This window comes from Mercenaria mercenaria, chromosome 4, assembly GCF_021730395.1.
Source record: "Mercenaria mercenaria strain notata chromosome 4, MADL_Memer_1, whole genome shotgun sequence".
In the NCBI taxonomy this organism is placed as follows: domain Eukaryota; kingdom Metazoa; phylum Mollusca; class Bivalvia; order Venerida; family Veneridae; genus Mercenaria; species Mercenaria mercenaria.
In genome coordinates, this window is record NC_069364.1 from 3,485,609 (window position 1) to 3,546,556 (window position 60,948).

Consider the following 60,948-nt stretch of genomic DNA (forward strand, 5'->3'; position numbering starts at 1 on the left):
TGTTATTAGTCTATTCTGCATGCTTCCGCAACCAGCTTCAACTTTGACAATGTCAAAATTTTCCACCTTTCTTTTCCAAGCAACTTGTTCTTCCTTTCGAAAACCTTGAGGACATTTATCAACTATCACAGATGGCCACAATATACCAGACATACTGGTTTTGCTAGTACTCGGTACTTTATCACCCAGGATCCAATTTAGGTTAGTGTGTGTACTTTGGGATTGCTCTGATTTTATCACAGTGTTATTGTTATATTTATCTCCGCCATCTTTATTTATTTCACGCCCTTTGACAACTGGTCGTCTATTGTTGCCTGGCAAAATATTTTTCCTTGTTAACAGATTAGCTGATAGGTTTGCAAGTTTCTGTTGAATTTGTTCTAACTTGCCGGCTCGTAAATCCTCTGGAAGACGATTTATTACAGATTTCGCAGATTTAATGCGATCTGTACTTAAATCCCGTTCTAATCCGTTTAATTTTATACCTTCATTGAAATCGTGTAGGTCTACCAGACTTGCTTGATTAGTGTTTTTATTCAACTGATCCAGCTGAATAGCTTCTGAGCCGATTGCACCGGCTGCTTTTACATGTTCTCGGCTCCGTGAATGAAATTGAACGTATTCAACGACATTCAGGTCTTTATCATAACTTTTTGGAGTGTACTTTTCGTTAAGTTCGCTTTCAGTTAAAACTAGGTCATTTAATTCACTGGTATTTTGGTTGACTTTACTCATGCTCGATTCCGCTGGAAACATCGTCACTGGCATGTGGATTTGGAAACCCATAATAAAACACAAAGTGAATAAATAACGAAACCTTCTCTCCATCATTTTCTTTCCTTCTTTCCTGCTTTCCACGAAAAAACGAAGATTTAATCCTAAGATATCCTAGTCCAGTAGAAATTCCGCAGCTTATTTCACAATATTTTCTACTCTAACACTTTTGATATTCTGTTGAAAAGTTCCCCTCTCGTTACGTTCCTCGATTCTTAGATGCGAAGTTATAATTGGATCATGGACATTTAATTAATTTCTTCTTCTTTTGCCCTTGCTGGTACAATAACCATCAAGTCGATTTATTAATTTCTTCTTTTCACAATTTATTTCTATTAAGAATTATTGTCACCGATTTCTATACAAAAAAGTTCACCTTGGGATGAATTATGGCGATTCTATTCAAACGTGACTGAGTCTATTCGATATAGCATACTCTTCAGAGGCGCCGTGTACTAGTGACATTGATTGGCAAAATGGATAGAGGCGTATCCCCTTTTACTTCAATGCCGTCTGTAAGCACTTACCGGGCACTTGAAATTTGTTGCTTTGTAATGAAATTGCAATAGCTATTCGCCTAATACTCAAATTTATGTTTTGCGATCTCTTTAACTGTCATAAGGTATTGAAAATATCCAACGATTACGTCAATTTGCTCCGAGAATAAACTCTGTATTTAATTAAAGATCCGTACGTTTCAGTGCTGAATACCACCGATCGGAACTGTCAACAGATACTGAGATATTTCATTCAATGTTTTCTAAAAAGTGTCTTTAAGAATTAGCGTGTAACTCTGGTGAAACTCTACTTTTACGTAAATGCGCTCCAAGCGTCATATGCATACAACATTTCTTAACCACAGACTGAGTTTCGTCCAACTGAACCCCAGAATTATTGAACACTCCAAAATTCCAATTTCTTCCGCAATAATTCAGCCTCTCTTGGTTAATCTCCCTGGCTGAATGGTCCCCAGTTGTATTGTTAGGAAAATGTTTCACTCCTTCCTTGTTGATGTCCCTGTATTAATTAAATTATTTCTTATTTAGTGGTGTCAACATAAACTATAGTTATCTCATCGTTGTTTCGTTACAGTTTGCTGATCACACTACCGTGTTAGTTATCATTCTTGTCTTACGAAAATCAACGTCCATTTCATGTAAAATGATCTATTGACATAACCGCGAGACAGTTATTGCATTTTTCGTTTATCACGTATGGGTTTAAAGATTTTATAACACAATAAAAGGATTCTGTTCTACCGTGTCTGCCGATTCAATTATTAACAATTGTTAAAACAGACATAGTTTTTCACTTTGAAATGTTATGTTAAATTTCCACTTTCTATATATTTCCAATTTATTCAGTCAGAATCACTGTTATTAAGGGTTTTAATAACGTCCCCAGCGTCCGTTAATAGAAATTCGTGCTCTCTGCCGGACTGGTCAGTATTTCTCCGGTTTTAATCAAATTGTATGCTGGTAATACATGAACTTGTCACTTTATCCCTCTCTAACACCACTGATATAGGCTGCCAGATCTGTGTCCTTTTAGCTCGCCGGTCATTCAGTGTCGATTCATTGTCGGAGGTGACAGGCGGAAAATTGATGTCTATCTAAGCGACCAGGACAAACATATTCCGAATTTGCGCCTTCCGCTCCGATGAATGCTCAATTCACTCGTTTCACATTCAGTGGTTTTGCATCTGCAATTAGAGAAGAAAATTAAATGTTATTTCAACAATCGAGAATTTCATACTGAAAGCATTTGAAATTCAATTTACTTCTCTATACTTGAATAAACCTGAGTGTGTGTGTGTTTTTTTTTTTTTTTTTTTTTTTTTTGCGTTATAAAATACTGAAGTGCTTTTCGAACACATGTTGAGAAAGAACAACGTCTTTCAAAAACACTTAACATTCCCACGTACAAAACGCGAAGTTTAATTATGTTCAAACGTCTAAAATCAATCCATTAATTAATTAAGCTCGCGTGTTAAGACTAAAATAGTCATAAAACGTACAGTTATTGCCCCTTCTGAAGCGAATGCTCCCTCGGTTTTCAAGTTTTAAAGGAAATAAATTACTTCAGCAGTTGTTTGAGTATCCGCTCTAGTCTTTAAGTAATAAGATCTTTCTAAAGAAGTGGGGATTTATTTATTAATTACATGTATGGATTTTCCTTTCACGAAAATTAATGAGATTTTCGACTTTGTAGAATTGGATTAATAGAAATTTTTACAACTTGCCAAATGTTAACTGATTTATTGTAAGAACTAAACCAGATTATCGAATTTGGTGTTGAACAAGAACGATGTTGTAAAAAAATGTCAAGTAACGTTTAAGTACTAAAATGAAAAAATATAAATCACTAGAATAGAAAATTGTAAAAGCAAACACACACAAACATTTAGACAATTTACAGTTTGTAAAATATGTATCAAGTACAATATTGGTTTTAAAATTTCTACCATTGTTTTATATAAACCTAAATCTGATGTCTTTGAACAACGAAAAAAATAATTTACATTCTTGTTGGTTTAATCCATCTTTGTGACCGGCACAATCTCTTATATGCCTCGGCAAATTTAACACTTTTCCTACAGTCAAAGGTGTTTGTATTAAAATTCCGTTCATTCAAATATTTTAATAAAAATTTTGACACTTTTTTCATTTTAAAAGAAATATTTTCACCGAAAAGAAAACTCTATAAAGTAATGTCTTACCACACAGTAATTTTATGACAGTTCCAGATTTTGAAATGACTTTATCAAGTAGAAATGCGTTACAATTTATCTTTCACTTAAAATGATCTTCTCACACAAAGACAACGTTTATACTTTGACACATGAAACAAAAAATCGTCTTATATGCACGTGTATGATAAAAAATGCTCAAATTTAGTGAATCCTTTTACCGTGAATAAGGAAGTCGTTAATTAATCGATGACAATTTATTAAAATTTTGACACTTAATTATTGTTTAAATGAAAAGTGTCAAAACATTCGTTAAATGTCACATGTTTCCGTTGTCCCTCAATAATAAGTATTAATTATTTATTGGTTCATCAATAACAGATGTATTTATTAAAAGGGTTAATAAGACAGAATAGAACAAGATAATATTTGACATACATGTACAAAGGTTTTATTACCTCAGAATCGATGACGACGACGACAACAACAACAACAATAAGAGACACTTAAATTATATCAGATGGTATAGGTAATAATCTACTGTAGTAGATAATATCATTACTGAATGGTTTTAACTATATGCCCGAAGTCGGAATGACCGAGGGCTTATGAATTTGGCTATTGGCCGGCAAGTCATTCAGTAAGTGTTTTATAACATGACATTTCAAAGTTTCTCATGTGTGTTTTCTTTAATTAATGCAGCAGACCTATGTTGGAAAACGATCAGTCAATAGCACTAACTATGGAATATAATTTATATAAGGAGTTTGTAATAATGAAATATTAAAGTATAAGCATCAAATGAAAACATAAATACTTAATTGATTTATCGAAAGTATCCAATCAGTATAATTTTATCAATTTATTACCCTCCCAAAATAGAGAATTCTAAAATTTCACTAGGTGGTATATTCTGACGTGACGGCTGACATTGTAGGATATTTATGTCAAAAATTATAGCATACATACTTCTATTATCTTAATATATTATTTTGTTCTGCGTTAAACATTGTAAAAAAATGTTAAAAAATGGAATAACTTGACTTTAACTTGATTTGGCTTGCAACTGTCAAGATAATTTTGCGATATAACATAATTTGAAAGAAAGGTTGTCAAAATAATATCATCTAAGCATCGTTGCTTGCAGAAAGATTTGATAAATATTAACGATTTTGAACGATATGACGAAACCTTCAGTCAATCATTGTTTGTGATAGACAAACAACGATGGTAAACTGAATTTCTTTGACTGTAGCAGATATATTTTCAGATTAAATAATATCCACGGAAGCCTACAAACTCTAGTATTGTAAGGCATGAAATTTAAAAAAAAAGTAATACAAAAACATTAAATTTCTTTCACAATTTGACTTTCATTTTCTTACCTAGTTTCTTGCAATGACTTTATTTAATGACTTTAAATATCTGAAATATTTTAAAGTAATGATAAAAATCATACCTGCTTGAAAAAGAACTTGTTTCTATTTCACCGTCTTCAAAAAATAAAACAAACTTCTCCAGAAGTTATACACATATGTAAAATTGCTATATCATGATTACCATGTAATTGCAGTCTGTCTTTTATATTCCACCCAAAGTCTTAACCATAAAACACTTCGACATGTTTAATTGAAAATTCCATTTTGAGCTCTTTATATAATAAATCAGTCCTGTGTCGGTTTATCCAGTGTAGTTATTCAAACAGAAAATAGTTCGGTAGTGAAGTCGAGTCTATCATATGAAATATTTGCTTTATAAGCAATTGAACAAAATTGTCACAATTTATATAAATCTTGTAATAACATATTACTGATTAAAGACTCTGTTTACCCAATAGGGTCAGAGGATTAGTTACTTTGGGTGGGAAAATCTGATAATATTAGGAAGCTACATTCAGAAGATCCAAACAATGTTTTTGACTATTTGATTGTCTATGTGTAACAATAGGAATTGTATCTATTTAATCATTTTTATCAGATTTTCAGGCCCAATGGTTGAAATGTGATACTTTATGCGAATAACTGTGCTTTAAACATTATTGTCATTACACTGGATAAAAATCTAGGATCTAGTTTTTTTGTCAGCTGATATACCTGCAGTATTTGTGGCGAAATAGTTTTACATTTTAGCTAAATGCAATCAAAAATTATAATCAAACTACTGTATGAACACAATTTGTGTTTTATACCTTTTGTTCATTAAAAATCAGGTATCATTTATCATAATGTGCATGTACAAATGTTTTGTGTGTGTTTTTTTTAGTTCACATCTTTTCAATAGTATTTGCAGAACTTTGTGTCACTGATTTTTTACCAGTACTAGCTTGTTCTCTGCAAGTTACTGACAACTCTGCCAGTACTAGTTTGTCCTCTGCCAGTAACTAGTACTAGTTTAACCTCTGCAACTTATCGGTACTAATTTGTTACTGACAACTTCGCGTATGAATCAGCGCAAGAGTAGACGGACGTACATGTAGACGGACGTACATGTCCTTCGTCAAGATTTCATGGAGAACATTCGCCTTAAATCCATTTCAACTTTCATGATTGGACGAAATATTAGCATTATAAGTTAAAAATATGAATGGATTTTTTTCATAGATTACATGTTAAGCTTAATGCAAAATAAGTATTGTTGTAACGTAGCACAGAATTGTTTTATATACACTTATTGGATGACTTGCCGGTGAATAGTCAAAACTATTGCCCAATGTCTGAAGGCCCGACGGCAAATAGTTTTGACTACTGAACGTTTAGCCATTCGGCAAGAACTCCCAACGAAGGCTGTATGGGACTTATTTAGGTAAACAAAATATAAGTAGGCTTGTATTTCAGTAGGGTGAAAAATAGAAAACTGAAAGACATATCCTGCGCATCTCTGGCACGACAAAACTGACGTTTGATGTCGTCTTTCTCAGCCCATACTCGCGGCTGGTTTAGGTGAGACGATAGTTCTTTTCTGTGACTATGGTTTGATGTATAAATACAGTAAAAACAGATGAAAACAACAGATGAAAACAAAGCTTTAGATATGCCACTTTGTAAGTTATGCAAAAATTGCGCTGAATGGTATGCCGCTAGGCAATAGAATTGAAACTAGTCTATCTAAAGTTGTCGCATAATTAATTCGACCCCTAAAGACAATATGCTAACTAGAGATGACATTGTGTCGTCATTAGATAGACACCTGCAGGACATGTACAATACCCCTATCTCTACAGCTGATCTAATCAGAAATATCGCCAAAACAAATCATCATTTGTAATGTATTTACATTAATTATGTACACCTGCAAAGTGATTTGTTTGAATTGTGCAATGAAATCAATATATGGGATGAATACCAGAGATTTACACGACAGAATGCATACGTTGTCAAAGATACACAACAGAGAGGTAATGAGTCACTTGAGTCGCGCCATGAGAAAAGCAACATAGTGCGTTTGCGACCAGCATGGATCCAGACCAGCCTGCGCATCCGCGCAGTCTGGTCAGGATCCATGCTGTTCGCTTTCAAAGCCTATTGCATTTAGAGAAACCGTTAGCGTACAGCATGGGTCCTGACCAGACTGCGCGGATGCACAGGTTGGTCTGGATCCATGCTGGTCGCAAATGCACTATGTTGGTTTTCTCATGGCGCGGCTCATTTATCCTGACAAATTGCAAACATAGACATTGATCAAAATCTCAACAGAGGCCGTGTATCGGCGGACATTTTCATTTAAAGTTTATCAGTTCTATTTTCACGTCTTTAAATACAGTCAGTATTTTGATTAACATTTTTTTCACCTAAAGGCTACGCTTATATAATAGAATTTGCCATAAAATTGGCATATGAACAGAGTTAAAGACGAAACAGAAGTATATCTTGTTGAAATGATCTCTTTTATTAAAACTTTGTCAACGCTGTAAATGCTTCCTGAAACGTTTCCTGAAACTGAGGATAAGCTGTCTAATACGACCATTACTCCATGGCACGTGCTCGAATCTCAGTCTTTCAGTCTTAGTGAATTATATCCATTTTAGCTGAAAGAGCTCGACATTCAAATGAACCAATAACTTTTTTTCCCCAATTCTAACAGTACCCTTTTCAATATTCAACATGCAATTATTTTACTCTGTATTTTATAACGGATTAATCTAAACAGTATTGCAATATATATATTGGTTATAAAAGGGGTTCAAAGACAGGCCATAAGATGCATTACAATGTATCCATCCCCTAACATTATTTTTGGAAATCCCGTTTTATGCATATATCTTAGATTCTATATTGAAGAAAAATGTGTGACATCTAAAAGCACTATAGTATATATTCATAATATTTAGCGAGTATGTTTTTATTTAATTTGCCAAAACAGAAGATACCAATAAACAGTTGTCTAGAAGCATTATTATACATTTATCCTTTTTTTACTGTGGGCGTACAGGATAAGTTACTTATGTTAAAAAAAACGCCCAAAAGAACATGAATAATTGACCATCCCAGGCGATACTTGTATAAATCTCAAACCTGATACTGCGCCCTATATCAAACTATTTTTGATTCACCATGTGTCAATGTTTTGGTTCGATCACATATTGTATTTTCCAATCCCAGTTTAAGATTATCATTTAGATACCATCTTTATAATAGCGATTTTCGCCTAAAGCTACAATTAAATGTTACTATCTACCATATAAAATAGTATTTACATTTCATTATCCCGGGACATCGTAAAGGGAAAATTGATAAAATGGAAAAGTTACGGTCACCGTGTACGGTATGCCAACGCACTCCGACATAGGTGTTTTCTGTCATATTAAGTGTTGCGCAAATGATATATGCAAAATCAGTCTTAAAACAGTCTTTCGAACTTTGCTCAGCAGCTTGGCAAATAAGGAACCGCGTTCGTGCGTACGCAATAGTCTTTGGGTACGCACGCGACACTATCGGCGTGCGTAAAAGATCACGCCTGCACCAAATACGTTCAGTATTACTTTTTAGCATGAAAATGGCGCGCGCGGTTCCTTCAGCAATATTCAAGCTTTCGTTACAATCGACATATTCTTGATTATTGTACACCCGTGATTTTGGTCTCTAGGTGTTGTATAATGCCCCGACCTAGTAAACATCACATTAAACAACACAATATTTACACTGTAAAATAAATAGCACCGTGTGGCGGGTCATATCAGGCCCTATCTGAACTAATGCCTGATAGGGACCTTAGAAACCTAGGCGCCTCTACAGATCTCTAAATATTTTATCTTATGCATATAAATGGAAGAAATACATGAAACAGTCTAAAAGCAGACAACAACGATTAATCAGAATCAGAGGAGCATATGGAACGCTCAAACAGACTAAAGCAATTTTATCAGGATGAAAGCGGCCTATGTCAAACCCGCCTGACAGTTCAGAATTTTATCTTCTCAGGTTCGGTACCCGATTACAAGTGGAATAAAAAGGGTGCAAATGTCTTTGTCAGTAGATTTTTTTTTGTTTTTTGTAAATGATATTCAATAGTAATATATTTCTAAATCAAACGAATATCATAAATGTTTCACACACTTGAAAAACCTACGATTTTTTTTTTTTCACATGTCTAAGAGCCAATTTTTTCTGCTTTTTGCTTTTGCAAATAAAATCAGATCCATACACAAAGGATTAGTGTATATATAAACAGTGTCGTGCATTATCAAGTTGTTGTCATAACTTCACATGCATGTGCAATATTTATGCAGTGGTTTAAAATAACCCTTGATGTTCCCATACTCTCATCTTATAATACGATTTAAATTTAGAGAAGAATCTTGTTCAAATTTAAAATCTGAAGAAAAAACTTAAATGAGTGGTTTAATAAGTGAAAAGTTGTAAAAATCACTCTTAATTCTGTAATAACAAGGGAGAAAAAATCTTTGGTCTCACATAAAGTTGAAAAAAAAAACTCCGTCTGATTAGACATATCACTTCAAAGGTGGGTAAACACGACGATTTGAATCAATTTAAGGATGATCAGAGGAAAAGTGGATACGTTTTAAATCCTAATTATTGATATATCACCTATCTTAATCAAATAAAATGGTAAAAACAGACAAGTACCTTGTCTAAATATAGTTAAAATTTAGTTGAAATATTGTTGTGAAAGGGAAAAGTCCTTTTCTTGCTTTTTATTCTGGGTAATAAATAAAATTTTAGTTTACCATAAATGGCAGAATTTTAAATTTAAATTATTTATTTTAATCTCTATGCGAGCAACTGAAATAAATATTGTTTTATAAAGTCAATAGTAACATGTCGGAAGTCATTTTTTTCATTGATATTTAAGATGAGGCGTCAGATCTTTAAAGAGAAATATGCAACATTTGACAATTTACCTGTTTAAAAGGAAACACATAAACTGGCGAAAAATGCATGAAAATTGGACTTCAAACTAAAAAGGTTTGGGAATTTAAATATAATCAATTTAGGACACACACCAGTAAATATTATTCCATATATATTCTATATAAAACTGACATTTTTAAATGAAGAGCTACCAAACATAGTTAGACCTATTTTAGAGAACAAATCCTTACCTCATTTTAAAGAGTTTTGATAAAACTGATATAAAATAAAGAGAAAAGTAGGGGTCATCTATCTTCTTAGAGATATTTCTCTTGTCACATTTGCTTACTGTAAAATCACACCAAAATCACACTGCTGTGGAAGTAATACTCGTACTAAACTTGAGGTTCACTTCACCAAATACAACATCCTCTCCCATTCTTTCTACCAAAATGTCAAAAATACATCCACAATGAAATTGAAACAGAAACCAGCTTTAATTTAGACCTCTGTGGTCATGCCAAGTGAAAAATTAGTGTTCAAAAACCTGTCCGCCATTACGCGACTAGACCAGATGGCTCCCATGCTGCTTCCTTTTCTATAGTTAGGCCTATAAATGCAATGGTAGCCATTTTGGGCAAAGTGATGACACCATTCTTACCTTACATAGGTATTACCAAAAATGGTATTTATGGCAAAATTATGTTCAATACAATTTAACATGGACACAGATTTAAGGTATACACTTTTACACACAAACTAAGGTTCAGATTATATTATGAATGTGCAACAACACATTATTCTCTTAGCAATTTTTCACTTATTTACCTTATTTACCGTATATTGTTATGCCCATGTAAGGAAAGATTGATGACATCACTTTGCCCAAAATGGCTGCCGTTTCATTACATAGATGGTATTCAAATGGCAATATCTTTTTTGTTTGTTGTTTCATTTTCATACTCTTTTTCATCAATGTTTATGTTTCACCTAGTTCTTTATGCACATTACCCGACGGATTTGCGTATAAAGTTGATAGAGAGATAGAGAGGACAGTTTTACGTAGTTCTGATCCAACATCAACAAAACAATATATATGTGGATACAAAAATGACAAAATCATATACATATTTTGTATTATATTTTCTGCATATATAATATATATATAAAACAAAATTCCAGATACTAAATATATCTACAGATAACAAAAAAAAATGACTACAGTAACTACAGATTTAATAAAAAATATAAACTCACATTTTTAAATCTGACGTAAATCCGACACCAAATTAGTATTATCTGAATTCCGATAGAAAAGCAAATGTGAATGTCTATTTTCATTTATATAAATTTTGGTACATTCTTGGCATTCAAAATATTTCATTTTATATTGTCAAATAAAATCTGCCCTGTCCAGTGTTTGGTTGGTGCAGAACACCGAGTTTAACAGAGAAAGTGTCCGAATTTCCATAAACATCCGAATTTCCATAAAATGCCCATAAAAATTTGTCAAGTCCACCTTTAAGAGTCATCACTTAGAAATTTGTGAATAATTCGATATAAAAGCTACAACGCTTGCGTCCATTTACAACATAAAATCTAATTATCTCCATATAATCAGAAAAGAATATGTTAAAAAGCTTGCTTTAATGCGTTCTAAATGAAATTGGATATCTCGGAATAACAGCTATAAAAATGCTTTATTATAATACGCAAAAAGAAATATGTGTGAAATGACGTGAGGCAATTTTTCATTCTGGGACACTTCTATTGTGTATAAATAATTAAAAATTCCTTTCCACCTACTTTTTTTCTCGACTTTTCCACCAGACTACAAAAGTGTTGCTTTAGTCTAGCAAACACGCGAGACCGTACTTTTGGATCATACCCATTTTCCTTAAGCCTTGCGCCTAACAGACAAAATACTTATAACTCCTTTTAGAGGGGATATGTGTACATTTGGGTATTTTAAAAAGCACGATATTTTTTCATGAATTTCAGTGTTTTAATGCCGACACGGATGGAAAAGTCAGTATTTCATTCAGATATATAATTAATATTTTGAAATATATATCAAATAACAATTATAACTGGTTCCATCCGTTTTATTGGAATGCAAATATTACTCAAAATATATTGGATTATCACCACACGAGTCTGAAATTCTATCAATAAAACTCATGTAGTCCATCTTCCCTCTATATATGAAATAATAGGGTTTTTTTACATAGACTCCTGGAGACTTATTGATAGAATTTCAGGCTCCACATAATCTGACTGAAAAAAAAAGAGTTTGACTGGCAACTGACTATGAAACAGAAAAAAACGAGATATAAAAAATACTAGAACCAGCCTGAAAAGAATGAAAACCTCTTACCTCACCATTCTCGCATACCAGAGGTCTACCGTGGTTCCCCGGATGTTCGTCTCGGGATTTTGACGAACATCTGATGGATGAGAATGTTACCTCACAAATTGACAGGAAATATCCATGCAGTCAAAATAAATAAAAAATAAGATGGAGCATTGGATCACTTTACATATCAAATTTTAACCCGAGTAGATTTCTTAAATGCCAAGATTATATGCGGATTGTTGGTTAACTGGGGATATGATAGGAAGATGTTTATCACACTCGAAAGATAAATATTTTACACCGTGGGTGACGTGTTTTTGAATAAAATTTCAATGTAGCAAAGGGGTATCTTTATGTTAATTTATCAAATATTTAATCAACAGGGGTGTAGCAAGTGAGTGAACACGTTTTACAGAAAGTAAATTCTCCCATGAAGAAGTATAATCAATGTGAGTGTAATTTTTGTAGGCGTGAGGACTTTGTGGTAGATTTTTTTTCCAAATGTCGGATATCAGACACTCTTAGAAGTTTTTAGTTAACATAGAACGTCTTTGTTTTTTAGTTAGAAAAAAATGAAGCATGTCCATACTTATCATATAGTAGGACGGAAACCACCACGTCGCATTTCAATGTACTGTTATAAGTAATGACAATTGTAAAGAGAAAACAACATAAAAAACGAGGGTGAGATATATTGACAAAATGTTTTTGTTTTCTCTAAATTTATTGAATGGTTTTTATACCAGTACCCCTGTGTCCTACGCGCAGGTTTCGAGTCCAATGTATGTACAGAAACACAGAGCAACTTTTATATCAAATTTGAATAAATTTACTACCGTAACCCCAGTCAGTCATTCAAACCCAACGAGCCGGACAATGATCTGTGTGTTCGGGTACGGATTTTATTAACTCTAACATAAACTCAGCGTGAACCCGCAAGTTTTATTTGTAAAACGGAAGAAATCTCAAAATGATATGCAACTGGGAAACACGAGGTGAAGTTCAAACTGCCTTGTTTGATAATCGTTTACTTCTTACATCTTCTTATCGCATCTCCTGCTGTAGGTGCCGTTTCAGCCCATTTGTTAGGGTTTTCGGATCGGCCAGAAACATGGACATCAGGGTTTCTTCATAGAGGGTGGTTATAGACCGAAGTGTGAGTTTAAACCCTTGCGAGTAAAGTTAAAAGAACTCAGTTAAGGTTCGTCTATGACGTGATACCAAGCATCCTCATTTTCATTAACTAAACGCGTTAAAAAGGACTGTATTATAAAGTGTTTTTGCAAGTAACATTGTCCAGTGTTAGAAAATAAATCAGATGTACCAGAGGGTACTTTCACTTATAATATTTATGCTATTGTTGTCTTCCTTTCGGAAAACAGTTGTGTGCCAAGAGAAACAATTTCAATATGGCGACTCCTTGTATTGAAGGAGTTGTCTTTCTCTTCAAGCTACGTCAGTAACACACTCCATGCTACATAATTATATACGGACATCTTTTTCAATGATGTGGTGGAAGAACAGTACCAAAAAGGACCAGTAAAATGCAGGGGTTCAAATTGTAAACAGTTAGTAGTTCCTCTGGTCATCACAACATGTCTTTCGGAATGTCCGAGGTATAACGGCATATTTTGTTTACATGGCTTGATTGAGAATGGAAAGGACCATGCCCCGTGTTCACAAAACATTTTCAGTCTCAGATGAGTTTGATAAAGAAACTTTACTTGTCATTTATATCTAAGTAGCATGTTTAAAATTAGATTTTAAGTTAATAACTATTTTCAAGTGACTAATTAGTACTGATGGTCAGTCTCATTTGGAATTTAACCATGAAGTTTTAGTAGAACTGATATTAAAATTTCAAACTCAAACTCAGCTGAGACCGAAAAATGTTTTGTGAACACGGGGCCAGACCTACAAGCATTTAGAAAACCATGCTTCAAAATAACTTGAAGACGAAATAGTTTGTGTAATTTATTGGCCTTAATGAAGCAAATAAACCTAAATCTTTCTTTGTATTAAACAGGCTGGTAACATTGCCCGATCGGGCTTATGACACAAAAAGTAATATTTCTTGACAAATAATGAAGATATTTCTTTCAAACTTGGTCCATTTATTAAGCATTACATATAATGCTTATCAAGATAGAAATAACTTTGTTGCCTTCAGTTTAGTTAGAATTACTTCCCTTTTTCAGATTTTTATGATGCATAATTTTTGAAGTCCAAAATATTATGTTTTAATGCAAGGTTTAAAACAGAAAAGGGTTCAATGGCTTTCTAGTGCTCCAAACTTGTGCGCCAATACCTTTATTCTATATATTTAGGGTAAATACTTTGTTTCTAGTGCAGATGTATGAGCAATTTTTTTTAGGACTAACATTTCTCTATAATGTTGTAAGTGAAAGCAGAGTAAAATGTTTACATTCATGTACTAGCGCAATAATTTAGAGCATTAGAAAGCCATTTAACCCTTTTTTGTTTTAAACTTAGCATTAGAACATTGTTTTTTTGGACTTCAAAGATTATGCGTCATAAAAATCTGAAAAGGGGAAATAATTCTACCAAAACTGAAGGCAACCAAGATATTTTTATTCTAATGTGTATCATTTGTTATGCTTAACAAATGGACCAAGTTTGAAAGAAATATCTTCATTATTTTTCAAGAAATATTACTTTTTGTGTCATAAGCCCGATCGGGCAATGTTACCAGCCTGTTAAAATAAATACATAAATCAAACTGTCTTGTGTTGAGTATTACAAGTTACAACTATTCGTCACCGGTCAGCTGTCAAAACAGAAATATGTTTTGCTGAAAATGTATCCGTAAAGCGGCCCATTCACAGATATTTGGTAAAATTAAATATTCTTATTTCTGACATTTATTTTTTATAGCATTAAAAGCAAGCCTTTGATCTTCAGCTCATCCGTATATTAAACTATACATTATGTTAAACAGTGCTGAAAATTTTCAGTCTATCTGCGAATGAGTAGCTTTAAGTACGCATGATTTACGTATGAAACAAATATGAACATCAGCAAGTATTCAAATAAATAAAAAAAAACATATATAACCTTTTGTGCAGGTGCGTGAAATGATATTTAACAAATGAATCAATATGCAATAAATGGCAACCACAAGAATTGAACTTTTGTTGTTATTCAAGCAGTTAAGATGTCAATTTAGTATTTGAGAAATAAAAGACAAATTATGCACGCATCTAACACAAATGCAAATGCTATACCAAAATAGAACAGAATATGTACGCATGTTATATATATATATATATATATATATATATATATATATATATATATATATATATATATATATTGCACCAAAATACAATGGGCTTCAAGGTATACAGCTTTTCGAAGGTACAAACCTAGAGACAGTCTCACACAGGTAAATCTGATTGGCTGTTTTTAAGCTCAGATATGAAATTGGCCAACGGCAATAATGTATTCCGCGACTAGTCTCCAAACACGATTTTGTAATGTTGAAGCCAGGTTCATCCAGTTCTTCTAAGGATGATAACGACATATCATTTTCATTCGCAATTATTCCTACTGCTTGGCAGTCTTCTTATACCAGTGATCTTTTCGTAGAGCTCAATCTGTGAAACAGTAATGTAATAGATATTTTCATCAACATAGATAATACAAATTTAACATGTTTAAATCTATGAATTGATGTGTTTTTATTCTGATGGCTATGTGAATAATTGTGAAGCTTATACAATTACTAAGTTGACGCTTTCTACGCAAAACAATTTTGTACCCATATCAAGAAATCCCTGAAGAAAACAAAAAATGAACTTTTAATGTTTTAATTTTCTTTTTAAATATATCATTTGATAGATAATCTGAATACACAAGCTTCGTTAGTTTTAATATAATGTAACTTTAACTTATGGTATACGAAGGGTCAGGTATGCAAATATTTGGAACCCAGATGGTCTTTAAGCGGAAAAATGCTCTTTTTCAATGTAAACCCAACCCTGTCTTTAGAAGAATTGCATGCACAAGGTACTCCTCGCAGCCTTATCTAGACTCAAACAGACATAGTGACGTGGAAACTACGAAACTAAGTTTATCATTGTGGTATTTAAAAACTGCTTAATATCACCTTGGTACCCATCACCACGGTTAAATAGAGGATAATTGTTGGTTTCGGTGTAATATCACGTTATAATTTCACCGAGTGGGCACCAAAAGTGATATTTTCACGAGTGGCGCAGCCACGAGTGAAAATAACAACTTTTGGTGTTCACGAGTGAAATTACCGTGATATTACATCGGTACCAACAATTTTTCTGTTTATTTTATGTCTAAAACTCTACTTTTGTTGTGTTTATTTCAATAAAATGTCGAAATTTGCGGGAATTTTTATCAGGAAGCATCGCAAAGATGACGTCATTTTAACGACGTCATCGTCATATTGTTTCCGGCTTTCAGTACGCTCGGTAAACTTTTTGACGTTAATCCGGGTATCAGATTTGATAATTTTCACTGAGTGGCCAGTGAGTTTATCAGGATATAATTCACCGTTATATTTCGATAAACCACCGAAAAACATAAAATAAATAGTTTTCATTCTTACGCTAATGTAAATACATGAAATAAAGTGATAAATGAAGATGCTGCCTTTAAATTATCTATGTTCAAGTGCGGTAAAGTTAAAATAAAAATGTAGACTAAGGTAGTAAACGAAGGTAACGATGAAGGATGAAGGTACTACGTGTTCAGTGTTTTACCTACGATTTTAGATACAAGTCATCGGTCCAATATGTGAAAGTGATGAGAAATGGTGTGTCTGATAATAAAGAAATATATGTCCGTGTCAACGAAATACTCGTTCAAAAGCATTGGTCACGTGTAAGCAATGACCGTTTCAAAATAATGTTCATGGCAAAAGAGCAGTTGTTTCAGACAACAATGGTTTGGTCAAAGCAACAGTGCATTCCAAAGCATTGGACACGTCAAAACAAGTCTTTCCGAAGCAATTGTCACGTCAATGTAACGGCCGTTCCAAATGACTGGTTGCGTCAAAGCAAAGATTGCGTGAACATAATAAGCATACCAAAGCAATGTTCGCATCAAAGCAAAGATCGCGAGAACACAATAATCGTCCCAAAGCAATGTTCGCATCAAAGCAAAGATCGCGAGAATACAATAATCGTCCCAAAGCAATGTTCGCATCAATGCAAAGATCGCGAGAACACAATAATCGTCCCAAAGCAATGTTCGCATCAAAGCAAAGATCGCGAGAATACAATAATCGTCCCAAAGCAATGTTCGCATCAATGCAAAGATCGCCAGAACACAATAATCGTCCCAAAGCAATGTTCGCATCAATGCAAAGATCGCCAGAACACAATAATCGTCCCAAAGCAATGTTCGCATCAAAGCAAAGATCGCGAGAACACAATAATCGCCCCAAAGCAATGTTCGCATCAATGCAAAGATCGCGAGAACACAATAATCGTCCCAAAACAATGTTCGCATCAAAGCAAAGATCGCGAGAACTGAATAATCGTCCCAAAGCAATGTTCGCATCAAAGCAAAGATCGCGAGAACTGAATAATCGTCCCAAAGCAATGTTCGCATCAATGCAAAGATCGCGAGAACTGAATAATCGTCCCAAAGCAATGTTCACATCAATGCAAAGATCGCGAGAACTGAATAATCGTCCCAAAGCAATGTTCGCATCAAAGCAAAGATCGCGAGAACTGAATAATCGTCCCAAAGCAATGTTCGCATCAAAGCAAAGATCGCGAGAACTGAATAATCGTCCCAAAGCAATGTTCGCATCAATGTAAAGATCGCGAGAACACAATAATCGTCCCAAAGCAATGTTCGCATCAAAGCAAAGATCGCGAGAACACAATAATCGTCCTAAAGCAATGTTCGCGTCAAAGGAAGGATCTCGTTAACACAATAATCGTCCCAAAGCAATAGCCGGAACGATCGTTACATGATTTGTTATCAGACTTGTTTTTGTATTTGGTATAAATAAGCAAGATAAGTCTGAGTATATATTTGTAATACAAGGGTGAAATGGTACAGGTGAATGACTAGCGAAATATTAGGGATAAAGAAATATACCGTTTTATTTTTATCCTAGAACAAACATTGTGCCTCGCAGTGGTCAATCGTTCCTCAAGAATCCTTGTTTGTGAACTCGATTCAGATTGCTTAACTTTGACGTCTTTCTTTTCAAAGTATCAAATTTGGAATAACTGTTGTACTTTTTTCTAAGGTTTTTCTGATTATGTCTTACTTTACGTCTCGAAACCAAGTAAAACGAAGTGTATGTTGGTTGCGAACGGCTCTTGACGTCTTTTAATTTTACAATCTCATTTTGACTATTTGTTCTTAATCGTTTCGTTCTCATTTTTTCTTCTTTATTTTTCAATAGTTTTAATGACGATGGCGAAGTTTGAATGCCAGGGTGTGTATTTAACCCATTCATCGATAGTTTTCCATGGAAACATGCATGTTTGTGAGGTAGAAGTAATTTTCGAAGATCGAGAAATTTAGGAACTTCTCGAAAGTCCCTGAAAAATATTAAATACTGTCCAATTATTCGACCGATACTGTAATTGTTAAAAATAAAGTATAATGACACAGAATAATGACCGCTTTTATAATGTTTACAATCATACCTGAACATTTGTATTAATCGGTTAGTTTAATTAACCAATTGGTATTTCTTATAAATTGCCCTCACTAACATTTCGTTATAACTGCACTACGATGTGAAATAACCGAGTTCTCAAAATTACAGTGTCTGATTGATGCTTTTGAGCACAAACTTGATATTGATATATGACAAATAACATTCTAAAACTGTTCTCCAAAGTAAGTTCTAGAACTATTTCCATGTGAAGGTTTAATCAATCAAACCTACCCGTCAATAACTCTCATGCAGCATACAACAAAATGGCGGTCGCACTTTCGGTGCCAATTGGTAAAATACGAGTCAAATTTGTCCGCCATTCTGAAACATCCATCAAATCCCTCCGCTGCAACACGGGTACCAGCGTCTATTCCATTCATACAACACTCTTCAATAGACAAAGATCTATTTTCAGCAGCATCTGGAAAAGTAGGCGGTAAATTATGAACAAGATATTTCACTTGCAAGAAAATTTAATCTTGAGAACATGAAGACTAAGGAGCAAGAGAAGTTTGAGAAATACAGACGAATTGATAGTTTATAAATAGGATTGAAATCTGGATTTCAAATGAAGCATGACCTCGAGTTATCATTATTTTCGAAGTCTGGGACAAATATATAACAGAAGTTCTAATGCAATATCTTTTGAAAATGTAAAACAGTCGATATTTTTAACTGTGGACCAAAACTGGGTTATAAGGGGCATTATTAGGAAGAAACATGTAAATATTAAAACACACCTTCTTTAGTTTCGTCACTCATTTCGTCGTTTGCATCATTATCACCCTCGCCGTCATGCTTTTCCTTAGAATTAGCGCTATCATCTTTGTGTTTATCAGCTTGGTTACGCTTATCATCATCATCATCACCATCATCATTATGATTGTCATCGTCATCTATATTCGTATCAGAACCATTATTTTGGGATTTCACAACTTGAGATTCTTCAACGTTTTTGTATTGCACTTTATGATTTGTCTCTGATTTTTCTGGTACCATCTTTGTCGTCTGATCTATTATTTTTGAAAATTTCTGAAATATAAAAGCAAAATGAAACCCCAATTTTTAAAGCTATTTTGCTGAATAACATGGGCTTTTATCTATGATGAAATATCAACTACATTCTACAATTGCTCACCATTTTGGTAAAATATTTTACATATTTGATTTACGTCTGTGGCAGGAATGTTGCAAGAAAGTCCAATAAATTTTATCTTTAGTTCTGTAATCTAGGTACTTCATTATCATACAATCTGTGGGTTCCCCATTGCTGAGTGGTTAATGTTGCTAACTTTGCATCACTTGTCTCTTACCAGCTGGCTTACAGAAAAGCCTACGGTACCCCTCTTGTCTGAGATGATACTCAGTAACTGTTGCCTCCTGGTGCATTCATCAACTTTTAAAACTGGATCGTCACCGTGTTATAGAACATGTGATGGTGTGTCTTAAAACATAAAAGAAAACAAAAAAAGACCCCACAAATTCAAGCACAGCAGCTAGTAAAAATACAAAGTATGTGTATAATACCGTTCTTATTTCCTCTGCTTGTGGATAATCCTCTACATAATTCACTGGATCAAAATCGTCCATGTCTATAGACGAATGGTGAGCGTGTCCGTCTTTCAGCATGTCTTCCTCGTGCAGGGTGTGATTAAAACATCTGTAACGAGCTTCACCTGCATGCAAGAAAGGGAAGTAACCTATAACTTCAAAATGTATATACAGCCAGCCGATACCATTTTACCAGAGGTCTGAAGTATCCGAACCACGTTAGGCCTTTTGTGCGCGAGAGTGCTGGAACGCAGCTGAATGGCTTATACTTCCCTGTTTTTTTTTACTCATGTGTTGAGAAAAACGATTTTGGCGGTTTTAAGTCGGCTACTCCACACATGCAAAATAAATCAAAGAGAGCGTTACTAATTGCGTGGTTTTAAGTGCGTTTTATCCATAAGTACCAGCATAAAGGATTAACTCGCAAGCCCAAAGAGGTACCTTAGAACTTTAAACTTTATAACTGAAATAATATAGACAGTGAATTTAGTGGTCCAAGTCTCCTTGATACATACTAAAATAAGATAAACGTTTTATATATAAAAAGCCATACCGATTTGTGGACAGCATTCGGGTTGCTTTTGTTTTATCCAATCGTATCTCGTCTTCGTTAGGGGAATATCAGATTCTCCACTTCCACAAAATGTGTCTATCTTTACACGCCTTATATCTCCGAAGCATTCAAATTTGTCCAGTTCAGTATCCTAAAAATAAATTTTAAATGCTAGGTTGCGTATTTTTTATAAATGTACCAGTAAATAGTGATTATTAGATGTGTATATGGTTTCCAGTGATCTATTCTTGTCTATCCTATTACTAAACCATTCTGGTCTGTACAGTTTATTTTCCTGTATTATCAAGTTATATGTGTTATTTTTTAAATATGTATTATATCTGTAAATATATAGAATTACAATTTTGCGTGGGAGGGAATATTTCATTTACAACCTATTTCTACACGGTGCATTCAAGATCATCTAGTTACGCAAATGTGTTTCTAATATTTCTAACATTTTGTTCATCAAAAATTGTTCATGGTTGGTAACCTTTACCCTGCTAAATTTCTAAAATGGACTGGCCCAACATGTAATTTGGGCAGTACCACTTATTACTCAAAGGGCTGTTCACTGAAAATTCACTGACTGACTGAATAACGGACAGTACTGAACATGAACAGCCTGCATGCACGTGCAGGTTGATCTTGGTCTTAACTGGTCGAAATGCAAAATCAGTTGCCACCAGCTAGCATAAGGTTAATTGATTCACCAATCTTCATACCAAATTGCAGCAGCTCAGTATCTCTAGATGGCGCCTTTCTACAGCAATATGAAGTCTTTCAAGTTCAAAACTGCTCAGCCTTGACATCGTCCGTTTGGACATGAAGTCATCATTCTTCAATACGTCTTCTACTTTATGTTCTGTCGTGACGTCACAAAGCAACAGCAGGCGTTCATTTCTCGTGAGCTGAGACAAAAAAAGAAAACAAAATCATAGGCCTAAAGTTAAGGATTTGAAGTGAAAATTGCAAAAACCGCTTATGAAACAAACATTCTCGCGATTTTCCTCAAAGTTCAAATCTGGAGACGTCGGACGGGAAAAGGCAAAATCGGCGAGCATGAGACTGTATGGGCCATTCTGTCTTGTATTTTAAACAAAACCTCCTCCGTTTTGAGACATAGCTACAATCCACAAGACTCGTATAGAGCAATACTTATTTTTTCTACCTCCAAAAAATCAAACTTTTCTGTCTATGAATCAATGATAACTGCTGTAAAGATGGATTCAAATTCTTTGTCGGTATTTTTGGCTTTCAAGAATTAGAAAATCTAAGAAACATTATTAACAGTAAACATACTTGAGAACTATCATTTTCTTGTGTATACATAGTATTCAATTCAGTGACAAGAAAAAAAGTAAAAACCTACCACTTTTGGCAGAACTGACGTTGTCGTCGTCGGCACAGTGGTGACAGGCTCTTTTACTGTTCCAGCTGAAATAACACACATGCAGAGATTTTGGGTAACATTATACTGTGCGTATGTTAAGGTTAAATATAATATCTGCTTCTGGTGAAATACAAATGAGCCGCGCCATGAAAAAACCAACATAGTGCCTTTGCGACCAGCAAGGATCTAGACCAGCCTGCGCATCCGTGCAGTCCGGTCAGGATCCATGCTGTTCGCTTTCAAAGCCTATTGCAATTAGAGAAACCGTTAGCGAACAGCATGGATCCTGACCAGGCTGCGCGGATGTGGTTTTCTCATGGTGTGGCTCAAATATCGACAAAAAACCAACGAATAGGCAGGCAATATTCGGCTTATCGGGGGCTAAGCGCATATTGTAACTGTATATAAATAAAGAAAAAGATACAACAGTTTCGCGCTCAGCCCTCGATGTCGACACTGATGCAGTGACTATACGACTTTACAGTGATATTTTTAGTAGATAACTGGATGAAATTCTCGTGTTACTATTTGATATCTTTTGAGGAAAACACTTGCCTGTAGATAGTCCTAAATTAAAATTTAGTAATGAACCAATGCACATTTTATCCTATTCATACTAACTGAAGCAAAGGTTATTAAGTAAAATTGTTATATTTCTAGCCAGACCAAACATACCTCGGGGACAGATGGTTCTTGCAAGAGGTCCGTTACGTACAGTTTCGTCCTCGATGTAGTATGTAGCATTCGCATGCACACGTACCCTGCAAACAGACAGAAGTAACTGTAATGCATTGTCCTGAAAATAGATTTATTTCGCACTTTACTTCTAAAATCTTACTTTATTTCATAAAACCTGAACTTTAGAAGCCTTTTCTGACAAATTCCTGATTAAGCATATTCCTATTCAAAAATTACAAATTTACCTAAAATGTACGCATCCACAGGAAGGGGCTTTCCACTTGAAATGCGCTCTTCCCATTGGCTGTTTCTGTTGCGTAGTTACGATAGAAGGGCAACCCTGAGGCGAGTACAGTTCATCAGTATCTGTAACCCAACTTCCGGTCCCACAGCGTTCATCCACGGCGTCAATCGTTACCGTGGCGTCGTTGAACTTGTACTTTCTCGCCGTGGTCTGTACACGGACTAAAAACGGACACTTTTTGTATATCTTTCTTATTTACGTAACCAACTATTAACCTGAATTCACTGATAGTTTATTACCTGTATTGATATTTGTATTATTTGTTTTTAACCTTGACGCCACTGTTATTATAAATTAATTTGACTATATTTCCGTGATTTCTGCCTTTAATTTCATTTAGATATAATAAAATAATAATTTTATTTATAAAATATCAATATATTTACATCTGTATTCTTTCTCTGGTATAAAGCCTTTGATAGCGCTTCTCAAATCCAGTCTATATAGGGCTCTATCCCTGATTCTGTTTTCCGTCCTAGGAAAACCATCGGGCAGTCCCCTATGTCGTGGACAATCGGGGTCCAGGTGAGTCCCAACTGCTCCTGTTGGAAAATAATGACATAAAAAGCCGTAGAAACACGGATTTAAAGCAAACATTACGAATTTTGTCTTTCTTGTCATAACTTTACTGTTGTTACTTCTGTCTCGTTCGCATTTGTAATAAAATCTTTCATAATATAACCATTACATACTTTTAACATGTATTAAGTATTTCGAAATAGTTTAATGTTAATGTATAAATTTCACTTGAGCTATCGTTACAATTTACTCGGACTTTATCATAAAGTCCCTGTTTAAAACATCTCTCACTTTAATCAAAACCAAAGAATTTAAATATTAAACTATTTAACTTTTGCAGGTTGTAGCACTCTCTAGGGCAAGACTGGTAAAAACTTGATTTGTTTTCTAGATAACTATATTTTCTCTTGCAGTTGCTATATATATTTTAAAGTGTTTTGTTCAATCCAAGTCAGAAATGGCAGATTCAGTTAGAATTTCTGATGACATGTTAAAAGTATTTATTAGTGCTTAGGTTTGTTCATGGTGCGTTATTGCCGTGAATTATTTTACTGTATATCCGACTTTACTTTGTGATAGTTTAAATCTGCCGACAGACTGGTCTCCATGCTTCCTGACAAATTGTTTCTAACGGAAGAGAAAAACGAACAAATATTCTAATTTATTATATGCAACTACGTATCTTTAGAAACTATTGCACAGTGCTTTATGGTATAGCGGATAGCTAACAAACTTTTCCTGCATTTCAATTTAAAGAAGTGAAAAATAGCTGTATTTTTCTGTAAATCAGACGGAAAACAGCTGTTCATTTCAAAAACATTCAACTTTTAATAGAAATTCATGTATTTTTTCTCTCGATGCCATTGTTTACATATACGCTGATCTAGTTTGTGCAGGATAGCTTTGGTCATTTTTTCAGTTATTAGTTTAAAATCCATTTCTATGAAATACTTTAAATCCACTGATCTTTTTCACACACACACACACACACAGATTTAGTCAGTAGGTCTATAGGATAGCTTCAATTTTCATATGATGACATGTGAAAAGTAACACAACAAGCAAACATTTAAAATGGTTGTCAGGATGTCTGTCTGCATGCCAATAAAAGAATGATGTGAAAAAAAGTATCAACCTATCCTCTATACCCTATAAAGCACTGTATGGCGACTGTGAACGAAATTATCATACAGTAGCTGATCTGCTTAAAATAGCACGATCATGAGTGAAGATTTTGATACGCTTAATCAAAAAGTCAATGTACACGCATTAAATGAATAATTGATAGTACATGTACTTCAGTATTATCATAATGAATTAAACTTAAAAAGTCATCGCAGTTTTTATATGTTTGTTCACTCTTATTGTTTCGATTATATTATACATTTATTTTGTCACTAACTAAACCATCCTTTTAAGGCGCATGAACGATTTATAGATTTGTTTTATTGACATTTTTTTTACTGTTTCAGTTTTTTTTTTTTTTTTTTTTTTTTTTTTTTTTTGTATTGATATAACTGAGAAGTATATTTTTAAATATTACTTGAAAACTTTTCTACGATGACAAAAGAATCCTTTAAGTAAGGCAAGTTAAGAAACTGTTAAAAAGCTGTCATATTACTTCACAAAAAATCAACAAAAATTATCATATTATATGAACTACAATAACACAAAATTAAACACTCACCTGCAACTAACGTTATGAAGGTGCAAACCTCTAGTAACCAACTGACCATGCTACAAGAATGTGCAGTTTTTTTATATATATCTAACAGCAAAAAATGAAAGAATATGAACCAAATTTCGCGTGTATTAATCCTTTATAATGACCTAATTTTTATGTTATCTCCAAACAAAATGGAAACTCCCGCTTATTTTCAAAATCTCAAAGAGCTCATTTTTGAAAGACACACAAATTGTGAATGTCTGTTTAAGTCTGGCGCATTCATTTATAGCGCGCAGATTTGCACATACATGTACATGTATTCTACACTCGTGAAATGAGCGTGGCTTAGCGTCTTTCTTTTGTTCGGTGTGCCGATGCATTCGTTACATCTGTAACGTTAGAAAAATAACTTTCTAAAGTAAACCCCCTTTTTTTTCTCTTTATTTTAAGATAAATATAAAAATACTGATTACTGACACATTTTATTATTTGTGGCTGTTTCCTTCTTTATATTTGCACAATTAATAGTGGTGATGAATAAATGAACAGTAGATAATTTAGATAAGATAAATAGATACATACAATGTATTTTAGATAGATACATGTATCATTATACAGTAAGAGAATTTATCAAAATACAAAGCGGATACCGAGAAACAATTTATACCATGGGACATAACACGAATAAGAACGGCTCAGGGAAAATGCCCGTTTAATTTGTTGTTTTATTAACCTGCCAATTCAATATCATACTTGTATTGGAATAAACACTAAACATAGATCTATATTTTTTTCATAGATCTAGATCATCATTTGCCGTTATACAATATATGCCATTTTTGGTTTTATTTTCCGTTCGTACGGAGCCCTGGCCATTTTGGTGTAGAGTCGGATCATTTGTGTACCGATTTTCCAAAAGTTTGGTTGAATTTTTTGGATAATTTTCGCGGAAGGCCTTATTCATGGCAATGTAAACGTTAAAGTAGTTCTGCAAGTTTGATAAACTGAAAGCAATGTCGTACCATCATTGATCCGGATCATGTAGAATAAAAGCTGGACTCGGTATACGGAAATGAAATGAGTAAATACTAAAATGACGACCATAATAAAATTAAGATATGATATTTAAAAGATTGATACATTAAATAATTCCAAATAATGTTTAAAATCACCGTGTAATGTGCGACTCCCTTAATCATGGGCAAAATTTTAACATCTCAAAAACAAGCACTCGGACATTTTATTTCACCATAATTTTATCATAGACCATTATATCTATCAATGACTTTGAGAAGTTTCAATAAAAGCTACATTATAGAATAAACTCTATACGCGAAAATGTTGTCAAAATCGTGAATTTCCCATAGACCCAATTATGAAAATCAGTCCAGAAAAAAAAAAAAGAAATCAAGCACACAATCCTATATTTCTTAAAATCAATGTTTTATCAAATTCGGCATTGTAGAAAAAAATTGATCCGAACGTGAAGAACTACCTTAAACGAAAAAAAAACCACGCGGAACGGTGCTGTCAAATTTACATAACAATAAAAAACAATCCTTATTTCGTGTTTTGAATTATTGGTTTAAACTTTTCTTTGTAATCGCGTAAGTGCACATGTTAAACATGAGTGAAGAAACTCGACTCGCGGGGCGGTGTGTTATAAGTCAATTAAAACCATTAGTGACTAATTCACGACGAAAATGATCTCGTAGGAATATTTTCACAAGGCGGAAACCCGCAAAAAATATAAATCAAGTTTTGATTTTTGCTTACTCAATATGTACTGCCGATAAAATTATAAATGAAAATACGAAATTTCCTCATAAATATATTATTGCAAACATAAAACAATTAAAATTGATCGTTTCACCAGCGTCTAAAGAAAGATGACGAACTCTACCAACATACACTTTCAGATCCATCTGATACTTTTACTAATTCAAATTTATGTATCAGCTTTCAAATACGTATATATTGTTTGAGATATAGATCTATGTTATCTGCCACCATGACTCAGAAATGCGTATATTTTGCATATATTTATATCTAGATTTGTAAGTTGTGTTTGGTTCCCCAGCCCCCACACATAACGGGGAGAATAAAAGTATTATTCCCTTATAAAGAAATTTATAAATGGCGACTGGAACTTTTCAGAATAGGTCAAACTGCATCGCGATAGGGCAACAAAAACAGTTTTCTCAAGCTTGAAACCTAAACTTACGGAAGTACATGTACATACATTTCACAAGACTGAAACTTGTTTGAAATGTTGTAGTCCCACTATGTGACTTGAACTATGCGAGTCCTATATGCTATACTTATACTAAGTAACATTCAAAAGCTTTCATAAGTTTTTAGTTGAACTGAAAGGCTCAGAATTGCCATTTCTAACGGTGGGCCGGTGGTCTAGTGGTAACTCGCTTGACTGCCAATCCAGAGGTCCGGGGTGCGAATCCCGGTCCAGGAACTGGAAATTTCTGAGATGCTCTCGAGTGTCTCCCTACTAACTAAGAGGCATGTACTGGTTCTTCTCAGGAAAGACGGCTTCGCGTGTATCGGTTCTATACACCGGGCACGTTAAAGAACCAGACTCTCTATTCGCAAAGAGCTAGGCTAAGTTAGCCGGACATGCCTGTATCTCTGTCTGTTCTGGGGGCTTTATCTCACTCTGTCCCTCTGGTCAGATCGCTGTGTCTGTACTAGTAGAGGATGAATTTCGCGCCCTGTGTGGATGCGTTTGCTATATGTAAAGCGCCTTTGAACGTGTTTATCATGAAAAGGGCGCTATATAAATCTGTAATAATAATAATGATAATAATTTCAAAATGCCAAAGAGGTATGAAAAGTTTGGAAGAATTCAGTACAACAGTTCCAAAGAAATCTGCTTACAGGCAAAGCAAAACTTTCATAAAAGTTACTAAGAGTGCAGATAGGGCCTAATGCAAGCCAGAGTTACGGAACCTGCCCCGAGAGGTCATCTCATTACGCAAAAGAAGAATGTAGAGTTTGAAAACATTCTATCAAGAGTAATTTTTAAAGAAACTTCCTAACATAAAAAACTGTCTTAAAATTTCTATTTTAAAAAGGAGACATACTTCTGACATTAAAAATCAAAGCCTTGAAATGTCTGATGGTTGCGGGTTTTTGGTAGATTTATTTTCTGTTTAAATGCCAGTCTATGAATAAACATGAATGAGAAACTATTACACATTTAATGTGCCTCATATCTAAGATGAACTCTGCCTGACCTAGCTTGTGAGGTAACCACTGGGCAGGAATTTATTGATAGATCTTATATAATCTAAATGATCAGTGTGAGTGGATACAGGTTGAATAAGAACTGCTTGTTCATTAATAATTCATCCGCATTGTTCATGAATGGGACTATTTTGTGTAGCACATGAACATCCTTTGGATGTGATTCGGAATAAAATAAAGATGCTATATGATTGTCAGAAATACACTTGTAACTTTGGTAGCGGGACAAACCCGCAACCAAAAACTTAAGAGTAATGTAACTTATCATGTGAGGTCACCTCATGATGCCAGAACTTTGTTAGGAGTTTGAAAGCATTTGGCCCGGAAGTTCAGAGTAGTCTGCTTACATGTATATAAAAACTAACAAAATTTTCTGCGACGAAAAAACAACATAATTTTGATAAAATTAAAGCTAGAGTTATGTCCCTTGTAATGTGAGGTCTTTTTATGATGCCAAAAACACATCTGAAGTTATCTGCAGTAGGAAAGCATTTGGTCATGCAGTAGTTTTAAAGAAACCTGCTAACATGCCAAATTTTTTGTGACGCAGTGCAGTAGACAACAAAATGGTGACAACAAAAGCTCTACCATCAGAAAAATTTCAAATAGTCATGATAATTTTTTTTTATTAAATATCAATGTTCTGATCAGCTAGATATTCAGATCCGCTCTAAATCTGTCTAGATATATTGGCAATTGTTTCGATTTTCATTCCTAAAGATATGTTTTCGCACAAAAACTTAGCGCGTTGTTTCTTTTGCAAAATATTAGAGTTTTACGTTCCACATATTTCTGTACTTATTTATGTGTTTACTAATATACACAGCTATTCAGATAGACCTATATGTACTTTAAACAGCTTGAAACATGTCTAAAGATGTTAAAGTCTCTTAAGGCTGGTTTATCAGATTCTTGTAAACCAATGGACTTACTGCATAAATACACTGCTTAATAATGTGAATTTTGATCGTTGTTCATATAAGTGTTTGGTAACCAAATATTTCTTATAGGGAATATCTTTTATTGTTTTCCCGTAAAACTTAAATATTTCACAAAAGAAACAACAGTGAAAAGCATCTCAAACAATACTGAAATAATGGATGTTCTTAGTCTGATTTTGGTCAAGTAATGGATTCGTGCGAGACTTTAACAACTGATCAATTTCACTTGTGTTCACCGAGTGCTCACTCCATGTCAGATTTTCACTGGATGTGATTTTAAAATATGACTTTCCTATCCTGATTTCCCAGCCAAGATAGAGTTATTTTAGCATAAGTATAAATCTAATAAACATACTTTGCAAAAGGAATTACACTAGTATAACAAGTATTGTAAAATATTTGCTAAAGATTAACATTGGCAATTAAATATTTAGCTGAAAATTAGAAATGCAAGTTTGTAAAATAATACCTCCCTTTGCTTATCTTGGTTATGTTCGCCTATTTTATACAAGACAGATTGGAAATAAATGAATTTGGAGCTACACAACTTGCCCTTTTGTTCAGATTGTTGAAATATTCCAATAATTATCAAATGCAAAATTTAATACTAACCTAGAAATTATATTAAAATCAAAAGAAACTGTGCGCTTCTTTAACATTCTTATACTGAAGGAAGGTAAGTATAAACAAGAGCACTCATACTGAAGTAAAGTAAGTACAAACAAGAGCACTTAAACTGAAGGAAGGTAAGTATAAACAAGAGCACTTATACTGTAGGAAGGCAACTATAAACAAGAGCACTCATACTGAAGGAAGATCAGTATAAACAAGAGCACTCATACTAAAGGAAGGTCAGAATAAACAAGAGCACTCATACTGAAGGAAGGTCAGAATAAACAAGAGCACTCATACTGAAGGAAGGTAAGTATAAACAAGAGCACCGCCTTGCGGGTGCTGACGCTCATCTGATTTTTTTTGTGTAATAGAAATATTGTCCTACCCATGATTTTCTAAGTCTAAAAAGGGCCATCATTCTTGCAAAAAGCAGGATAGAGTTATGTTTCTTGATGTACAGTGTCCACTTATGATGGTGAAAAACTGTTGCAAGTTTTAAAGCAATAGCTTTGATAGTTTATGAGAAAAGTTGACTTAAACATAATACTCAACCAAGAAAATGATTTTCTAAGTCCAAAAGGGGCAATAATTATTGCAAAAATCAGGATGGAGTTACGCTGCTTGCTGTACAGGGTCAGCTTATGATGGTGAACAAGTGTTGCAAGTTTCAAAGCAATAGCTTTGATAGTTTAAGAGAAAAAGTTGACCTAAACATAAAACTTAACCAAGAAATCTGATATTTTCTAAGTCCAAAAGGGGCCATAAATCTTGCAAAAAGCATGATGGAGTTATGTTACTTGCTGTACAGGGTCAACTTATGATGGTGAACAAGTGTTGCGAGTTTTAAAGCAATAGCTTTGATAGTTTAGGATAAAAGCTGACCTAAACATAAAACTTAACCAAGAAAACTGATTTTCTAAGTCCAAAAGGGGCAATAAATCTTGCAAAAAGCAAGATGGAGTTATGTTTCTTGCTGTACAGGGTCAGCTTATGATGGTGAACAAGTATTCCAAGTTTCAAAGCAATAGCTTTGATAGTTTGGGAGAAAAGTTGACCTAAACATAAAACTTAACCAAGAAATCTGATATTTTCTAAGTACAAAAGGGGCCATAAATCTTGCAAAAAGCAAGATGAAGTTATGTTTATTGCTATACAGGGTCAGCTTATGATGGTGAACAAGTATTCCAAGTTTCAAAGCAATAGCTTTGATAGTTTAGGAGAAAAGCTGACCTAAACATAAAACTTAACCAGGCAACGCCGACGCAGACGCCGACAACCGCTCAAGTGATGACAATAACTCATCATTTTTTTTCAAACAAGAGATCACAGAGTGATCTTGGCGCCCACCAATGTGCCATTTTTGAGTGTTCCAAATTTCAAGACTTACTGACTAGCTCAAGGTCAAATTTCATTTCCGTACACAACACTGTGCAATGGTCCAAATTCGAAAGCTGTAGCCGGAGTAATGTGAAAGTAGGTCACTAGATCAATTTCAAGGACAAAGTTCTTTGTACACAAAACTTTGCATGTGCAACAAGTTTGAAGGCTGTAGTTTGAGAAATTTGGAAGTAGGTCACTAGGTCAATCTTAAGGTCAAAGTTTATTTCGGTACACAAAACTATGCAAGTGGTCCATTTGAAGGCTGTAGCTTGAGAAATGTGAAAGTTGGTCACTAGGTCAAAATCAAGGTCAAAGTACACTTCAGAACACAAATCTATGCATGTGGTCCAAATTTAAAGCCTGTACCTTCAAAAATGTGAAAGTAGGTCAATGTCAAGGTCAAAGTTTGTTTCGTTACACAATCCTATGCATGTGGTCTAAATTTGAAGCCTGTAGCTACAGAAATGTGAAAGTAGGTCACTAGGTCAATCTTAAGGTCAAAGTTCATTTCGGTACACAAAACTATGCAAGTTGTCCAAATTTGAAGGCTGTAGCTTGAGAAATGTGAAAGTAGGTCACTAGGTCAAAATCAAGGTCAAATTTTATTTCGGAACACAGAACTATGCATGTGGTCCAAATTTGAAGCCTGTACCTTCAAAAATATGAAAGTAGGTCACTAGGTCAATGTAAAGGTCAATGTTTGTTTCGGTATACAAAACTATGCATGTGGTCCAAATTTGAAGGCTGTAGCTTGAGAAATGTGAAAGTAGGTCACTAGGTCAAAATCAAGGTCAAATTTCATTTCAGAACATGAAACTATGCATGTGGTCCAAATTTGAAGCCTGTACCTTCAAAAATGTGAAAGTAGGTCACTAGGTCAATGTCAAGGTCAAAGTTTTTCTCAGTGCACAAAACTATGCACGTGGTTTAAATTTGAAGGCTGTAGCTACAGAAATGTGAAAGTAGGTCACTAGGTCAAAATCAAGGTCAACTCATGTCAAGGTTCATCTTGCCACTCAAAACCATACACGTGGTCCAAATCTGAATATTGTAGGTTATTGACAAGAAGATTTTAAAAGCTTTTCCCTATACAAGTCTATATGAACCATGTGACCCCCAGGGCGGGGCCATATTTGACCCTGAGGGGATAATTTGAACAAACTTGGTAGAGAACCACTACATTAAAAATGCCAAAGCCCTAGTCTTTGTGGTTTGGACCAGAAAATTTCAAAGTTTTTCCCTATATAAGTCTATGTAAACCATGTGACCCCGGGGCGGGGTCATATTTGACCCTAGGGGGATAATTTGAACAATCTTAGCAGAAGACCACTAAATGATGTCACAAACAAATATCAAAGCCCTAGGCCCTGTGGTTTTGAACAAGAGGTTTTTCAAAGTTTTTCCCTATACAAGTCTATATAAACCATGTGACCCCCGGGGCGGGGCCATATTAAACCCAAGGGAAAAAATTTGAATCATCTTGGTAGAGGACCACTAGATGATGCTTCATACCAAATATCAAAGCCCTAGGCTCTGTGGTTTTGGACAAGAATATTTTCAAAGTTTTTCCCTATATAAATCTATGTAAATTATAGAAATAAACAAAGGGCCATAACTCATTCAAAAATTGTTGAACCAGTCTGATTTTCAGGGGGACACAACTAAGGTACCAATACATCATTCTGACAAAGTTTGGTCAAAATCCCCCTGGTAGTTTCTGAGGAGATGCGATAACGAGAAATTGTTAACGGAAGGACGGACGGAATGACGGACGGACGGACGGACGGACGGACGGAAGGACGATGGACCACGGACGCAGAGTGATTTGAATAGCCCACCATCTGATGATGGTGGGCTAAAAATCAGATGAGCTAAAAAGAGCAGTCATACTGAAGGAAGGTAAGTATAAACAAGAGCACTTGTACTGAAGGAAGATAACAAGAGCACTCATACTGAAGGAAGGTCAGTATAAACAAGAGCAGTCATACTTAAGGAAGGTAAGTATAAACAAGAGCACTCATACTGAAGGAAGGTAAGTATAAACAAGAGCACTCGTACTGAAGGAAGATAACAAGAGCACTCATACTGAAGGAAGGTAAGTATAAACAAGAGCAGTCATACTGAAGGACGGTAAGTATTAACAAGAGCACTCGTATTGAAGGAAGATAACAAGAGCACTCATACTGAAGGAAGGTAAGTATAAACATGAGCAGTCATACTGAAGGAAGGTAAGTATAAACAAGACTCGTACTGAAGGAAGGTAAGTATAAACAAGAGCACTCATACTGATGGAAAGTAAGTATAAACAAGAACACTCATACTGAAGGAAGGTAAGTATAAACAAGAGCACTCGTACTGAAGGAAGATAACAAGAGCACTCATACTGAAGGAAGGTAAGTATAAACAAGAGCAGTCATACTGAAGGAAGGTAAGTATAAACAAGACTCGTACTGAAGGAAGGTAAGTATAAACAAGAGCACTCATACTGATGGAAAGTAAGTATAAACAAGAACACTCATACTGACGGAAGGTAAGTATAAACAAGAGCACATATACTGAAGGAAGGTAAGTATAAACGAGCACCTCCTATGGCTGCCATTGCTCCTATACAAGCGCTGGACAGTATGTAAGAAAAGAGTTACAGTTCAGAATTTCTAAGTACAAAAAGGGCCATAACTCTGACAAAATGCATATCAGAGTTTTTCTTCTTGGCCTACATAGTCCCCTAATGATGATAAACAAATGTGCAAAGTTTCAAAGCTGTAGCCATTACAGTGTTTGAGAAAAGGCGGACCTAAACAAAAATTTTAACCAACGCTGACGATCAAGTGACGACAATACCTCACAGATTTTTTTTCAAAATTCAGACCAGCTAAAAATTATTAAAAACACTTTTCTAATAGAGATGTAACTCTGTGAAATGGCATTTTTGTTCCTTAGATAAATCTCTTACATAATGTCATAGAAAGGTTGCTTAAAAACAGATTGACCACCTTCAATATTTTTTGGGACTAATTTTTCATGATTTCAATTTTCAAGAATTTAAGTCTCAAATAAATCAGCAAAGTTCCAATTCTTTCATCTTGATATGTGGAAATCCACAAGGTCAAACCCAAGTTAAACAGCCTTTTGGGTAAAACAATGTAATTTTATACCCACAAAAATTAAATGATTTCATGTTAGCCATTTGTTAAATGCACCCCCATCCCAATGCAGGACTGTTATAACTCGGTATGTAATATCTGTCCTAGTAAGCTATAACCTTGACCTCTTATTACAAAAAAGAAGGCTTTCAAGTGACCTTTTAAGAAAATGTAGGAGGAAAGTATGAGCCTCTGATATAAAAAATAGTAGGAGAAAAGTAGGAATCTGGTGATAAATAGTAGGAACTTATGAGAACAAACTCAGGCCCAGATCCAGAAATATTTGATTTGGGGGGAGGGGGGAACCAGTTTAAGAACAAAAGCACACCGGTGAGGTGAATAGTGCCGAGATGGGGTAGGTATGGGAGGGGTGCCTCTGTCCGTGTTGGGGAGGGATGAGCCGGGTCTCCCCCTGAAAGTTTTTGATATACAGGTATGAAATGGTGGCCTCAGGTGCATTTTTGGTCTAAGTTTTGAGGTACTGGAGGGTACTCCCCTCATTTTAGGGGTGCAGGTCAGGGGGTTGTCCCCCTGGAAAATTTTGAAATAGAGGTATGAAACGGTGGGCTCTGGTGCATTTTTTGGACTAAATTTTGAGGTATGGGAGGAGGTATCCCAGTCATTTTAGGGGGGTCAGGGGGCTCTTCCCCTGGAAAATTTTGGTCCAAGTTTTGAGGTACTGGAGGGGTACTTCCCCTCATTTTAGGGATAGGGGTCAGGGGGGTGTCCTGGAAAATTTTGAAATACAGGCTCTGGTGCATTTTTTGGTCTTAATTTTGAGGTACTGGGAGGGGTATTTTCCTCATTTTAGGGGGTCAGGGTGTTCTCCCCCTGGACAATTTTGAAATGTAGGTATGAAATGGAAACATTTGGTGCGTTTTGGGGTCTAAATTTTGAGAAAATATTAATCCTTTGCCAAAATAGTTGGGTGCAACTTTTATTAGAATAGGTCACTTCTCAGCAAACTGAATCTGGGCCTGAATCTTGTACATTTACTCACAATTACACAACAAGACAAATCACAATGTACAAGGTCTGTCTATTTTCATGATGCTTTGAGGTCCCCATTGTACATAGCTACCTGCAACCTCTTCTGTTTCAATATGAAGGTCAGTATTCAACTCACATAACAAACTGTCAGCAGGTTTCTGCATGCATAAGACGTCACCAGCAGCATGTCAAAGGTCTCTAGAGCCTCACCAGTACACCATCAGACCTTACATTATGTAACAAAATTCATTATACAAATAGACGAACAACATTTGTTAACACATTTCTTCTTCTTTTGATAAAAAAGTAGGAATAGTAGGATTTTTTAAAAAAAAAGTTTTAAAAAAGTAGGAACAGACTTAACAAGTAGGAAAAAGTATAACTACTTGATTGAAGCCTGAAAAAGCTACAGCAGTCAACTCCTGACAAATCAGACACAATGACCCTACAAATTTTGACAGCCAGAGACCATAACATTTTCCACTAACTGACTATGTCTTCTTAATCTGCTGATCTTTAAAACAACAGGGTTATCTGTATGTTGGAGGTAATCATCCAATACAGTTAAACATCTTGTGACCTTTAAGGACGGTTTATACCATACAGGAAGTGACTACTTGCTACATGTGAAGTAGTCCAAAATGTGGCTACATAATGATGAATTATGGTACAATTAGTTATATAAGGAGGTGGCAGTTCTATTTTTAGCTTAGTTTTACAGCTTATTATATCGAGAAAAGATCTAGGCCACTTCCCTGTGAATTTTCAAGTTTTATTCATCGAGAAAATGTCTAAAATTTGCTCAACAGCAAATTTCACAGGAGCACTTTCAGAGGGTCTTGTTTTTCAAAACAGACGATTTTTCTTACATGTGAAATAACATCTATTTTTGGAAGGAAGGCATGTTATACTAATTGGCTATATTTCGTTTTCAGGTCACAGAAATGCTCTAAAGTATTGAGAATGAGATCTCAAGATTTGTTTATATGAAATAAAGATGGAAATAAATTAGTATAATGTTACCTTCATCAATTTATAACAAACACACCAGGGACCATTCACCGATCACTTTTAATAATCCCAACATAGTTTGAAATTTGTAGGTCCAAGCGTTCACCAATAATTCTAATTTCATGAGAAACCATATTCTGTCTCAATGTCATTGTGACTTTTGACCTAAATATCAAGTGTGTCATCTATTAACATCTGGCAATCATTCCAAGAAGTTTGACAGTCGATACTGTCATAAAAGTAAGTGCTCTACAGTTACTGACTGGAAAACAATTCCTATCTTGGTCATTGTGACCTTGACATTTGCATGACACAAATGGACCATAGTAGACAGAAATGGAATTTAGACTCTGCAAGCCATAATGATGATCATAACGTTCAATCAATATCATAGATTTAGAAGATATGGAGAATACACGAACAATAAGGCATGACTCTTCCATATTCAGCTGTAACCTTGACCTTGGGTCAGCACAATTTGAACATCTTGTAGAGATGCATATTCCAAACAAATTTTATACATATTATTCTTACGGTTTAAAAGATACGGGTCACACATGAAACCCAAGGCCCAATTGTGTGACCTCGGGCAATTTAAAACTGAACATAATTTCTGCATGTAGTGAATATTCTATTCAAATTTGACAAACAGACTTTTACGGGTAAAGAACACAGGAATATACAGCCGAGACCAAACATGAAAGCTAAAAAATAAATTTCAAAATGAAAAAAAGTTTCGGCTTTATTTTTTTTCATATTACAATAAGATGATATCACAAAATGTGTAAGACTGAACATGAATGTATCTGTAACAGTTATATAATCATATATTCTGGTAATCGTTTTCTACGACACGACTACCCATAATCATAAGAATACATCAAACAAAAAGAAGCTTTGAATCAATGAACAGAAGTTGAGTTTTCATGCCTATATGTATTGACAATGTGTGGTCGAAGTTCAGAGCATTGCAATATAACTAATATGTATGCGAAATACTTCTATAATAAGAAAAACACCTGCCAAAAAGTATTCCTTTGCATGTTAAGGTAGAACTGCATGTTCTGAGTGATTTAAAAAAATTGGATCTGCAAGTTTTCCTGATGCTGGTCTATGGGAAAATTGCAATTTTGATTACATTTTATGCATATAAAAGTTTTTAATGTAAATTTTAAAACAGACTTTTCACAGTATTAAACCTGAAAATTCACTTATTTTCTTTCATATATTTTTTTTTATAATACAGTCAAAATAAAAAGTGTAAGTCAGCAAGTTTAGTTCTGAGATACTTGCCAACTTCTTAATAAAATATTTCTGACAGAACTGCCTTAACAACTTAACCTTTAGCCTGTTGGGGGCAAGTGATTCTGCCTTTGCGACCAGAGCAGACCAAGATCAGCCTGCACATCCCTTTGAATAGTAGCCATGCCTTTCCTAAAAGAGTGTGTTGAAAAATGAGAAGGGTTCAGACCTATCATTTCAATGATTGAACGAAGTTTCAAGTATGTATTTTAAAAAAACTGCCCAAATTGAATGATGGACCAGTCCATTTTAGAAATTTAGCAGGGTAAGGATTAATGAAATATTTCTTACAAGAGTATTTCCATATAATGTACTTGTAAAAATTAAGATCTAGTTGTACCATACACATCATATCTTTATTACACTTGGTGCAGTTTTTTTTACTGTTTTAATGATTCTTTTCATAATCCACGTATTTCATCTGTATATTTATATAGTAACCATTTGTAGTAAAAACACTAAACAGCACTTTTAGGCATATAACTGTGCACTGAAAAACAGCACTGAGTCTGCAGTAACAATATTACACATAGTAAGAAACATTTCAGTCATGTTTGTGGTCATCATGTTACAGACACAGTGATCATGTTAACAGATTGTAAGAATGAAGAAGTATTGAACAGTTTCTACAATAAGTTCAAGGTCACTGGTCCATCGCCTCCGGTTGCTGTACTTCTGGGCCATCTGGTCTCGGCTCCTGCTGTCCTCCCTCACCTTCTTGCTGCATAGGCTCCTGTGAAAAATCAGGGAACCAGAAGGTTAACAAAATTATCAAAAAGTGAGCCCCTGTTTAGACAAGAGCTGTTGAAGGACAGAAACACTTGACTATTCAACAGCCTTGCCACCAAAGAAAGTTAAATGAATAATAACGTAAGTCAAAAAAGGGGCATAATTTTGTAAAAATGAAAAACAGAGTTATGGAACCTGTACAACACATGTAAGCTCAACTCTGTTGACAAGTACTGTACAGTTTCAATCCCCTCCCATTACTGCGTACAGAGATACCAGCTTAGATGCAAAAACTTTACAAAAATCTGGATGCAGACACAGACATGGACACCAACAAATGCGTAAATGCAACAGCTTCACCTATTATTCAAAAAGTCAAGCTAACAAAAGAAGAGTAATACTGCCATCTCAAATAAATGCAATTCTAGTATACTGAATGTCTATTATATAATTATTTTTTATCAATTTAATTTTCCTTAAAGATATCTGTATGATCAACACTTTTCCTTTTGGCAGTTTAAAACATGTGAAGTGCCCAGTTTTGCTGCTATATGTAGGCAAGCCTTCAAGGCCAAGATTGAAACTTTCAAGCCCGGGATTTAGTCAAAAATCAAAAGCCGGAAAATCTACATTCTCAAGCCAGAAATTTCTTTTTCCAATTAAGCTATATAAGGAAATTCTGGCAGCCTAAAGCCTGAAATACCTGGCTTGAACTTTACAATATGAACATAATGTAACATTTTTTTGGTATACTGTATCATTTTTATACTGAATAGCGGGTCTCAGATGTGTTATTGTCAAACCTTGACCTTATAAAAACGATGCATTTCACCTCTTAGTCACAAGGAAATAATAGATATTACAGTAGGATTTGGAAAGATTTTACTACTTACTTAAAAAAAAACTTTATTGCTTCTTATAGCAAACATTTCTATGTGTTCAAATTTAATTAATAAATAACTGCAAGAATGTTTTTGAAAAAAATTGCTGTAAAGTTTTATCGAAATCTGATAAGAAGTACAGGAGAAACTGATGTGCTGACATTTATTTTGTAACTTCAGTTATTCCAGTGAAAGAATGCAAACATCTAGCACAGAGGACTTCATACAAATCTATCCACTATCTGCTGTAAACTGCTATGGCCGAGATGCTACATCATCCAAGCATATGTTAAAATGCCTGTATTATTCCACTGGGATAATGTTTATAATCAAATAAATGCTACAGAAGTTCCACTGAAATTACGGTACTAGTTATAACTAACCTGATCCCCCTCTTGTCCTCCCTCAGCTGGTGGGGGAGCTCTCGATGACCTTTCCTCTCCCTCTATCAGAGCTAACTTTCAATAGTTAAGTCAAACAATTAAAGGGAGACAACAAATGTAAGACAAAGAGAAACAAAATGGCTTTAGGTAAAAAGCAAGTATCTAATAATGGGCAAGTAAGTTGTCACCAAAATATGTACATCTACATTAGTTACATTAGGCCTTAGCAACTTTAACTGTGGAGGAAGAGGTGCCCCTTCAGACATTATAGCAATATTTGTTATTTCACTCTCAAATTTTGTCATATTTTTACAAAATGAACAACACAAGAAGAGTAAAATTAGAATTACTTGGCTTATAATTAGGGAAAAACATTACTATTATAAGCATCAACATTATTATTATCATTCTTATAAAACCACATCTATATAGCACTATTTTTATGTACATGTATATATGCAAATACAGAAAGGCTGAAATAACAATACCTAGCATATTGCATATTTTTTCCATTTACGCACCTAAATAACAACAAAGGATACATATTGATCTACTTTCTCATCATCATATATTGTGAAGTCCATTCCCTTTCCAACAACTCCTAGCGAACAATTCTGAAAATTATACACGCTATTTCAATTGTGAGGTTAAGTTCTGACTTTACTTTTTATCTTCTATCATCATAAGCAAAGACCTCAGAATTCCAGGTCTCCAAAACAGATTCAACTAAAGTACACACTGAAAATACTACCTTGAATGGTATTACTTTCATAGAAAATCCTGTAAGTTTACTCATAGTGTATCAGGTACAGGCCAGCAACTAGGAGGAACCGCAAGCCTTTTCCAACCTAGCTGGATGGCTTTCAGACAAAATATTTGTTTGTTCATTTGTTTTGTTGGGTTTACAGTCACATCCACACAGTTTGGGCAATATGGTGACTATTCCAGCCTTTGATGGTGGAGGAAAGTGTCTAGTATTCATCCACGCACTGTTTCAGGCATGGGTGGTTAGTGAGTAGAACCATCATGCCGGCATTATGACTCTTTCGCAGGTAAAGTTCTACACCACAGTGACCTCAAAGTGGTTTCTTCTGACATGAGGCAAGCAGGTCTTAAACCATAAGAGGTGAGAGGCAAGTGATTTTTACTAGTCATTCGCAACTTTCCAGAATGAAAAAGCACTGGATGACAGACAAGATTTGGCCTGTGATATCTTTGATCATGCTTGGACACAGAACAAATGCCTAACCCATTTATCCAGCTTGATACCTCCAGTAAGTTTAATCCACAAGAAAAAGCATGATGGTTATAAACAAATAACAAGAGCTGTCCGTAAGACAGCCAAGCTCGACTATTCGAAATATTGTCCCAGAAGCAGGAAAATATTACCCAACAAGAGTGCCAGAATGTCACAATATACGCCCGTCCACAGCAAATTTCTTTACTCTAGCTGCTGTATTGCAAATGAATTTTAATTTTGTGGTTGTTTTGTAATCATTGTAAGTCTTTTGTTTTCCAAAGTCCACAAAAAAAATTCCTTACCAGGTAGAGAGACCTTAAAATACACCTAAAATTTGAAAGTAATATCTATGTTGTACCACAGAAAAGTGGTCTTGGTTTTGCCCTATGGTCAGTTATAAAAAATTTACAATATAAGTTATTTATAGTAACAACTAAGGGAAGTAAAGCTTAAAAAAAAAAATCCAAAAAAATTAAAAAAAAAAAAAAATCCAAAAAAATTTAAAAAAACAAACAAAAAAAAATCCAAAAAAAATTTGTAAGTCCACACTAAATATCTTTACCAGGTAGAGATTGGTCAAAATACACCTCAAAATTGGATGTAGCATGCATGTTGTACTACAGAAAAGTGGTCTCGATTTTTCCCTACGACTAGTAATGAAGAAGTTACAATATAAGCTATTTATAGTAACAACAAAGGGAAGTAATTCTAAAGAAAGGAACCGTGCATGACACTTCCTCTCATGATGATGTATAATTGTGCCAAGTTAATCAAAATCCCTCTATGCATGAAGAAGAAATGCTTCGGACAAAGTCATTCTTGTATCTGACCTTTGGCCTCTAAGTCTGACCTTGACCTTAGACCTAGGGACCTGGTTCTTGCGCATGACACTTTGTCTCGTGGTGGTGAACATTTGTGCCAAGTTATATCAAAATCCCTCTATGCATGAAGAAGAAATGCTCCGGACAAGGTTTTCATTCTTGTATTCTTTGACCTCTAAGTGTGACCTTGACCTTAGACCTAGGGACCTGGTTCTTGTGCATGACACTCCGTCTCATATGGTGAACAACTGTGCAAGTTTCATCAAAATCCCTCATGCATGTAGAAAGAATGCTCTGGACAAAGTTTCTGATTTGAACCTTTAACCTCTAAGTGTGACCTTGACCTTAGACCTAGGGACCTGGTTCTTGTGCATGACACTCCGTCTCATGGTGGTGAACAACTTTGTGACCAAGTTTCATCAAAATCCCTCCATGCATGTAGAAGATATGCTCCGAACAAAGTCATGTGGACTTACCAGCCGCCGCCGGCCGGTCGTCATCCCCCCGTCCATGGGACGTCCATATATGTCCGTTTCTTCAAACCGTGCGTATAAAAAGTCCAAATGACAAAGTAGTTTTAAGTTCAAAAGGGGGAATAATTTGACCAAAATGCATATCAGTTATGGGACTTGCTGCTATCAACTAGTTTTATAACCCTGAAGGCACATGTGAAGTTTCAATTCAATATCTGCATTACTTTTGGAGATAGAAACTTGCATGTAAAACTTTAACCAGAATTTTCAAAGTCCAAAAGGGGGCATAATTTGCCAAAAATACATGCCAGGGTTATGGGACTTGATCCAGTGAGGTTAGTAATTGATCTAGAAAAAGAAAAAATAAGTTTCAAATCTATATGCCTTTTAGTAATAGCTGTATGTACTTGCACGCAAAACTTTAACCAGAATTTGCTAAGTCCAAAATGGGACATAATTTGGCCAAAATGAAGGTCAGAGTTATGGGACTTGCTGCTATCAACTAGTTTTATAACCCCGAAGACACATGTGAAGTTTCAAATCAATATCTGCATTAGTTTTGGAGATAATAACTTGCATGTAAAACTTTAACCAAAATTTTCTAAGTCTAAAAGGGGGCATAATTTGCCCAAAAAACATGTCAGAGTTATGGGACTTGACCCAGTGAGGTTGGTAATTGATCTAGAACAAGAGCACCGCCTTGCGGGTGCTGACGCTCATCTGATTTTTTTTGTATAATAGAAATATTGTCCTACCCATGATTTTCTAAGTCTAAAAAGGGCCATCATTCTTGCAAAAAGCAGGATAGAGTTATGTTTCTTGATGTACAGTGTCCACTTATGATTGTGAAACACTGTTGCAAGTTTTAAAGCAATAGCTTTGATAGTTTATGAGAAAAGTTGCCTTAAACATAATACTCAACCAAGAAAATGATTTTCTAAGTCCAAAAGGGGCAATAATTATTGCAAAAAGCAGGATGGAGTTATGTTGCTTGCTGTACAGGGTCAGCTTATGATGGTGAACAAGTGTTGCAAGTTTCAAAGCAATAGCTTTGATAGTTTAAGAGAAAAAGTTGACCTAAACATAAAACTTAACCAAGAAATCTGATATTTTCTAAGTCCAAAAGGGGCCATAAATCTTGCAAAAAGCAGGATGGAGTTATGTTTCTTGCTGTACAGGGTCAGCTTATGATGGTGAACAAGTGTTGCAAGTTTTAAAGCAATAGCTTTGATAGTTTAGGATAAAAGCTGACCTAAACATAAAACTTAACCAAGAAAACTGATTTTCTAAGTCCAAAAGGGGCAATAATTCTTTCAAAAAGCAAGATGGAGTTATGTTTCTTGATGTACAGGGTCTGCTTATGATGGTGAACAAGCATTCAAAGTTTCAAAGCAATAGCTTTGATAGTTTAGGAGAAAAGTTGACCTAAACATAAAACTTAACCAAGAAATCTGATATTTTCTAAGTACAAAAGGGGCCATAAATCTTGCAAAAAGCAAGATGGAGTCATGTTTCTTGCTATACAGGGTCAGCTTAAGATGGTGAACAAGTCTTCCAAGTTTCAAAGCAATAGCTTTGATAGTTTAGGAGAAAAGCTGACCTAAACATAAAACTTAACCAGGCAACGCAGATGCCGACGCCGACGCCGACAACCGCTCAAGTGATGACAATAACTCATCATTTTTTTTTTAAAAATCAGATGAGCTAAAAAGAAAAAATAAGTTTCAAATCTATATGCCTTTTAGAAATAGCTGTATGTACTTGCACGCAAAACTTTAACCAGAATTTTCTAAGTCCAAAAGGGGGCATAATTTGGCCAAAATGAAGGTCAGAGTTATGGGACTTGCTGCTATCAACTAGATTTATAACCCCGAAGACACATGTGAAGTTTCAAATCAAAGTCCAAAAGGGGGCATAATTTGCTCAAAATACATGTCAGAGTTATGGGACTTGACCCAGCGAGGTTGGTAATTTACCTAGAAAATGAAAAAATAAGTTTCAAAGCTATATGCCTTTAATTGATGGCTGAATGTACTTGCATGCAAAAACTTAACCAAGGTGTGACGCCGACGCCGACGCCAGGGTGAGTAGAATAGCTAGACTATTCTTCTAATAGTCGAGCTAAACAGAAAAAATAAGTTTCAAAGCTATATGCCTTTAATTGATGGCTGTATGTACTTGCATGCAAAAACTTAACCAAGGTGTGACGCCGACGCTGACGCCAGGGTGAGTAGAATAGCTAGACTATTCTTCGAATAGTCGAGCTAAAAATTAAAAACTGCAATACCTAGAAGACAAAAAGTATGACTATACCTTGTTGGTAAGGTTGATATCTGATGGAAGGGTATCCCTGAGTGCCCGTAGACCATGGGCTATCAACTCTTCTAAAGAACCTGTATAAACATTGTGTATTTGATTAAAACATCTCTCATATCAGAAAAGACTTCCTTCAGACGAATGAGGAGTTTGCTATCAAAAATTATACAGAATAATATACACTGTGTTGAAAACATAAACGCCCAAGTTCTTAATGTGTAAAAAGATCTTCATCAATTTTATTTAACTACACAGTAGGGTTACAAGTTTGAAGAATTACAGTTGAGAATCTTACAGGAGTTTAATACAGTATCAAGTTTCCGAAGACATATTTTCAAACAGTATGCTTAAACCTTAGTCTATTCAAATGATGGTTACTTTTGTCATATCTCAGGTTCAAATCTCAGGAATACTTGAGAGCTTGTCTAGTAAAGACTGCAGCCGCTGAACAAAGTGGTAGTGACAGACCCACACCTCCTCATATGACACCAGTAATTAAGGAAATATGGCAACTTTCCAAAGCTCCCATCCAGTCATTTTTTTAAATACAAGCACAAACCTGTGTAGACCCACCACACTTCTGAAGCCAAGTGGATGTTAAAGGGGCCACTGACCCATTACATATGTTAAGTTTTTAACTCATTATTTCATGAACGCATTAACAGAACAGTTTAAGACTATAAACTTCAAAATCAGTGCATGTAAAATAAGAAATCTTACAGTCCAGAAATTTATCAAGGTGTTTTTCAACGTATGTTCTTGCAGACTGTGATCTTGCACCAATTGCCATAGCTTTACAATCATAGTAGTTTGCAGATGGACAGGTCTGGTATATATGTGGCCCTTGAGACTGGAAAAAATATCAAATATATTAAGATCTTCTAAAAGGAAGCTAATTTTTAAGGATGACTATCATGGAACAAAAAGTTACTTGTACCTATAGATGCTTTAATTTTATCAAAATGTCAATTTCTATTTACAATTAGTTGTCTAAATGCAGGGCTCTTACTTTATTATATTTTAAATGCATGTCTCTAGACGGACAATTTTAGTCAAAATTATCCCAGTTTCTATAACATTTGATAATGAAAAAATATTTCATAAAAAATGCCAATCTGTGCACTTTAGCATATAATTTTGTTTGCTTTCGAGCCAATTTAAAATTTTCACAAAAGTGACAAAGTTTGCTAAAATACCAAATCTATAAGTTTATACAGAAATATGATCAATGAGATTGTTACAGAAGTATCATGGTAATTTTCAAAGATATTGAAAATTCATCAAATGATTATCTATTTATTTATTTATTTTGTTGGGTTTAACGTCGCACCAACACAATTATAGATCATATGGCGACTTTCCAGATTTGACTGAGGAAGACCCCAGGTATCCCTCTTTGCATTATTTCATCACGAGCGGGCACCTGGGTAGAACCACAAACCTTCCGTTAGCCAGCAATATGGCTTCCTCAAATGAAAATTTCAACGCCTCGAGGCTCGAACCCACATCGATGAGGAGCAAGTGATTTGAAGTCAGAGACATTAACCACTCAGCCATGGAGGCCCCTTCATCAAAGCAAGAGCAAACAATTCTGTAATATACACTTACATCATATCCTGCTATGAGAAGACCAACACCAAACGGTCGTCTACCATATCTCTGGGTGAGAATTTGTGATTCTGATACAAGTTAAGGAAATGTCTTTGAAAAACTTTGTGTTAAATCTATTACATGAGACATAATATGATTATTTTCATCTGTATTACAATTTTCAAAAGTGTTTTCTGATAAAAACTCAAAAGGTGAAGCATTGAGGTCACAACTCTCATTCATCGACTGTCCTTTCATTTCAGATTATATGATTTTTAGCAGAGGTTGTCAAAGTGTGTAATGTTACACAGCCTTTACCAGAGCCAACAACCACTGTAATGGAACAATCTTGCCATTAACAAGGAGGCCATGAAGACCCTACATCCCTCACCTGAATTTCAAATCTTGATTAGACAAATTGGAACATTACTAGGAATTTAGTTGACCGTCTCCCAAGGAACATTTCTGTAATAATTTCAAAGTCTCTCCAGCGGTTTCTATGCAAATTTTAAGCTTTTCCTTTTGGTTGCTGTGGCAATCTGCATTCTACATGGATTACCTATATCTGAAAGAAATCTGAAAGAGGACCACACAAGGAGCATTTGTGTTTGGTTGAAACCGGCTTAGTGATTTTCTTTAAAGAATTGTGGACAACAAACATCCAATGATCCTAAAAGCTAACCATAAGAACTTTTGTTCAGGTGAGTAAAAAAAAAACAGAATATAAAACTGGAACATTTGTAAAATACTGATAATGGGAGAGAAGTCAAAACTATAACAAGATCTGTTAAACACATATTCACTTGATGATGGCCTGTCAGACTGACACCATGACCTTTGACAAAATGATCTAAAAACCAGCAGATGTCATCTTCAGACACAGATTGGAAAGCAAATGGTCCACCTCACTTTTAAGACTGGATCAGAAGTTCAACAGTTTTCTGAGTACCAAGATGATATTGAAAGGAAGGATACTATTTCCAATAGCTGAAACAAGTCTTGAGATTGGAAGGGCTTGATCATAGGCGTACCGTGAGTTCAGACACTCAGATCTCATAAAGTTACTGAAATATACAAACAATATAACATAATATCAGAAAGAAGTTTAATATTAACCTTTAGCATGCTAGATAAATTGTCGTCTGCTGGAAATGTCATCTGCTAAAATTGTAAAGTTCATTCAATTTGCTCCAAAACTGGGAGAAATATTGTCAGAGTAGCAAACAGCTTGGAACCTGATCAGACGCCGATTTAATCGGCGTCTGATCTGGTTCCAAGCTGTTTGCAAAGGCTGTTAAATTCGCCTGCAGCAGGCTAAGGGTTAAATAACACACAGATCTACAGCAACTCAATATCTGACATTGAATGGCTACATATCTAATGTGACACTGACTGGCTAGATACTAGGACTGGGACGATTTCAAAATTTTAAGTCAGCTAAAATAATTTAACTCTAGATTGTTTTTCACAAAAAACGTTTGTCTCCCCCATCGAGGGTCATGACTCCACTGTTCAAAGATACTTTAATCAGAACATGACGGTTATATGCACAACTATGTTTCACACTAATCACTGGACAAGAGCTGAGTCTATGACGGTTATATGCACAACTATGTTTCACACTAATCACTGGACAAGAGCTGAGTCTATGACGGTTATATGCACAACTATGTTTCACACTAATCACTGGACAAAAGCTGAGTCGGGCAACAATTTTCTTGAGATCCAAATTATGCCTACATATATCCAAATAGCAACATGAAACTGATATAAGAAGGACAAACCTTTACAACCTTTTTGTTTTGTTTAGTTTTGGGCTAAGCACAGTTTTTAAACAGTATTTCAATTACACAGCTGCAGGCAATTAACCTAACCAGTTTTCCTGGATTCTGTGCCAGTATCAACCTGTTCTCCGAAAGTAATTGCCAACTTCCCCTACATAAATCAGAGGTGGAGAACAAATGACTTAAGTGGCTTAAGATAAAATGTCTTTTATCAATCGTCATGGAGAACATCGCCCCATTCAAAGAAAGAACTCACGGCCCTGAGATCTGCACTCTCCCTACTGAGCTAAGCAGACGGACATTACACACTTCTTAATATAGTTAGACAGACTCTGCACACCATTGCATGCAACAACAAATAAGAAGTGGTAACAGGTGACACCGTTATTACCTTAACAATCTAGCATCAGCTGTAAGTCCCGCTATAGCAGCACCAACATGGTCATCTATTGGTAAAATCTTCTTCTGGTATGCTGATAATTCTGATGGTGCTCTCTGAAAATGAAAAGTTGCACTCAAAGAAGGTCAAAGGTTTAATTGACAAATCAACAGTTACTGCCATTTAAATTTGTTAAATAAGAATACAAACTGAGTGCAACAAGCTACAAACATGTGACCATTGTTACAATTTTTTTTTAAACTGTTTATCTTAGAAGCCCAGGTTTACGATAACCTTATGACAGATGGAGATTAAAAACAAAATGCTTCGACTCCTAATAACAGTAACTTCTTGTTATAAAACAAGAGCTGTCCATAAGACAGCCAAGCTCAACTATTCGAAATATTGTCACAGAAGCAGGAAATGATTACCCAAAATGTTAAATATCAAAAGAGTTTTAAGTTTGAAAGGGGACATAATTTGACCAAAATGCATATCAGAGTTATGGGACTTGATGCTATCAACTAGTTTTATAACCCCGAAGAAACATGTTAAGTTTCAATTCAATATCTGCATTAGTTCTGGGGATAGTAACTTGCATGTAAAACTTTAACCAGAATTTTCTAAGTCCAAAAGGGGGCATAATTTGCTCAAAATACATGTTAAGAGTTATGGAACTTGACCCAGTGAGGTTGATAATTGACCTAGAAAAAGAATAAATAAGTTTCAAAGCTATATGCCTTTTAATAATAGCTGTATGTACTTGCACGCAAAACTTTAACCAGGAATTTTCAAGTCCAAAAGGGGGCATAATTTGCCCAAAATACATGTCGGAGTTATGGGACTTGATTCTATCAAATAGTTTTATAACCCCTAAGACACATGTGAAGTTTCAATTTAATATCTGTAGTAGTTTTGGAGATAGTAACTTGCATGTAAAACTTTAACCAGGATTTTCTAAGTACAAAAGGGGGCATAATTTGCCCAAAATACATGTCAGAGTTATGGGACTTGACCCAGTGAGGTAGGTAATTGATCTAGAAAAAGAAAAAATAAGTTTCAAATCTATATGCCTTTTAGTAATAGCAGTATGTACTTGCACGCAAAACTTTAACCAGAATTTTCTAAGTCCAAAAGGGGCATAATTTGGCCAAAATACATGTCAGAGTTATGGGACTTGACCCAGTGAGGTAGGTAATTGATCTAGAAAAAGAAAAAATAAGTTTCAAATCTATATGCCTTTTAGTAATAGCTGTATGTACTTGCACGCAAAACTTTAACCAGAATATTCTAAGTCCAAAAGGGGACATAATTTGGCCAAAATACATGTCAGAGTTATGGGACTTGATTCTATCAACTAGTTTTATAACCCCGAAGACACATGTGAAGTTTCAATTCAATATCTGCATTAGTTTTGGAGATAGTAACTTGCATATAAAACTTTAACCAGAATTTTCTAAGTCCAAAAGGGGGCATAATTTGCTCAAAATACATGATAGAGTTATGGAACTTGACCCAGTGAGGTTGGTAATTGACCTAGAAAAAGAATAAATAAGTTTCAAACCTATATGCCTTTAAATGATAGCTGTATGTACTTGCATGCAAAAACTTAACCAAGGTGTGACGCCGACGCCGACGCCAGGGTGAGTAGAATAGCTAGACTATTCTTCGAATAGTCGAGCTAATAAACTAAATAAAACTGCTGTCCATACTGTACCTTCAATGCTACCAGGATGGCATGTGTTTTAGACTTTAAACCCAGGGTAGCAGACCCCTGTTTAACTGCTTCCATTGCATATTCTATCTGGTGTATGCGACCCTGTCGAAAGAATAAGAACATCATGAATAATTCTTTTTTTAAGCATTTCAAGAATTCTATTTTGTGTAGAAAATAACTGATACTTATTGTCCAAAGGTCAATCCATCATAATATGACAATCTAGATTCTGTGCCTTGACAAAGATATACGTGGAAAAGTTGTCAGTTAATTGCATCATTTGTTTGGTACATTTTATCAACAGAAATTGTTTTTAGTAAATACTTGTTATCTGGAACTTGCTCAAAATTACAGCTATCTTGAAGACATTTTCGTGTTCCATTCCAAAACAAGAGGACCATGATGGTCCTGAATCGCTCACCTCTTACCACATGACCCAGTTTTGAGTATGACATCGTTTTTTCTATTATTTGACATAGTGACCTAGTTTTGAACTTGACATTATCAAGATAAAAATTCTGACCAATTTTCATGAAGATCCATTGAAAAATATGGTCTCTAGAGAGGTCGCAAGGTTTTTCTATTATTTGACCTATTGACCTAGTTTTCGAAGGTACATGACCCTGTTTTGAAATTTAACTAGATATCATCAAGGTGAACATTCTCACTAATTTTCATGAAGATCTCATGAAAAATTTGGCCTCTAGAGAGGTCACAAGGTTTTTCTATTTTTATACCTACTGGCCTAGTTTTTGAACGCACGTGACCCAGTTTCGAAACTGACCTGGATATCATCAAGGTGAACATTCAGATCAATTTTCATGAAGATCCATTGAAAAATATGGCTTCTAGAGAGGACAAAAGATTTTAATAATTTTAGACCTACTGACCTAGTTTTTGACCGAAGTTGACCCAGTTTCAAACCTGACCTGGATATCATCAAGATGAACTTTCAGACCAACTTTCATACAGATCCCATGAAAAGTATGGCTTCTAGAGAGGTCACAAGTTTTTTTTTTATTATTTGACCTACTGACCTAGTTTTTTAAGGCATGTGACCCAGTTTCAAACCTGACCTAGATATCATCAAGGTGAACATTCTGACCAATTTTTATGGAGATCCATTCAGAAGTATGGCCTCTAGAGAGGTCACAAGGTTTCTGTATTTTTAGACCTACTGACCTAGTTTTTGACCACACATGACCCTGTTTCGAACTTGACCTAGATATCATCAAGATGAACATTCAGACCAATTTTCATACAGATCTCATGAAAACTATGGCCTTTAGAGAGGTCACAAGGTTTTTCTATTATTTGACCTACTGACCTAGTTTTTGAGGGCATGTGACCCACTTTAGAACCTGACCTAGATATCATCAAGATGAACATTCAGACCAACTTTCATACAGATCCCATGAAAAATATGGCCTTCAGAGAGGTCACAAGGGTTTTCTATTATTTGACCTACTGACCTAGTTTTTGATGGCATGTAACCCACTTTCGAACTTGACCTAGATATCATCAAGATGAACATTCAGACCAACTTTCATACAGATCCCATGAAAAATATGGCCTTTAGAGAGGTCACAAGGTTTTTCTATTATTTGACCTACTGACCTAGTTTTTGATGGCATGTGACCCACTTTCAAACTTGACCTAGATATCATCAAGATGAACATTCAGACCAATTTTCATACAGATCCCATGAAAAATATGGCCTTCAGAGAGGTCACAAGGTTTTTCTATTATTTGACCTACTGACCTAGTTTTTGATGGCATGTGACCCACTTTCGAACTTGACCTAGATATCATCAAGATGAACATTCAGACCAACTTTCATACAGATCCCATGAAAAATATGGCCTTTAGAGAGGTCACAAGGTTTTTCAATTAGTTGACCTACTGACCTAGTTTTTGATGGCACGTGACCCACTTTCAAACTTGACCTAGATGTCATCAAGATGAACATTCTGACCAATTTTCATGAAGATCTCATGAAATATATGGCCTCTAGAGAGGTCACAAGGTTTTTTTATTTTTAGACCTACTGACCTAGTTTTTGACCGCACGTGACCCAGTTTCGAACCTGACCTAGATATCATCAAGATGAACATTCAGACCAACTTTCATACAGATCCCATGAAAAATATGGCCTTTAGAGAGGTCACAAGGTTTTTCTATTATTTGACCTACTGACCTAGTTTTTGATGACACGTGACCCAGTTTCGAACTTGACCTAGATATCATCAAGACGTTCCGACCAATTTTCATGAAGATCTTGTGAAAAATATGGCCTCTAGAGAGGTCACAAGGTTTTTCTATTTTTAGACCTACTGACCTAATTTTTGATGGCACATGACCCAGTTTCAAACTTGACCTAGATATTATCAAGATGAACATTCTGACCAATTTTCATGAAGATCTTGTGAAATATATGGCCTCTAGAGAGGTCACAAGGTTTTTCTATTTTTAGACCTACTGACCTAGTTTTTGATGGCACGTGACCCAGTTTCGAACTTGACCTAGATATCATCAAGATGAACATTCTGACCAACTTTCATAAAGATCCCATGAAAAATGTGACCTCTAGTGACGGACGACGGACGCTGCGCAATCACAAAAGCTCACCTTGTCACTTCGTGACAGGTGAGCTAAAAATGTGCATAAAATGTCATTTTAAGTAGAATTTCATTTATCTTGAAGTAATACGCTTGGTCCCTTGGAATTCCAGATACCAAGATTAAACTGTATGAAAATGTTCTAACAGTACCCTATCACACAGGCATAGCCACTGCTTTTAAATTCATATGTACAACTCCACAATTACTGAATAGGACTATTAGGAGTCAACCCCTGTAATCTTAGTCATGTGGAATCTGGAATTATTTTGTAAGTCCAGAGTCCATGTTTCACTAACAGTTGACAGTTAGCTGTCTGTTCTAAATATATTTATGTTTAACAAACATTTCATTACGCATATGCAAAATGTGAACATTTGAAGGGATACCTATGTTGTGAGATAATGTTTTCATGAATCTTTGAGACACTTAATTGTAATAAGAATGTCATACCTGTGGACTCCACACTGTAACATCATTGTCATACTGATTGCGAAACTGAAACAAGAAAACACAAATTTATTAACGTGCTATAATTGTTCTTGTATCACCATAATTGGGCTATAAAATGAATATCCAGATCTTGCTAAGTAAGCTCAGTGGAGCACAAGCCTGCGTTGTTTACATACATACTAACTTAAAATGGTCAGAGTTTCTTATTTCTTGAATTATGGGATTTTCTCTGATCTATTTTTTTGCCAGTTTGATTCCTTGTTATTTATTTGGCGTTCCTTAGTTCTGGCTACCATAACTTAACTGATACTACTTTTATTTTGTGATGGTTGCTTCCATTAGGTTACGGTGTAACACCTTTGTTTGGTTACCTGACTAGTGTCGAACCCCAAAATCTGCGCACCGACTCATGTGCAAAACTGATGATGTCATTAACTTCGTAGCACATTATTTTTTAATACCAAAATCAAAATTTTGTACAGCTATGAGTATCATTGAATTATTAAACAAAGTTCATGAAAACATAACTGCAATAGGTGGCAAAACATTGCAGACAGTGGTATCCATTTGAAACTTTATAATAAAGTCTTTATGTCTAACTCGTCTTTCAGCTTGTGTTACATGGTTTATTTTATGTCAGATCAAAAGAAAAATGGATAAAAATATTTCAAAGTAGAAGACGAGCAATTCATTTGATGAAATTACACAGTGACAGATTTTAGTTTTCAGAGATCCATCTAACAGCATATAAACAAATCTGAAGCTGAAAGTTTTTAGCTAGTTGTTCCTCATTATTTACATTTCAAAAGAAAATTTTAACAATCGGGCAAATGCTAGTATCTGTGAATACTTAAGATTCAAGTTTCAGTTGAAAACAAAATTAAAGGTGAAAATAACACATAGCATCTGGAAAAAGGAGGTCCGTACAAATGTACCACTAGACAACAAAGGATTGTTTAGAGGTAAGGATCAATACCTCAAGAATCAGATTCTATCCAGAGGTACAGATCCAAATCCCACAGACACTTGCAATGCTAAACACCTGGTCCCAGAAAGGTCACAAATCAGATATAGCTAGAAATAGCTAAAATACCAATAGTAATAATGCAAAATATGCAATTGTCAAAACTGCAATATGGTCAAAATCCTGTCTCAATGGTTTATTAGATGAAACAAAATAACTCAAAACCAAGATCTTTGCAGTCACATTTTCAATAAATGCAGCAATATTTTGCGATAAATCATTGAAGAATGTGTCACTTGTGAGATTCATCGTTGCATAAGACAAATTAAGTATGTAATGTTTTATCGCAGAAATTCGAAACATGTATTGAAGCTGCAAGGATCTCCATTTTTTGTGCAGAGTTCTGCCGAGGATTTCAGCATGATGGGCCCATGGCCCATCTACCCTGAAAACATGGGCCATTCTGAAACTTTTGGGGCCATTCAAAAAGAACCAATTTTACATTAAAAAGACTTTACATTTCTTATTCATTTAAGACGTGTATTTATTTTTTTTTCAATGTAAAATTATACACAAAGTTCATGCCATTTATTCTCTTTTCCTTATAACTTAACCATGTATACTCAACCAATAACTTCTTCTGAAAGCTCTGTTTGTCAGATGTTTTACTCTTACTTTTTCGCTCTACTCAAATTACTTGACTGGGTGGGGGTCGGATCACTCTGTGATTCTGGGGTTGTTGTTTAATGTTCAGCGACATATGTAGTTGAATTGTCGCTTTTGTTCAATGTATCATTTCTATTTGTATCTTTCCCCAGTGTAACTAAAGTCTGGTTTATTTTCTTAGAGGCAGGAGGACTGAAAAATTTGTGCAAAATCGCTTTTCCTTTCGGTGCGGCCGCCATTTTGATACAATCATGGTGCAATTATCACGACACACTATTTTTTCAAATCCGTCACAGTGATCTCCCCTGGAGGTATGTCTATCTACCGTGCAAGACCGGCAAACTAGCGATTGTTATCGGGTTCGAGTTTCAGATTTTCTGGCGCGCCGAAGGCCCACCGACGCGAAATTTGCTGCGCCATTCATATTTTTTTCGCGCCAATGGCGCAAAAACGCAGCCTCAGCAGAACTCTGTTTGTGATAGTCTTTTGTCTCATAAACCATTTGGATGGGACAATTTCTAGCTATGAAACATGCAACACTTTCCAATTGCTTTCATCTTCGCTTGTTGCTATGCAATGCGATGTGATATTCGGCCTGATCAATCAAGACCAAGGAAAGGTGGGTTCTGACCCAATATACAAATTTTCATTTATAGTCGGGAGAGAAGTTATTTAAGACACTAATCTGACCAAATTTGGTGTATTGTAATACAATTTGGTACCCAAGATTCCAGAAAGATATTGATCATTTGATTCCATCAAACGTGTATAAAGGAGGTCAACAAAACTAGTTCATTGTGTTAGAGACTTGCCATATATTGAAAGATTGAAAAAACTTCATTTACCAAGTTTGGCTTACAATCTTCATAGCCAAACATTGTCCCCAGTTAAAGATGCCAAATACCTTGGTGTTGACATCAGTCACGATCTTAGATGGAACACACATATCTCTAGAATCACAACTAATGCAAGCAGAACACTAGGTTTCATCAAATGTAACATCAAAACAAAACATGAAAGCATCAAGACCCTAGCATACAAGACATTGGTCAGGCCGCAGCTTGAATATGCCTCATGATAATCTGCATGGTCACCACATACACACGTCAATATTCACAAGCTGGAAATGGTCCAGCGACGCACGATCAGATGGGTCAAGAATGATTACTCCCGTTACTCCAGCGTAACACGAATTTATGCAAAACACCCTTGACTAGCGCACACTTGAAAATAGATGTCTAGATTCCAAGCTTGTCATGATCTATAAAATACACTACGGCCTTGTAACTATCTCCCTCCCCAATTACTTAGAAACCCCTACCAGGTTAACTAGACACATGCATCCCTTAAGTCTCCGTCAAGTCCATGTCAGCTCAGATTACTTGAAATATTCCTTTTTCCCCCATACCACAATCATCTGGAATAGGTTACCCCCAAATATTGCAACCCTGCCTGACCTTGAGTCCTCCAAGTTGGCAGTGGCTCAGCTCAGTTACTAATTAAACTGCAATTGTTTTTATCTTTTTAATCCATCCTTTTTAACATTTTAACAACATTTGTCACTTTCACATTCTTACTATCACTGAAACTGTCTTTCAGTTTTTATTCTGTTCTAATCACCGACGCGCACCTTGCCCATAACTCGCGAGAGGTGTGAGGCAGTATGAAGAGATAGATAGCTTACAGGAGATTTAGGGGAGACATGCCTGAAACTTATAAACTGCTCCACGGTAAAGTGGACATAGATTTTGAGAAGTTCATTGTGCTAATTACTCAATCTACTAGGAACAATGGAAAGAAACTAATAGAGAAAGCAAGCAAATATAAACTAAGGAGGCATTTCTTCTCAGTACTCGCAGTCCAAGAGTGGAAGTCAATATTGGACGATTTTATGGGAGACACTAAGTATACGGTACATCCTTGAACTAGGGGCTGGATTAGTTCTATAAATAAACGTCAGACTTCAATATTTTACGATTTTGACATTTCATACAGTCCTGACGTTTTAGCGAAATTATAGATTTCCCTTTAGAGCGTTCCGCAAAATATCTTGCGGAAGGTTTTACAAGTTCACGGTAGATGTCACTGAAAAGCGATAACTAAATACCAACAACGGACAAAGAAACCTATTTTACACACCAATTGAAAATACTGTCTTACTGAAAATATTGAAGATCTGTCCGCACTCTCAAAGTGAAATTTACATCCATGTACTTTCGCAACACAACACAAAACTGTCAAATCTTCTTTATTATAAAGAATGATTTTAGACGAAAAAGTAGTCTCACGGTCGGCTTTGAAAAAAAATGTGGCAGGTTACTAACTTATTGTCCAGTGCTCCAGCTAGCTATTTACAGCAGGGCGCATCGCCCGTTCCGAAATTCGTTCCGCCCTGTTGCCCCGCCAGGCACCCTGCCCGTTTTACAACCATTCATTTCTTTTTTTTTAGCCAAACTTCCCTTTTTTGCCTCAGTGATTATGATACACTGCTTTATTGCCCCCTTTTTATCGAGTGATACACGCCGGGGGGCATTGACATAATTAGCAAACAATTAAACAATTACCTGCTGTAATCGTGCCCGAGGCAGACCATGATATTTTAGACTGCTCCACTAGCATTAAAATCACTGAACCTTAGTGTTAAAACAGTTTGCAAACCAGTCTGAAATCATTATCATTTCGCGCCACCTGTCAAAGTGTACTTTCGTTTTCGGTAATATAGTCGTAAATACCCCTTTATACACAACTGAAACTTAAGTCCAGACAACAGACATTTATATGTAATTAATAAAAAATCGATCACAATCAAATTTAAATAGGAAAATATTTTGATTTTATCGTTTTACAAGTTTTTGAAATCGAAAGTAAGTTGTCGTCTGCTTTGTGAAATTGCCGTTTTTTACACAGGTGGCAGTATCATTGATTGGTCACCCCCTCCCCACCCTAAGACCCCTGATACAACCCTGAAAAAAAATTCTGACATTCTCAGGTGTTCCTTAATATCCCCACCCTACAAGACCCCTGATACAACCCTGAAAAAAAAATTTCAACTATCAAAACAGTACTAATTAGAAGGTATAAAGTCTGTAATATGTCCATTTGCCAAACAATGTGGAACATATGATATCGTCGTTTCGGCGATTTAGACGCATTCTGACGGCATATCGTTATGCCTATCATTCACTTAAATAAAAAGGTCTGCAATTCCACAGTTTACCTAATTCAGATCCAACGAATGACTATATTCTAGCAAAATATTTCAATTTCACATTATTTTGAGTTGTTGGAAGCCATCTTGAAACTGAAACGCTCGTCCAATCAGATCGTGTGTTACAACACAGGTACTGCCAAATCCAAGATGGCTTCCAACAACTCAAAATACCATGAAATTGAAATATTTTGCTAGAATGTAGTCATTCATTGGATCTGAATTATGTAAACTGTGGAATTGCAGACCTTTTTATTCAAGTGAATGATAGGTATAGCGATATGCTGTCAGAATGTGTCTAAATCGCCGAAACGACGATATCATATGTTCCACATTGTTTGGCAAATGGACATATTACAGACTTTATACCTTCTAATTAGTACTGTTTTGATAGTTGAAAATTTTTTTTCAGGGTTGTATCAGGGGTCTTGTAGGGTGGGGATATTAAGGAACACCTGAGAATGTCAGAATTTTTTTTCAGGGTTGTATCAGGGGTCTTAGGGTGGGGAGGGGGTGACCAATCAATGATACTGCCACCTGTGGTTTTTTATGAAGATTTCTTTGAAATTAGTTTACTAAGATGTAATGACAGGGTACACTTTAATGTCAGATACTGTGAAATGCTGTTAAACTGTCTTTGCATCATAATATTTTTTCAAAAATATTGTTTAAACTGGACATTCGACGACTTTTAGAAAAAAGTGTAACAATATCCGGATATAAAATTTTGGATACCTGGAATATGTCTATTACAAGTGCTAAACTTGCTTTAAGACTGTTGTAAGTTAAAAACTTTGCCTGATTTCATTTATTTAAGTGGAAGTTTAAACTTTATTTTCTGTATATAATATGTTGCAGGTATAAATTTATAAATTTCAAGTAGCCTACATGGAGAAGATGTGTACTGAAATTGTAGCAAGTAAAATAGGCCTAAACACATAGATATTGTTATTCAGTATGCAATTACAAAGAAATGTTACAAGTTGAAAATCAATGCCAAGTAAAATACAAACAGCAGAATTTTTAGTTAATAAATAGGTGCATTAGAGATGACAGACATAGGCTATTAAAAGACCATACCTACAATGTGCCAAAAAACATGCCTAAATTATGCCAAATTCCATGCCTAAAGTATGTTAAAATGCACAGTATGCATGGACCAGTTATATTTTTTCCCCGGGGGAGCACGGTCCCGGACCGACCACCACCCCAGAAGTGCCCTTTTCAGTGCCAACACCCTGCCCTTTTTTAATCCTAGCTGGAGCACTGTTGTCTATGTATTATGCATATGTTTATAATCGATAGGTGTAACCAGCAATAATTGGTTTTAATTTAATTAAAAGTTATTTCAATAAATTATTAGTTCATATCAAAGCAGTTTGAAAGGCTAGTCCATGTGTATTCGACTGTACCCATGCGTTAAATAATGGCCGCTGATTTTTCACTAGTGCCATAGGCTAAACGTATTTTTCGTCTAAGCATGAATAACCGATTCTATACATTTATTCAGTGTTGTATTGTTCATGATATTTCATTAAATTACACTAGAAGAATCTGTGTAATGTTTCAGGGAAGTGATTGGAGGTGCAGCTAAATTACAGTAAACCAATATATCATGTGTTCGAGAGTTTTCCTACATTATACTTCAATAAAATAAGGTCGAAATCTGTGCTATGCAAACAGCTGTCATTCTATTAAACTTAACACAGGGACATGTTGAACTTCCAAATATTAAAAGGCGCCCTGTGCAAGTTTAATGTTATTGAACTAGGGGCTGGATATGCAACTAGGAGGGGGGGCAGGCACAAGAGTCTAAAGACTTGCGTCTTCAAAAGGAGGCACATCAGATATGAATATAGCTATTGGCCAACTCGAAGTTGACATAATTTCAGAAAAGTTTCTAACTAAACGTATTTTTACCTCCCTTTATTGTTTTTGCTCACTTCGTATATAGAGGGGACTATTCCTGGATAATGCCGACCCTATAACATTATTCGTGAGTTTTTTAATTCCCTGACTGTTGGGCTCTACAGTACATTGGGGCTAAAAAGGAGACGCTCCGCTTATGAGAATTTGATCAGAAATTCGAGCGGGTGGGGAAACTCGAACGTATAAATTTCTGGCATATTATAAATTGACTGGGAAGTAATTTGATGAATAAAACTATGTAAAGTCACAGGTAATACATCTGTAAATGGTTCTCATCCAAACGTTAAAAAATATGCATAAAAAGTACTTTTATACCATGATTTTTAGTTGCCGGCGTCACAATTTTTCATTTATCATGGAGCACCTTTTCAATCTCCTTTTGAAGAGTTTAATGAACACAAAGAACAATTATTGAACGAAAGATGCAACAAGATGTTACGCTGCCTTTAGTTTGTAAATTGTTTGATGTTATTCTTGACTCTGGTATTTTCCCGGAGCAAAGGCGTTATTTTACCATTGTATAAAAATAAAGGTGATGTAAATGATCCCGATAATTACAGGAGTATAACTATAGCTGTGTTTGGTAATCTCTTTACTATTGTATTGAATAATCGTCTTAACAAGTATTTAGAGTCATATGATATTTTGTGTGAAGAGCAAGCTGGTTTTAGAAAAAAAGTA

At 35.2% G+C, this 60,948-nt stretch overlaps 3 protein-coding genes across 7 annotated transcripts in view; all 3 read right to left on the reverse strand.

The window, feature by feature from the left end:
* LOC123550846 (four-jointed box protein 1-like) overlaps positions 1-12,399 on the reverse strand; it is a 21,146-nt gene extending 8,747 nt beyond the window's left edge. Inside the window, exons 1-2 of one of the 4 annotated variants that reach the window (XM_053540177.1) lie at positions 12,149-12,399; positions 1-2,476 (exon numbers count right to left, since the gene is read on the reverse strand). The exon at positions 1-2,476 is cut by the window's left edge and continues 1,242 nt beyond it. In XM_053540177.1, coding sequence (XP_053396152.1) covers positions 1-831 — 831 coding nt within the window. In that variant the 5' untranslated portion in view covers positions 832-2,476; positions 12,149-12,399. Of the gene's footprint in view, positions 2,477-4,922; positions 5,223-11,028; positions 11,618-12,148 lie in introns of those variants that run through there. The other 3 variants (XM_053540178.1, XM_053540179.1, XM_053540176.1) reach the window with 3 other exon arrangements.
* A 2,451-nt stretch (positions 12,400-14,850) lies between these two features.
* On the reverse strand, positions 14,851-25,804 carry LOC123550847 (uncharacterized). Of its 2 annotated transcripts, XM_045339254.2 has the most exons (12): positions 25,495-25,804; positions 23,675-23,830; positions 23,230-23,449; positions 22,982-23,067; positions 22,286-22,350; positions 21,639-21,824; positions 20,914-21,064; positions 20,337-20,485; positions 19,550-19,841; positions 19,041-19,230; positions 18,236-18,687; positions 14,851-15,744 (listed from the first exon to the last, which is right to left on the reverse strand). In XM_045339254.2, the coding sequence occupies exons 1-11, from the start codon at positions 25,541-25,543 to the stop codon at positions 18,279-18,281; spliced, it is 1,953 nt and encodes a 650-aa protein (XP_045195189.2). In that variant the 5' UTR covers positions 25,544-25,804; the 3' UTR covers positions 14,851-15,744; positions 18,236-18,278. The 2 variants fall into 2 exon arrangements, with proteins under 2 accessions (XP_045195189.2, XP_045195188.2); XM_045339253.2 differs by lacking the exon at positions 18,236-18,687 and having other exon boundaries at positions 25,495-25,797.
* Positions 25,805-37,543: 11,739 nt separating this feature from the next.
* LOC123550848 (proteasome subunit alpha type-1-like) lies at positions 37,544-60,679 on the reverse strand. The gene is made up of 11 exons (XM_045339255.2): positions 60,583-60,679; positions 53,501-53,545; positions 50,430-50,531; positions 48,725-48,828; positions 47,525-47,613; positions 46,568-46,638; positions 45,680-45,809; positions 44,957-45,036; positions 40,652-40,723; positions 40,110-40,184; positions 37,544-38,849 (listed from the first exon to the last, which is right to left on the reverse strand). The coding sequence occupies exons 1-11, from the start codon at positions 60,583-60,585 to the stop codon at positions 38,760-38,762; spliced, it is 861 nt and encodes a 286-aa protein (XP_045195190.2). The 5' UTR covers positions 60,586-60,679; the 3' UTR covers positions 37,544-38,759.
* Between the last annotated feature and the right edge of the window lie 269 nt (positions 60,680-60,948).

What these genes read in the sequence shown, in the direction of transcription:
- LOC123550847 (XM_045339254.2), bottom strand. Translation starts at nt 25,543, where the DNA reads ATGGTCAGTTGGTTACTAGAGGTTTGCACCTTCATAACGTTAGTTGCA. An exon ending in ACCAGAGAAAGAATACAGAT is followed by an intron (nt 23,450 to 23,674) that starts GTAAATATATTG and finishes GTCCGTTTTTAG; the next exon opens with TCCGTGTACAGACCACGGCG. An exon ending in CGAATGCTGTCCACAAATCG is followed by an intron (nt 20,486 to 20,913) that starts GTATGGCTTTTT and finishes TCTTGCATGCAG; the next exon opens with GTGAAGCTCGTTACAGATGT.
- LOC123550848 (XM_045339255.2), bottom strand. An exon ending in CCTTGATAAATTTCTGGACT is followed by an intron (nt 45,037 to 45,679) that starts GTAAGATTTCTT and finishes ATGTTTATACAG; the next exon opens with GTTCTTTAGAAGAGTTGATA. An exon ending in ATGAGAAAGTAGATCAATAT is followed by an intron (nt 40,185 to 40,651) that starts GTATCCTTTGTT and finishes AACTATTGAAAG; the next exon opens with TTAGCTCTGATAGAGGGAGA.